General features: G+C 42.7%; 1 protein-coding gene across 7 annotated transcripts; it reads right to left on the reverse strand.

The window, feature by feature from the left end:
- Positions 1-16,771: 16,771 nt before the first annotated feature.
- Positions 16,772-59,840, reverse strand: TRIT1 (tRNA isopentenyltransferase 1). 7 transcript variants are annotated; one of them, XM_043578699.1, is made up of 13 exons: positions 59,644-59,837; positions 34,691-34,831; positions 30,447-30,545; positions 29,584-29,729; positions 26,337-26,479; positions 25,618-25,752; positions 24,486-24,597; positions 24,004-24,116; positions 23,679-23,756; positions 20,788-20,897; positions 20,333-20,450; positions 17,662-17,858; positions 16,772-17,061 (listed from the first exon to the last, which is right to left on the reverse strand). In XM_043578699.1, exons 1-12 carry the CDS (start codon positions 59,815-59,817, stop codon positions 17,689-17,691), a joined length of 1,539 nt encoding a protein of 512 aa, XP_043434634.1. In that variant the 5' UTR covers positions 59,818-59,837; the 3' UTR covers positions 16,772-17,061; positions 17,662-17,688. The 7 variants fall into 7 exon arrangements, 6 of the variants coding, with proteins under 6 accessions (XP_043434634.1, XP_043434636.1, XP_043434637.1 ...); XM_043578700.1 differs by lacking the exon at positions 16,772-17,061 and adding an exon at positions 17,461-17,505 and having other exon boundaries at positions 59,644-59,838; XM_043578701.1 differs by lacking the exon at positions 25,618-25,752 and having other exon boundaries at positions 59,644-59,836.
- Positions 59,841-66,075: the final 6,235 nt, after the last annotated feature.

Here is a 66,075-nt window from a genome sequence, read left to right on the forward strand (position 1 = left end):
GCGGAGAGCCATCTTTGTGCACACGCTCTGGTCTGAGACGTGGGCTTATTTTCCCAGTTCATCGTCTGGGGGGGGGGGGGGGGAGGGGGGATGAAAGTCCTTCCTGCTCCTGTCCTCACATCCTCCTCACACCCCAATTTGGACTGGGTGGCAGACTTACTCCAGAGAGGAGAAGCCAAATCGACTCTTCCAGGGAGTGCCTGACGTGCCCTGAGTTGCTTCTGGGTGAGTTCTGTTGGCTCCTGAGGGGCCCCCCACCCCCGTCCCACTGTCCATTTGAAGATGCAGTGTAGTGTCTCAGCCAGTTTCACTCGAGGTACACCTGTGGACAGCACCAATGTGTTTCTGACAGTGACAAAAATATCTCAGTGGCGTTTCCCATGGGTCAAACTAAACATGCAAACCCTGAGCACAAAGTACACAGGGTAGAAATCACATATCTGTTTAAAAAAAAAAAAAAAAAAAAAGCCTGTTCATCCTGCAGAACAGGCGTGAGCTAAGGCCTCTGAACAGGTGAGATCATTCAGGGAGGGCTTGTGGCCTGAGAGAGGAGGGCCAGGGGCACCAACTTCCAGAGAATGGACTGGAGAAGGGTAGGGGGAACCCTGACATACTTACCTTATATGCCCCCAGAGCGGCAACTCAGAGGATGCTTGATGAATGGGTTACTTTGGATTTTATCCTCTACAGGCTATACAAAAGGAAAGAAAGAACGTGGGAAAATGTGTATACTAAAACAAACAGCCAGATACATGTTTAGTATCTGAATAACTGAGTTAAGTGGAAAGCTAGAGTCCAGTCAGAAGCATATATTGTAAACAATGTATGAAGTTATCTCAGGAAAATGTTATCTTAGGAAATATCTTAGGAAATATCTCAGGAAAATGGATCTTACCAGTGAATAAAATAAAAGCAAATTCAGTTACCTTAAGATAACGGTATAGGCCCAAAACACTAGAAAAAACAGAAGCAGGCAAAAAAAAAAAAAAAAAAAGCCCTGAGCTGGTGAGGCAGTGAGACGCGAGGGTGCCCCAAGTCACAAATAGAGTAAAAGACGGGCAGGAGTTTTATCATCGCGCTCACCCTGGAACGGAGGGTCCTTGAGTTGCACATAAAAGAAATCCACGCAAGCAAAAATAAAACCCCTGCGTTATGAAGGCAACGGAGATCCCCAGGAACCCCAGCAGGCACCTTAGGCCTCGGGAGGATCAGAAAACCAGGAACCAAGCCAGGAACCGGCAAGTCAGCAGGAACATTCTTTCTCTTTCTCCAGCTGGGTTTCCCTCCTGCACCTGCACCTTTTCTGCTTCTCGTGCACATCTTCCTGGTCATGCACCCAATCATACGACAAATATTTATTTTGTGGACGTGCCCAAACATTACATTTTCGTGTTCAAGGGTACCCAGCAAAGACTTGAGTTGCTGTTTGCAATTCTCGGGAGGAGTCTGATTGGCCCAGCCTCGGGTCCCCCCACTGGGCTCTTTCTTACCACGAAGGGTGTTGGAGTCTCTGATCTTTTTTTTTTCCCACAAGAGGATCCTTCATCTCCATGTAGATTAGCAAATGTGATTAGATAAACTGGGGAAGGGATGCCCCTGTGTGGAGAGACAGCTCGCATTAACCATTAACCTACCCCAAACTTCTGAGCTCCGGGCCTTGCTTCCAGCCAGAACATCCGTTTAAACTTTTTCCTGCTTCCTCATTCCACATCCTTATCACCTTACAGTCTATTCTCTGCATAGCAGCCGTACTTTTCTTTTAGCATGTAGATCCCACTATATTCTTACCCTGCTAAAAACAGGCACACACACACACACACACACACAACACAAAGCCTAAAACATCACCACCACCACCACCACCACAAAACCCTCTTCAATTCCTTCCAGTTGCAATTAGAATAAAATCCCAATTCCTTGGGGCGCCCGGGTGGCTCACTTGGTTGAGCATTGGAATTTGGCTCAGGTCATGATCTCACGGCTTGTGAGTTCGAGCCCCAAGTCGGGCTCTGGGCTGACAGCTTGGAGCCTGGAGCCTGTCAGATTCTGGGTCTCCCTCTCTCTGCCCCTCCCCTGTTCACACTCTGCTTCTGTGTCTCTCAAAAATAAATAAACATTAAAAAAAAATTTTTTTTTTTAACTCCCAATTCCTTATTCTGGCCTACCAGGCCTTACCTGATCTAACCCCTGGCTAATTCTCTATCTTTTACACATGTCTCCCTCGTTCACTCTGCTATAGCTACAATGGCCTTCTTGCTAGTCTTCCAATATGCCAAATTCGCTCCCACCTCAGGACCTTTGCACTTGTTGTTCCCTCTGTCCCATATTTTTCCAAAGCTAACTCCACAACATTCTAGACTCAGGTGATGTCATCTCTGTAGAGAGTCTTCCCCAATGGTCCCACCTAGAGTAGCAACGCCTACATCAACACACACATAACTAGTGACTCCCTACCTTCTTTTCCGTTTTTGCTTCGTGGGACTTCACACTTGTGGAAACTCTCTTAGTTGTTTGCTCACTGGCAGGCACATTTTCTTCTCTCTGTAGTAGAACGTAAGCTCTGCGTGAGCAGGGCTCTACTCTGTCTTGCTCTTTAATATTTTCCCAGCAGCAGAACTGGCCCTGGCACTCAAGAGATGCCCAGAAAAAAGTGAATCATTTGGTTTCAACGTTCTGCCTCAGAGGCCTGCGGCTCAGCATTTCAGAGCAAAGGCCTTGAAGCCGGACCACCTGGGTTCACCAGCTCCCTCACCTCCTACCTGCATAAACTTGCACAAGTGGTTGAACTTACTTGGGCACCAGTGTCCCTGTGTGCAAATGGGGAGGATCACAGCACCCACGGTATTGAGGAGTAGATGAGCTCACACGTGTAAAGGGCTTACAGAATGCTTGCCACAGAATAAGCACCCGACGCGTTTTCATTTATTTTATTCATTATTAATCGTTAGTTTGAATTCTTAAAACTCATCTTTCATCGCTCCCCCCTCCGTATCTCCTCTTCTATTTTCATACCTTTCTCAATTTCCCCTGTGCTCTGGGAGATCATCTGAAGTCTGTTTTCTGTATTTAGTAAACCCACTGTGTTCATCCTGACATTCAGTTTTTAGTTCAAGAGACACACTTTTTTTATGTCTATTTATTTATTTTGAGAGACAGAGGGAGAGAGGGAGAGGGGAAAGAGAGAAAGCACATACTGCGGAGGGGCAGGGAGAGAGGGAGAGAGAGAATCCCAACTGGCTCCTTGCTGTCAGCACAGAGCTCAATGCGGGACTCGTTCCTATGACCTTGAGATCAGGACCTGGGCTGAAATCACAAGTCCGACGCTTAACCCACTGAGCCATCCAGGCGCCTGGAGCCACACTTTCAATCTCTCCCTCATCCTTCCTTATCTCAGATTACTCCATTTGCAGGTTCGCTGTTTCGAAGTCAATGATGTACTCTCTCTTTGAAGCTTACTGAAATATCCATCAGGTATGCCTACGTTTTCTTCTGTTCCTTGAGTAGGTCTTTTTCTAAGGTAGGTAGCTCCTCTAAATCTTCAGAGAAATGATAGATCACACTCTCTGCAACTGCAGAATATTTCTGATTTGTCCTTATGGAGCATCCTGGTTTTCCCAGAGTGAGGGGTTTCCCAGGACACGGGCTTTCGGTGGTAACACCACAAAAGTCCCAAACAAACTGGCCGAGTGGGTCACCCTACCTCCAGCTGTGGAAAGCATCAAGAAGGCTGCTCTGTTGTATTGGTACAGACATTCCTTCAACTCTTTCTTTTTTATTTATTTTCATATCTTTTTAAGTAACCTCTAGACCCAACATGGGGCTCAAACTCACGACCTCGAGATCAAGTCTCACGCTCTACCAACTGAGCCAGTCAGGCACCCCACCTCCAAATCTTTCACAAAGGGAGGAAACCATTTTCTAGTACTTGCAACTGCTAATCCCTTCCAAGTAGCATTTAAGTCTGGGAAAGTCTGTCAGCAATAAAGGAAAAGAACCTCATTCAACCCTAAACTTCCTCCAGCAGCCACCCCGTCTCCTTCCTTCTGTTCATTACTTGAGGAGAACAGCCTCACGATGGCCGCTCTCCTCTTACTCCTCAAACCACTTAGATATGGCTTCCATTTTCCAACCATCAGCTGAGCCCTCTCTTACCAACACTAACACGATGACATCCTCATCACTAAAATCCACCGAATGCTTCTCATTCCTTATCAGACATGGCTTCTCTACACATTCTTCCCTCCTGACTCCTTCCCTCTCAAAGCTCTTTCCACAGCCTCCGTGATCCCAGCCCCCTGGTTTCTCCCTGCTCTCTCACTATGCCTCCGTTTCTGATACAAGCTCTCTTCCACGCTTGTCGATGTTCCACAAACTCTGTTCTAGACTTTTCTCTTCTTCCTACACACCCAGTGACTTCATCTTCCACAGCTTCAAATACCATCAATGCTGATGACTTAGAGATCTTTATCTCCAGCCCAGAATTCTCACTGGGCTCAACCTGAATATCCAGTTCCTTACTACTTTCCATTAGGCTTCTCCGCAGACACTTCAATCTCAACAAGTCCCAAAGTTGAACTCATCCTCTGCCCCGAGGCCCAATCCTGCCCTGCCTCCGGTGCCCTCCATCTTGGCCAAAGGAACCACCATCAATCAACTGCTTGGGTTAGAAACCCAAGCGGGCCTTATTCCTGACCCCTAACCTCTCCCTCACCACCAATATTTAACCAATCATCAAGTCCCATAAATTCTACCTGCTATACTTTACCATCTGTCTGCCTCTTGGCTGTCTCCAGTCAATTCAGTCTCTGAATGGCCCCAGACTCACCTCTCCAGTAAACACATCTGATGTTGTTATCTCAGGGTTAAGGGTTTACAGGGCCCTCTATGACCTGGTTCCTACGGAACTCTCCAGCCTTTTTCCCCTAACACTCCCCTACCTGGCTCACTCCCATTACTTTTTCTGCTGTTTTCTTAGATGCCATTTCCCCAGAAAGCCTTCCTAGGCCTCTGACCGGGGTCAGGTACAATCACGTGTTTCCTGAACATTGCTCTAATAGTATTTGTCACACCCATGGAAATGGCACGGAAGACTAGAACTCTCTGAAGACAGGAACTGTCTTGTTTGCTGATACATCTCTAGCACCTAGAATGGTGAACAGCAAGCAATCGTTGTCTGTTGAATAAATCAACAAACAGACATTCCTGATTCTGAAGCTCTTATTTATTTATTAGATGAGGCTCCCAATGACCCTTACTTGCCTTCCTGTTAGTTCAGCTCGTCCGCCTGAAGAAAGTATTGTGCACCTACTGTGAAGAAAAACACAACTACTTTGTTGGAGTGCTCCTTCAAAACAGCTAGAAGCGGCTTGATTCGAGAAAGGGCACGACCCCTAAGCCAGAGACCGGGGTTCCAGTCAGCTCTGCTACTGTTGGTGCTCCTGTGGGTGACCCGCTTAACTCCCTGGGCCTTGATTTCCCCATCTGCGAAATCAAATGGCTAATCTAGATCAGTGGTTTTCAAAAGTGTGTTCTACAGAGGAAGAGACTTGAGTCAGAGGGTCCAGAGGTCCCTGTGACCCGCCAAGACCCCAAGCCACTCTGCTTCAACCTATGTTAGGTATTAGGAGATTGGGTAAGGTTGCTACTTGGGTGGGGGGTTTGAAAACAATAGAACCAGATGATCCCTGAATTCCATGCACCCTTTACATGGTGACATTTAAAACAACAGAAAGCCAGGAGTGTTATTATCAAGAAGGTAGTTCATATGAAGATTCCGTGAAAGTTTGGGGAGGGTGGGCTGGCCTTTCCACCTGCTGTCAGGAGACCACTGGTTTTCATGCAGCTCTACCTCATTAGACACATCGAGTAGGACACAGAGGCATCTGCAAAGCCACCAATAACAGTTATACAAAGGTCTTTATCCCTCAATCCCCAAACATTAACCAGGAAGCTCAGGCAGAAGGCATAGGGCCTAAATGATTTCCTTTAAATCTCGCTTCAGATGGCTCATCACCCCACGTCTGGTGACTCAGGGGCTGGTCCAGCCGCACACCCGAGAATGCACTGTCCCCGGGCCTTGCAGAGACTGGGCCTTCCTTTTGTGTGGCAAGTACTCAGCCATCAGCATGTGCCACTGAGGGCTATACTAGATTCAGGGTGTCCCCTAATATGCCACTTGTTGGCTCTGGGTCGCAATGATGGACACCTGTTGTTGGGTCCACTCGGCATCAATCTCCCACCCTGCCCCCTTCTTAAAAACTGTCTTTCCTGCAGCCCCATTCTTTCTAGTCACATAGTTTTTTCTGCTTTTGTGTTTTTTTTTAAGAATTTATTTCATTTTTTTAAGTTTGTTTATGTATTTTGAGAGAGAGAGGATCCAGGCAAGGCTCCGCACTGCCAGCACAGAGCCCGATGCAGGGCTCGAACTCATGAAACTGTGAGATCATGACCTGAGCCGAAACCAAGAGTCAGACGCTTACCTGAGCCCCCCAGGCGCCCCGAGATTTTAAGTGATCTCTACACCCAACATGGGGCTCAAAGTTACAACCCTGAGTTCAAGAGTCACACACTCTGCCGACTGAACCAGCCAGGCGCCATAGCGTTCTACAGGGAGTTGCCACATTCTTAGGTGACCGGCTCTCCTGCTGAAATCTGGGGGAACAGCAGAATTCAGTTCTGCTGGGAGTCTTCCCTTGGGATTTTTTTTTTTAATGTTTATTTCTTTATTTTATTTTATCTTTTTTTAATGTTTATTTATTTTTGACAGAGAGAGACAGACAGACAGACAGAGCATGAGCGGAGGAGGGACAGAGAGAGGGAGACACAGAATCCGAAGCGGGCTCCAGGCTCCCGAGCTGTCAGCGCAGAGCCTGACGCGGGGCTCGAACTCATGGACAGCGAGATCGTGACCTGAGCCGAAGTCGGACGCTCAACCGACTAAGCCACCCAGGCGCCCCTAATGTTTATTTCTTTTTGAGAGAGAGAGAGAGAGAGAGAGAGAGAGGGCGGGGCAGAGAGAGAGGGAGACACAGAATCTGAAGCAGGCTGTGAGATCATGACCTGAGCTGAAATCGGACCGAGCCACCCAGGTGCCCTCTCCCTAGGAATTTTAAGCTTGAGAGTCAGCTCCACTTCTTTGCTGGGGGGAAAAGCTTTACGATGCGACGGGTGGCAGCCTCCAGTGACCATCTGAAGAAAACTTGTTTGCATGGAAAAAAAAATGAAGTCAACACGCAGAGAAGAGAAAGGGGTAGAGTCAGGGCTGACGGTGTGGAGTCCCTGACGGCAGCGGCTCCTGATGCCCGGCTGTATCTGAGGTGCACTTCAAAGGGGGCTCCTTGTTCGACTTGTCCTTCCATGCGCCAATAAATCTTCCTTTATATCTAAATTAATTCAAATTGGCTTTTAGTCCCTTATGACTGAACTGACCCCGATTCTACATTAAGTCACTTAAATAGCATGAGTCTGTTACCTCCTTGCAGAACCTACTTCAAAGATTTTTAGCAAGGACTAAGGAGGTACGTAACTTTGTTAAAACCTGGGGCGCCTGGGTGGCTCAGTCGGCTGAGCGTCTGACTTCGGCTCAGGCCATGATCTCACTGCTCGCGAGTTCGAGCCCCATGTGGGGCTCTGTGCTGACAGCTTGGAACCTGGACCCTGCTTCGGATTCTGTCTTCGTCTCTCTGCCCCTCCCCTGCTCGCACTCTGTCTCTGTCTCTCTCTCTCAAATATTAAAAAAAAAAAAAACATACATAACACCGTACTGAGCTATGAATCTGTAAGAAGTGACTAGGACATGTCTGATAATCACCCTTGCTGCTAGGAAAAACGTGTCTGCCTGACTAGACTAGAAGGCAATAACTCAGTAGTGGATACTCACTGCTTGTCTCTCTAGTTGCGCTCCCCTCCCACCCCACACACCCTGCTTCTTGGAATCACTCCACCACCACTCCATCCATTCGGTTTCCATGGGAACTGCCCTATTCTTTCAAAACTGCATCCCTAGCCTAGTTGATGGACCTCAGGATAAGCACCAGACCCAATCTAGGCTAATGAATCCCTTTCCTGGGACTCTTTTTTTTTTTTTTTTTAAAGACATTTATTTGGGGTGCTTGAGTGTCTTAGTTCGCTAGGCATCTGACTCTTGATTTTGGCTCAGGTCATGATCTCACGGTTCATGGGTTCGAGCCCTGCATTGGGCTCTATGCTGACAGCAGGGAGCCTGCTTAGGATTCTCTCTTTCTCTCTGACCCTCCCCCTCGTGGGCTCTCCCTGTCAAAATAAATATCTTTAAAAATGGGTATTTATTGATTTAAGTAATCTCCACATCCAACATGGGGCTCAAACTCACAACCCCAAGATCAAGAGTTGCACGCTCAGTTCTGACTGAGGCACCCTTCTTTTTTTAATTGTGGTAACATAAAATCTATGATCTTAAACCATTTTCTTCTTCTTCTTTTTTTAATGTTTACTTATTCTCGAAAGAGAGAGTGTGAGCAGGGAAGGGACAGAAAGCGACAGAGAATCCGAAGCAGGCTCTGTGTTGTCAGCGCAGAGCCTGATGAGGGGCTCAAACTCACAAACTGTGAGATCATGACCTAAGCTGAAGCCGGACACTTAACTGACTGAGCCACCCAGGCGCCCTTGATCGTAAGCCATTTTCCAACATTTAGTTCAGCAGTGCTGAACATGTCACACTCTTGCACAACCAATTTCTAGAACTTCCCCATCTTACAAACTTGCAACCCTGTACCCATTAAACAACTCCACCTTTCCTCCTCTCTCCAGGCCCTGACAACCACCATTCTCCTCTCTACTTCTGTGAATTGGACTACTTTAGATACCTCAGATAAGTGGAATCATATACTGTTTGTTCCTTTTTTGGGGCACCTGGGTGGCTCAGCTGGTTGATCGACTCTTGATTTCAGCTCAGGTCCTGATCTCACAGTTCGTGAGATCGAGTCCGGGGTTGGGTTCTCTGCTGACAGGTAGGAGCCTGCTTAGGATTCTCTCTCTCTCTCTCTGCCCCACCACCCCCACTCCCCCAAATAAATAAATGAATGAATAAATTAGAAGCCATCCTAATGGGTGTAAGATGTCCTGGCAATTTTCAACTTAGAGAAAGAGTGGGCACAATCTCTGATGTAAAAGCCCTAAGCGGTAAAGCTCAGGTGCTCCTGGCAACCTTGATCTCTCTCCCACCATGTAGAGAAGGCCTGTGTGCAGGGAGACAGGAGTCTCCACAGCATCAGATTAGGTAGCACTGGTAACGCCTGGGGCTTTTCTGTCTTCGAATCTGAGAAGACACCTAAGTAAATTTATCACCGAGTCACCTTTTTTGCTTCAGTTAGAGTCTGGCTGATTTCATTTGTGACCGTGAGTCTTCACTAAAATAAGCAGCTTAGCAGAAGAGTTGCTTCTGCAGGAATCCTGTCTTTTTCTTTTCTTGACTCCTTCTTAGAACTCGTTGGGATATAAATAATTTGTGCATTTAAAAAGCCCGAGGGATGCCTGGCTGGCTCAGTCAGGGGAGCATGTGACTCTTGATCTCGGGGTTGTGAGTTCAAGCCCCATGTTGGGTGTAGAGATTATTTAAAAAATAATAATAAAATCTTAACATAAATAGCCCTAAAGGAATGCCCTTAGAGAAGGAACGCAGTGGTTAGAGCACGGGTTTGGAGTCAGCCCAAACTGGCTTCAAATCCTGGCCTAACAAATGTTGCCGGCAGCAGGCCCTCTTGTAAATACCAGGGATAAGGCAGTGAACAATGGACAAAACCCCTGCCTTCACAGAGCTTTCTTTCTAGAACTCAGCAGATAACCGTGTGTCCACTATGTGCCAGCCACCAGTGAGCACAATTAATATATATGCCTGTTTATAAAATGGGGATAATTACCTTGTCCATCTTTAATTGTATTAAAAAAAATGTTTTCTTAATGTTTATTTATTTATTGAGAGAGAGAGTGTGTGTGTGTGTGAGAGGGCACATGCGGGGGAAGGGCAGAGGGAGAGAGAGAGAGACAGAGAATCCCAAGCAGGCTCTGCACTGTCAGCACAGTGCCTGACGTGGGACTCGATCCCACGAATCGTGAGATCATGACCTGAGCCAAAGTCAAGCGTCAGGAGCTCAGCTGACCGAGCCACCCAGGCGCCCTGCTTGTCCATTTGTTTTAAGGACTCACGAGAAGGTATGCATGTGCTCAACACACAATGCCTGACACACAGCAAGAACGCAATGAAAAGCAGCCATGTTTATGATCGGACACGAAGTCATGCCTTGCAGGAACTAGCCTCAATATCCACCGGGAACCCAACGTATGTCCCACATCTGTCTCAAAATAGGACTGACATCTTGCCAGAATTGACTCTCCAATCAGAGCCAGAGATGGAATGTGCTGTGGCAGAGTAAGGTGGTGAAAGAATGTGGTGGGTAAAGAGGTGCCTGGGTGGCCTCGGGTGAAGCATCCGACCCTTGATTTAGGCCCAGGCCTTCATCTCACAGTTCATGGGTTCCAGCCCCACATCAGCTCCACACTATTAGCGTGGAGCCTGCTTGGGATTCTCTCTCTCCCCTCACCCCGACCCCTCCCCCACTCATTCTCTCTCTCTCTCTCTCTCTCAAAAATAAACTTAAAAAATAAAAATAAAATTTAAAAAGACTATGGTAGGTAAGAATACAGACTTTGGAGCCACCCACCTAGTTTCAAACCCCAGCTGGCCCTCAGGAAAATCACTTAACTCTTTCATTCAGTTTCCTCAATTGCAAAATAGGGCTAATAACAACAGTGACCCTATTCCGTCACAGAGCTGCTGTGAGGGCTAAATGAGTTCTTTGTAAAGTACTTAAAGCCTGTCTGGCCCTTGGGGTCATGAGTTTGAGGCCTACATTGGCCAGAGATTACAGAAAGAAAGAAAGAAAGAAAGAAAGAAAGAAAGAAAGAAAGAAGAGAGAGAAAGGAGAGAAAGAAGAAAGAAAAAGAAAGAAAGAAAGAAAGAAAGAAAGAAAGAAAGAAAGAAGAGAGAGAAAGGAGAGAAAGAAGAAAGAAAAAGAAAGAAAGAAAGAAAGAAAGAAAGAAAGAAAGAAAGAAAGAAAGGAAAACCTGCTATGAAAACCCAGAAGAAGGAAAAACTAAGCCTCCTGAGAGCTGCCAGTGAATCTTTGTCTAAGGAGAGGATATTGTATTTGGGTCTTCAAAGATGTATAGGAGCTCATTTCCCCAAGATCACAGAGACAATATGTCAGATAGGAAAGTGTTCAGCTGCAAGTAAAAAGCAGCAGAAAAGAGCATTTCAGATGAAGAACACAGTTCAAGTAAATGAGCTAACCCATGAAGAAATCATATGCGTTAAAAAACAATAGGGGCACCTGGCTGGCTCAGTCCACACAGCGTTTGACTCTTGATCTCGAGGTCGTGAGATTGAGCCCCACATTGGCTGTAGAGTTTACTTAAAACAATTTTTTTTTTTATTAAAAAAACAGGCAAACAACAACAACTAATCGCTGGTTGGGTGACAGATAATGCCTGAGGCACTGTTTTTGGCCATTAGCATTATGGGCCACTAAACTAATCAGTTTTAAGTCAGAGCTTGACCTGACAACTTCCGGGAACCAACACTTGAGTAGCATTCACAATTTTTCCACAGTGAAGCAAATAAATCCAATTTATACCTACCATTTACTGGACACTGTATTGCCCAGTAAATGGCAACAACTATGCTGTTTTCAAAAGGACTTCATTTAAACCTCACGATGTCTTCTGGAATGGAGCTAATAACTCCATTTTATATATGAGGAAACCCAGGCTGCTTGAGCCATTTTCCAAAGGTCGCAGAGACAATATATTAGATAGCAAAGAGCTCAGCTGCAGGTACAAATAGCAGTTTCTTTTTTTCCACATAAAAAGAAGTCTAGAAGTAGCGACAGCCCGTAGTTGACTTATTTCACAATGCCGCCCAAACCCTATCATTCCTCCCCACCATCTTTTGTGTTGGCCATTGGCCCTCCACGGCTCAGTCTCTTTCCTTACACTTTTTTTCAACCTGTCTTTAAAAATCTCACCAGCCAAGATTTTTGTCAAGCTTTACTTTTTTTGAAATAGTTCAGCAGTCAGCTCATACAGCTCATTGATCTCACAGATGGGGAAATAGAGAGATTTGCCCCCAGCAAGATATCAGAGCTAATTAGTTACACCAGCCTGGAGTCCGGTGCTCTTTCCACGATAACAAGTATGTGTTTAGTGGAGACTGCAACTTACCCACCCAAAACTGCTCTCCCATTTTTTTCTTGGCACACGGCTTGACTACATGTCTCAGCGGCCTTTGCAGGTAGTGTAGACGGCCATATGACTAAGTTCTCGCCAGCGAAAAGTGTGAAGCCTGCGTGCCACTGCAGGGTGTAGGCCTTAGGGTTTCGGGTGTCTCCTCTACGCTCTTTTTCCCCTTCTCACTGCCTGCAACCAGTGATGACCCAGTTTCAATCACGCAGGTGATGACAATGGCCCCCCTGAGGATGGAAAAGCAACACGATATAAGGAACCCGTGTCCTTGAATGACTGCTGGGAGCACGGCTGCCCCACTGACCTGGATGGTGCACTTCAGAAATGTTATGTGAGAGTTGTTCATGTGAAAAAGAAACAAACTTCTCTGTTCTTTAAGCCGCCGCATTGTTGAGTCTCTTTGTTAGAGCAGCTTAGCCTTTTATTCTAACCAGTACAATCATGCAGCTTCCTTTGTACGGATTCACGGTAGTTTTTACAAGTGACCAGTTAGCCATCTTTTTAGAAAAGAGCCCTAACCGCCCAAGCAGGTGATAATCAAATGATGAAAATTCTTTCCTGTGGCTACCAACTCAAGTTTTCTTCATCCTGGTTAAAAGCTATTTAATGATTAAAGCAGATCATTTATGTAGAGAACCACTTAGCTTTTATCCGTTCATGCACTTAAGTCAACCAATATTTGACGTTTTAGATGTTGGGAATATATAGACAGGTTACTACATTCATAAAAGCTTGCCTTCTAGTGTTTTTTGTTTCTAATGTTGTACTGTGTTTTAAGCGGAAAAATCCTCTTTGTGGGAACTGAGGCTAAGAATACAAAGAGTTACTGAGGGTTACAAAGGATCAAACCGTGTAGACGGAACTGTTTCCTTGCTTAGTCCTGAAAACCGAGCAAAATATTTTAAATCTTTTTTAATGTTTATTTTTGAGAGAGAGACAGAGTGTGAGTGAGGGAGGGGCAGAGAGAGAGGGAGACACAGAATCCGAAGCAGGCTCCAGGCTCCGAGCTGTCAGCACAGAGCCCGACGTGGGGCTTGAACTCACATACCACAAGATCAATGACCTGAGCCAAAGTCAGACGCTTAACGGACCGAGCCACCCAGGTGCCCCATCAAGCAAAATATTGTAAAGACTAAGAATCCAGCTCCCTTTTCAGAGTATTTCCTACCGCTTCAAAGCAGCATTGCCTAAACTACAAGAAGTGTGAATCCTTGCCAAGATTTTTACTTTATACGTCAATTTTATCTCAATAAAACCAGGGAAAAACTTTTTACCAACAGAGGTAGATGGACCTAATAGCTTGCTGAGTGTTGGAATTAATTATCAAAGCCATTTAGATAGCACTGCTGTGGACTGGGGACTCTTGAGCACCTGAACTAAATGGCTCTGCTTGTCTGGGGATCAGCTGAGGCCAGATGGTACAAAATGTCTTTCCTCATCCTCCCTCCAGGCTGAACAAATAGCCCAGGGCTAGTCTCCATGGTTCCTTCCAGCTCTCAAATGAGATCTGGAATGAGACTTGGTAGTAGTGAGAGAGGAGAGGGAAGCTGAAGTTTGTCCTGCTGTGACAATGGAACATCCATGTTTGGGGTCTCAGTTTCCTCATGTGCACGAGAAGGTGCCAAGGATCCTTTCATCTGTACACTTAGGACAATCACTAGGAGGAACTACTTTCCTTCCCTACACCCAACAGCAAAGTCATTCAGAAGGTAGCAGGCGGAGAAGGGGAAATCTACCGGAGTGCAGTGCCTCAGACCGGGGCACCAGGCTGATTTCCCGGGAGTGTTCCTCTTCCCTAAGCTCTCTCCTGATGGGGAAGGAGTTCCGTCCGGCTGAATTTATAGTTTCTAAGAATAGGGACAGTGGGCACAACCTCAGCGCCTTAAATGTCGTAGGTACTTCATAAATATTAGGCACTTGGATGTTTTCTTTCAAGAAATTCCTTATTTCCGATTGCCATAGAGATAGCAATGAGTTCCTCCAGGTACTTCATTCAGATGAAAGGATTAAAGGCCTTTTGAGGTAGGATTATGAAAACTAGTTTTTCCTGCTTCTCCACTGAAACTTTTTTAAAGCTTTAAAATATATTTAGCGACTTGAGTGAAGTGCATTTCAGTGACTAAGGCTCCTCCTAAAAACAGCTAGCTTAACAGTGCTGAGAAGGCCTCACCTGGATTCCAGCTCCGGGGCTGGCTAGCTGTGCTCCCGTGCTGAGCCCCTTCCCCCACAGGTAATGGGAAGAGAAATAGCATCCCCCACCCCACCCCACCCCAGGGCTGTGTGAGAAGAGAAAGTATATAAAGCTTGGTCTTTCTTGACCCACAGTCAAGTATTCATCACCACTTCCAGCGGGGACATGTGGCTTCCTGCCTTGTTAGCTCCTGAAGTAGCTAATAAAAAACTGATTGGGAAAATTATACTATGTTAATTTAATGTAAAGAACAACATGGGGTGGGGCGCCGGGGTGGCGCAGGTCATGATCTTGCAGTCTGTGAGTTCGAGCCCCACGTCGGGCTCTGTGCTAACAGCCTGGAGCCTCTTCGGATTCTGTGTCTCCCTCTCTCTCTGCCCCTCCCCCGCTTGCGCTCTGTCTCTCCCAAAACCATTTTTAAAAATTCAAAAAAAAAAAAAAAGAACATGGGGTGGATACAAAGATAATTTCTTTGACTATAAAAAACTATTGAAATTCAAAGCAGTTAAAAATGGGTAAAGCTCAATAAAACTCAAGGGGCCCAAGGATATCCCACAGAGTGGGCAAGGAGGGAGAAGAGAAGCTGCCCAAGTCACGTGGAGAAGCCCAGCTTTTCCAGGTCACGTGCTACCATATCTGCAGGCCTGGGCTGACTCCTGCCCCAGTGTCCTGCTGTGCCACACCACGTGCCTCAGCACATGCCTTCCCCCAACACAGGCACACACTCCCCCGCACCAAGGCAGGGGCCGGCGGGGAGGTCCTCAGATTAGATTACTTGCTCTTCAGCAAGTGTCCTTTCTGTACACCCGCTGTAATTCTGTAATTATTTAATCAGTGTGGACCTGGATCACCTCTGTACCTTCTGAGTCTAGCAAAGCACCAAGCACATAGTAAGTCCCAGGGAACCTGCTGGCTGAAGGAATGGGATGGCCATACCTCAAGAATTCCTCAGAGGCTGGTCTGGGCCTAAACACTGGCATCTGAATGAAGTTCAGTATACAAGGTAGGTGAACCCTGCTGGGGGTTAACTGGGGAACTCTAGGGTAGGTGGTTACGGCCCCAAACAAGAGACCTGTCAGCAGCAGCAGGAGAAATCCACGCACACCCAGATATTGCCAACAGGTAAGGTGACACATGAAGACAGTATGTGCTAAATGCTATCTTTTTGGGTAAGGGGAGGACGAAAAGAATATATATTTGTATTTATTCATTTTTGCATTAAAAAAACTCGAGAGCTATAAGAAACTAATAAAGTAATTATGGATTGGGGGAGAAGGGGATAGAGACGGGAGTGAGATTTCTCAATGAATGTTTTTTTATACCATTTTAATTTTGGAACTATGTAAACAAATTTAGTGAAAAAGTTAAAATTTTAAAAATTGTTAGAAGGGGGGGAAAAGGTAGGTGAGGCTATGGAGTTCAGCACTGTTTAAAAAAGTCGATCAAGTTCAATAGTTCTTTACCTTCTCCTCCTGTGCATGGCTAACCAAGAATTGCTTTTTTTTTTTTTTAAGTTTATTTATGTTGGGGGGGGGGCGGTCGGGGAGAGAGGGAAGGGCAGAGAGAGGGAGAGAGAGAATCCCAAGCAGGCTCCACACAGTCAGGGCAGAGCCAGACACGGGACTCAAAACTCACGAACTATGAGATCATGACCTGAGCTGAGATCAAGAGTTGGACACTTAACCGACTGAGCCACACAGCCACCCCAAGAACTGCTTTTAAGGTCCAGCAGAAATGCTCCTTCTTACACCACCCCTTCCCCTCCTAAGTGCAATTCTACACACCTCTTATGGCCTTTAGATACTCTCTTCCCTAGACTGGCTGTTTGTACAGTATGAACAAAGCTCCCTGAAAGCAAGAATGACGTCTCATTTTATCTCTGTATTCCCTCTAGCCTCACATATGGTAGATTCTTAACAAATAAAATATTACTTGCGTGGAGTTACTGCTTAATGGATACGCCTTGTTTGGGGTGATGAAAAAGTTTTAGAAACAGAGGTGACTGTTTTATAGCATTGTGAACATAATCAATGTTGCTGAACTGTAAACACAAAAATACTTAATTTTATACTAAATACATACATATACTCAACGTTGCTGGAAATCACAAATCTTCAATAAAAGACCCTCTCCAGAGGTCTTCCAGGAATATACTGAGTGCTCAATAAACATTTGCTAAATAATGAATAGACAGCACGAACATATGAAGAATGTCAAGACTGAGAAAAGGCTATCATGTTGATAACACAGCCTACTGTGTATAAACTAGACATGGAATATACATTTTTTAAGCACTAAAGAGACTCTTGGGAACTTTTTCTTTATTTAACTTTCAAAAAATATATAGACTCCTAAGCCAATAGAAAGATAGTAGTGACAGTAATTATCACACAGGAAGAGTGCAACAAATGTTGAAGTCTTTAGTTTTCAAGCACCACATCACGACCACCTCCTTCTCTCCTTCTCTGTGGAATTCCAAGAACTGGTTAGAGTTCACTTAATCTTCTCACTGGGGCTGGTCCTTTCCTGCCATTCACTCAAATCCAGAACTCCTGATCTGTGGCTCACAAGACTTCCGTCATCTATAAAAGTATCTGGAAAGGAGATATTTTTAGCCAGAGTCAGGGACATAAAAACTTCTTTCTAAAGGGATATAGGGAATTCAGTGTTCATTACCAGAAAGATCCTCAAGTATAAAAAAGTACAATCTGCACCTCTTTTAAAAATAGAACCTTTAAGGTTAAAAGGGGAAAAAAAATCCCTTCCCAAAATCATCATTACCAGACACACCAGCCAAACAAGAAGCTAACAAGACCTGCTGTTTCCATGACAGAGAACATGAGACTTTAAAACTACACCACAGGGGCGCCTGGGTGGCTCAGTCGGTTGAACGAATGACTTCGGCTCAGGTCACGATCTCTCGGTCCGTGAGTTTGAGCCCTGCGTAGGGTTCTGTGCTGACAGTTCAGAGCCCGGAGCCTGTTTCAGATTCTGCGTCTCCCTCTCTCTGACCCTCCCCGTTCATGCTCTGTCTCTCTCTGTCTCAAAAATAAACGTTAAAAAAATAAAAAATAAAAAAACAAAAACAAAAACTACACCACAGAAGAAAAAAAATGGTGGGGGCTTTCTGCATAGCACTCCTCAGCCCAGACGGGGACACAGACATAACCCTCCCTCCTGAACTAGATCCCTACCTGTGCAAAGGCTCCGGGACATGTCTCTTAAACACTGGATTTCAGCTCTTTCTCATTCTGCTCTGGGGATCCTTTCTCTTTAAGCTCTTTGTCACAGTCTGGAGAAATACTCTGATTTTCTATTGCAGTGACAGCATCTGAGTCCAATCTTCTTCTTTTCTTCAGCTGGTGCAAGTGGGATTTAGATTTTATATGTGCTGAGACAAAACAATAACAACAACAAAAAAACAATTCATTAGAACTTTCTAAATTTTTTTTTAAGGTTTATTTATTTTTGGGAGACAGAGCAGGCATGGGGGGGGGGGGCAGAGAGCGAGGGAGACAACAGAATCTGAAGCAGGCTCCAGGCTCTGAGCTGTCAGCACAGAGCCCAATACGGGGCTCGAACTTGTGAACCCCAAGATCATGACCTCATGACCGGAGCCGAAGTTGGATGCTTAACCAACTGAGCCACCCAGGTGCCCCTCCTTAGAACTTTCTAGAATCAATCCTAGAAGCATTAAGAATTAACTATACAATCCTTTTCTTTAACAATAACAGGATCAACACATGTGCTGGTATAGCTGCTTAGCATTTTTAAGGGAAGCATCAAGCATACCCTGCTGGGTGCTTTATTTACATCACTAATCCTCACAGCAATCTTGCAGGACGGTATTATTCAGCTCATTTGATACAGGACGAAACTGAAGTTCACAGAAACTGAAGTTCACAGAGGACTTACACTTTGTCCAAGGACACATAGCAGGTAAGTTCTTCGGCTCATCTATAGCTCAAAAAGAGCCCCAATTTTCCAGAATCGGGGCTGTAGATGCACTTTTCCAGCATGGGGCTTCCTGTTACAGATACATTACCTTTCCACTCACTCAGCTAAAAATGCCAAATCCAGGTCCTTGTCTGCATCAGCCCCCGAGCACCCAGAGCTGTCCTTTCCACTTCTTCCCTGCTCACACACGTTGCCCTCCTGGTCTGACATCCCCATGCCTGGGTCAGATAAGCCATTCGAATGACTAACTCGCAAGCCTCACATTCTCCAAGCACACAATGCTCCAGAGAGATAACGGGAAGCATTCTTCTCTGACGATCCCTTTGGAGAGTCCACAGAAGCAGTAAAGCTGAAAGGCCACTGCTTCCTGGTATCAATTTCTGACCTCTCACCCCAAAGACTGTTCCCACCCTCTAACTAACTCATACAACCTTCTTTTTATTTTTTCTTTTTCAAGGAAATCTTATTTGGAAGCATTTGAAAAGATGACTAGATTAAATGCTCTTTGATATATATTAAAAACGTCATTTAAAGGTTTTGGAGCAAAAAAAAAAAAAAAAGTAAAGGAGAGGTTAGAAGTCAAAGAAAAGTTTATGTGGGGGAAAAAGTCAGCTTTATTCTCCAGCTAGAGCCTAAGGCAAAAAAAAGTGGGGGGAGGCGGGCTTCTGGCCTGGCTCTCCACGGCAGCAGGGGATGGGAGCAAGGACTTGACAGATGGCACTATAGAAGGGCTCACACAAGCTAAGCTCACAAAAGGCTCACAAATGTTGCTTCTTTAAGGCTATCCCTGAAGGACATTCGACAAATCGAACCACTAAGTTTCCTTTAGAAAAAACAATCAGACACTCTCTTTCTCTTCCCCTTTCATCATTATAAACCAACGACAATCGAGGCTTCTTCTGCTGCTTGAGCAAATCACAGCCATCCCCAGTCTCTGACAATGGCGTTCATTTTGCCAGCGTTACCAGTTAATAGAAGTAATCGTTCTATTGGTTGGAATGAGGAGAAAACCCCATTTCTATGAGAATCCCATGCAAGGCAGTACTCGGAACAGAAGGATTCCAGCCACCGGGTATAGTACAAGCCCTACTGTGCTCAAAAGGAGTGAGCTTTAAACCAGTTTCCAAATACAGTGTGAGCTGAAGGCTTGGAGGCCCCGGGACTTTGTGGGCTCTGACCAGAGGACCAGAGGAATCGGACAGGGGAGTGCGGGTGTGAATCTGTGGCAGAGGTGGATCCAGGCTCCAAGAGGGAAAGAGAGCTTTAGGGCAGGGCCGCTGCTGGGTGGTCATGAGTGCCTTGAAAGAAGACAGCACCCTTTGATCACCGATCACCATCTTTATCCGTGTGGGACAGTCAGCTGCCACCGCTCCTCTCAACACTCTCCATCACAGTCTCAGCATCACCACAACTTCAACACAATACCCTAACAGTTACCAAAGAGACCCTGCTTGCAAAGGGTGTACTCAGGAGGAGCACGTCCTCCCGCCTCCCCACAGCTGGCTCTGCGTCTGGGTCTCCTGGGTGAGTTGGCTGGCTTCCCTTATACTCCTACCTCACCCGCACTGAGGTCTAAACATGAAGGGCCCAGAAACTCCTAGGAGGTAGGATCAGGAAAGTCAAAGGAGCTCTGGAAAGTTAACTGCAGTCCTCTCAGTATAAAATATCTACTCTAGCTGAAGTTGGAGGGCATACGACCTTCCTTTAAAATTCAGAATACACAGATAACTCTCCCACAGATATGGGAAAGTGTCCATGAAATTTGAGTACTTAGGCTCTTAGAGAAATCTGCCCATCCCTTTATTAATAAGCAGACCCCAGCATTCAATCTACCAAAGACCTTAAATTGCATGAAGTCACTGTGAACCACCCTTAACAGATGTCTCCATGCCCTTCCCCAGACTCTACCTGCCCATTCACGGTCCCCAATGATGATTCGATCACAGAGGTCACACATGTGATAACTTCTCTTGTTCTCCATTTCATTGCATGGCATCTTTACTGGAGCAGCTACAGGCTTGTGGCCCTGAAAGAACGGGGTTGGGGGAGTGGGGGAGATGGGGGGGAAAGCAACTGAATCAAAGAGATTTGGATGTTATTCTCTGATATTAAGGGGAGTGGGATTTTCCCAAGATTCCTTTTTCTCATTCCAGAGAGCAGGTAGATATGATGGACAGATTTTTAGCAACAACCTTTCTAAATGTGAAAGCAGAAACACAGCCTCCAGGGATCTAAAAGCAGCTAGCGCTTCTGCTCTATTCCATGGAAAAGAAAACTTGGTTCCCTGACATACCAACAAAGGTGCCAGCTGAGAAAAGCCCTCTGAAAGCCAGACAAAAGGCAGTACTGTGATTAATAATCACCTGGATGAAACTCTGCACGATTTCAAGAGCAGGTTCAAGAACAGATTCCTCCCACTTCGAGACATCAGATACTTCTAAGCCATAGACTGGGGGGACACTGGGACCAGGTCCTAATAATGACAAAGAGAAGACGTGACAGGTCAGCCTCTGACACCCAATCCATTCTGCGCCCAGGACTCCAGAATCCTCAAGAGAAATATATGGAGCCAAAGGAATAAACATGCTGACCATGCCATTCATTCTAACCAGAAATATGAACAAACAACTACATGCAATTCAAAAATGACCTAGAAGGCTCACTGATCTGTAGTCAACAAGTCTAGCTGTATAATCCAGACTTCCAGAGACAGGACCTTCCAGATCAGTCAGAAAAACAGAATGGAGTAATAGCTCTAGTGATATAAAGACAACACATCACAGGAGTAAATAAACTAACAGCTTGAAGTAAATGCCTGTTCTAAGTTCCCTATCATCTTACAGTGATGTTGCTCTTGTGGCAAGAGAGTTCAAAGCTTTCTTGAGGAACAGGCACTAGTCTCGGGTTTGTATATATTCCCTCAGCAGTACGGCATTCATGAAACTCATTGACACCACATCGATAATCGGGGACTGGGAACAGAAGAATTATCAGCCAATGAGCCACTAAATCTGAGAACTAGAAAGCCTTGAAATTGAACTAGTTGAGCCCCTTTCTTTTAGGAAACAGATCTACAGGAGTATTCAAGAAAACACCCTTTGGTAAACACTTCTGAATGGAGAGGAGACTGGAGACCGCCAAGGGTACAGCTACAGGCGTTTCATCCACTGGAGCCAACCATGTTAGGTCTCCGCTGGTAGCCTCCCCCATCTATAGACACACTACATTGCCTTCCACCGCTAGGTTAAGTCAGTTTGCCTAAAGGCAAAGAGCATCTCCCCATGGACAAAAACATCAAAGTCCTTAGGATGCCAACGGCTGGCAGGTGCTGGCCTTTTGATTGTGCCAACCACAAATAAGATTCTTCATAAAATGGCCTGGGCTGCACCTGCCACCACACGGAAAGGTGAGACCAGGAGGGTGCAGGCAGCATCCACAGCACACCTGGCCTTGGCTAAGCTCTGCACCTGTTTTCAGGCCACTCTATATTTTCCTTTCCCCTCTGAGTCCTTTGTTGGGCTTCTGTGCCCTGTCTAAGCACCTTTCAACAAGTTCTCGGCTCCCAGCTGCTATTTCTGGCTTGGGTCCAAGGCCAAGTTGGGGCGGGGAAGTCCCTCTGGCTTCTTGCCAGAACCATATCCCCGCAGACTAGCCCCGGCCAATCACACTCAGCTCCTGGTTTACAAGGCAGCTGCGCCTTTCACTCTAGCACCAGGACTGTGCCGACATACACATGAATGAGGAATGGGCAGATGATGCTCTGGGCCATCAATCCCTCCGGACTCAGAGATGGGGGAGTTACTGTGGCTTTACCACAGGAGGAAGTTTCAAATCATTACAAAAAAACATCTTTTGTTACAGATTAATTGTTAGCCCTGGGGAGAAGAGAAGCTGCATTAGAAATCTGTAGTAGTAGTTTCCGTTGACGCAATTCAATTTCAATTTTAGCTGAAGCAAAGAATTCACCTATCTAAAAGGACATGCAGAGAAAACAGGGTAAGGAGAAGGAAGTATATAGAGCTTGATGGTGCCAGAACTATGCTAGAGAGGTCTGGCAGAGAGCAAGAGCAGGAGAAAGAACTGTAGCGATCGGTGGTCAACAACATGGACCAAGGTGCTTGTGTTCAGAGACACTAAAGAGCAGAGCGGAGGCCTCAGCTGTTCTTATCTATAACTGAAAGCAGAAGTCTAATGGCAAAAGGTAAACGGGATGATTTGGAAGCATATTTAAAAAGTGCCTATAAGATAGAGTTGGTGTTTCACTGGTATTCAATCTCTTTTAAATCAATCTCCATTTGGCTCATAACCACACCATTTCTTACCTGAGGCCCAATACCAATGCTGTTTAGCTAAAGTTATAGCTACAGGAAACAAGAAGAGTGCTATGAAGTACAGTTTGGGGGGGGGCGGGGGGGGGGTCAGGCCTGCATTTAATACAGCTTATTCAGCTGGCAGGTTTTTGGCAAGATATTTAACTTCTCGAAGCCTCCATTTCCTTATCTGCAAAAATAAAAGAATAACACCTATCCCGCAGGGTCAGGAATATATGTATAGCACCAAATTTAGCGTCAAGGACACAGAATAGGGTCAAATAAACAAGAATTTCCTTCCCTGTTCCTTAAAAGTGCTGTTCAACCAAAGCTAAGGCTGCAGCATTCTAAAGCACCACGTACCTGAAAATGAAGGCGATGCAGGGAGAGCTGGTGACGGTCTGACTCTACACTGCTCGTCTGGCCTAAGAACCATGTTTCTTTTTCTTTTTTTTAAAGTTTATTTATTTCTTGTAATCTCTACACCCAACATGGGGCCCAAACTCACGACCCCGAGATCAAGAGTCACATGCTCTTCTGACTGAGCCAGCTGGGTGCCCCAGAACCATTTTAATTAGGAGAGTGTTCCTATAGAAAGCTGACTGCACTTCAGGTACAAAATGTGAAGCTAAAATCAACCCTGAGCACTGATTCTGCTAAGATGTTGCTATTATGCTCTTGCCTGTTTTGCAGTCAACACCCATGTGTTCAGGTGTAAGGCGGAACACATGGGAAACACATCTTTCCTCACTGGAAAGATTTAATTTGTTCTCTGAGACATTACAAAAAAAGTATCCCTAGACAGTTATTTATGCAGTGGACCTTCCCCCAGATCAGGTCCCCAAGTCTTAGAACAGGTCCAGAAACTAAAGTTCCTTTTCCGGGCGAGGTGAGGACATCTATTGGAAACAGACCCAGGGGATAAGGAAAAACATGAGACTTACTATTCAAAAAGCGGTTTTTAACCCATCGGTTTTGCTTCCGGGCATATCTCTTGGTCACCTGTTTCAGAGACTCAATACCTGAAAGGCAAAGTAGATCTAAGAACCTGTAAGTTCTCACCCAGATGAAAGACAAGCCCTCCCAGCCCAGAAGAAGAGAAAATTAACCATAGCAGCACACTGGAAGACACCTGGTAGACAAGAATCTCCATTCTGAGCTGAAGGCCATTTGGGACTCTTCTGGCCTCAGCTCTTTCTCAGACCATACCAGCAGGATACTGTGGCACCCAAGGATGTCCAAGGCTAGGTTTAATGGAGGAATTCACACCTTTCTTTAGGAGCTGGTTACTGGTCTCTGGTGTGCATTTTCCCTCAGTGACCAGGTACTCATGAAATTCCTTGAAGCCAATGGATTGGAAGATACCATGTTGATAGTCCTGGCTGGGAATAGGAGAGCATCAGCAGATGAGCCATTGCATCTGAGAGCTAGCAGGGGCCTTGGAGAGGATCTAGCCATTTCATCTCATAGATGAGAAACCGAGATCCTGCCTCTCTAACCACCTTCCTCCACCCCACCCCGACCCGCACCAGCTCCCTGGTTAATTCCCTTGAAAATTAACTCCCGAGAATGTCTGACAGATTAGAAAGTGCAACTGTTAACAAGTACACCAAACCTCCTTCCAACAAACCTCGCCAATGCCAAGGACAAAGGCTAATAATAAACAAGTAGATCCAAAGCCAGTACATTTATGGTCTTTTGACCATAAGCAAGGGATGGAGAGTAGGTCAAAGTAATAGCCAAATCCTCACCTATTTTCTGCAACTTTCTTCTGATTATAGCGCCTGTGAAAGTCTCTTAGTTCATCCAAGAGCCCAGCAGCAAGCATGTCATCCACTCTCTTATCCAAGCGCTCATCTAGAACTTCAATCAAATTAGCCCATCAACCAGCAAGTCTGTCACAGGTGCCCACTAGACACTTACACGATGAATGGACGGGCTGCCACGAAGAAGAACATTTGTTCAAGTGGAAGAAAGGGTTCACACTCCAAAGATTATAGAATAATTCATATTATTTTTATCATACTTAAGACTCTGCACTTCAATAAAACAGCCAGAATGAAGCACGTGTCTTATTATATAAAGAGAAGCATACAATTATAGCTATTAGGAAGGAAAAATATTTTATTATGGAATGTGTATTCATTGTTTACTTTAGAGGCAGCTGTGAGACCCCTGGTTTACTCTTCTTACTTTTTTCCATTATATTTGTTACTCTAACTTGGTGTTATTTCACATTTAAGAACTTTCAGATAACACCTTGGATAGGAACAAAAACTTTAATCCAAGCCCATCCGAGGTACACTGTGAACTACTGAGCCAGACAAAGGAGCAAAGGGTAAGGGGTCATAATCATTCAGATGTGGAGGTCAAAGACAGCTTCACTATGAGTCAGATTCCATTATTTTATGCTGAACTGCAATACATGTTTTACTTTTAAAAAATCCATTAAATATTATCTTTTTCTATAAACTTGCACCTGAGATTAATTTAACCCAAATTTCCATCATTTCCATCATGCTCTACATTATCTGCCATTGCTACTTCTCAGCCTGCAGTAACAGTAACCTTTTTTCCTATCTTCCTAAAAAGTTTGCATTTATTAAGGACTTCTCACATGTTAAGCACATTCTGAGCACTTTGTGTGTATTATTTCATCTAATCTTCAATGAAGATGTATGTATTACTACTATTATTTTATTATCATTATTTCTACTTTCCAGAATAGAAAACTGAGGCACAGGAAGGTACACTAACCTGCCTTAAAATTCACATAGCCAGAAGACGGTGGAGCAGGGATCTGAATCCAGTCTGGCTCAGAGACTGTGCTTTTAATCGCTACACTATACTGTTCACATATACTAGACCTAGCTCATAGGTTACCTTTAAAAATGGGTCCCTGGATGCCCCCAGAAGAGTGCTCATCATCCCTTGTCTGTGGCCTCACAGCACTTTCTAGCCCAGCATTTATCACAATGTAGGATCTATCTTGTTTGCACCCCACTGGACTGGGAGCTCCTAAAAAACAGGCACTGTCTCATATTCATCTCTGAAATCCAAGTACTCTGCAGTGTACTTGACATTTCACTGAAAGCTTACTGAATGCTAGCTGGATGAAGCTAGTACTATCACAGGGCATGATCATCTTTAGCAAAAGAAAAGAAAGCAAACAAAAGAAACCCCATAATCAGACTAGCTAACTGACTATCATACCCATTTCTCAGGCCTGCTGCTTCTAGAATAATCAGTGATACAACCTCTATCCAGCCAATCCAGGGAGTCAGACCTCCTACTACAGAGCCTTCCTTCTCTTTCTCTTCAGACCTTCCCTGGATGGCAGTCTCGTACTCACGCCACCATCTCATCTTATCCAGCCTCGCTATCTTAGCCTACTGCCAGCGCTATCCTTCTTTCCATTCCAGACAGACACCCAGGGGAAGGGAACAAAGTACCTCATTAAGTCAATGAATAATGGTAATTAAATTAATAGCTAACACTTGTTTAGTGCTTATTACGAGCCACTCATGGTTCTAAGTATTTTATACATAGTAATATAATAAGCTCTATCTCAGATGGACTCTAAGGCATCAAAGGGCTTTTACCTGTCTGGTCAGCATGAAGCCAGAGGATGCAAAGGTTAGGGAACTTCAGAGGGCCTCCAAGGGGACCACCACCTTCCTCTGAGTGTTGACGATGAAGAAATTCACTATGAGAGATTCCCGTTTCTTCAAACACTTGCAAGCTCCTAAGTCATTTAAAAGGGGGGAGGGCACACCCATAAAAACCATTAGAAAATACTGATTCTCAAGTGAAACAAGGAAAGAGGCTATTTATTATAGAACACTTTCATTGCATAAGCTCCCAAAGCCATGCAGGAATCCTGGGACTCCTGGGTGGCTCAGTCGGTTATGCGTCCAACTTCGGCTCAGGTCATGATCTTGCGGTTGATGAGTCTGAGCCCCGAGTCTGGCTCTGTGCTGACAGCTCAGAGCCTGGAGCCTGCTTCAGATTCTGTGTCTCCCTCTTTCTGCCCCTCCCCCCGCTCATGCTCTGTCTTTCTCTCTCAAAAATAAATAAACATTAAAAATATTTTTTTTAATTTTTTTTTTTCAACGTTTATTTATTTTTGGGACAGAGAGAGACAGAGCATGAACGGGGGAGGGGCAGAGAGAGAGGGAGACACAGAATCGGAAACAGGCTCCAGGCTCTGAGCCATCAGCCCAGAGCCCGACGCGGGGCTCGAACTCACGGAGTGCAAGATCGTGACCTGGCTGAAGTCGGACGCTTAACCGACTGCGCCACCCAGGCGCCCCAACATTAAAAATATTTTTTTTTAATTTTTTTTTTTTTTCAACGTTTTATTTTTTTATTTTTGGGACAGAGAGAGACAGAGCATGAACGGGGGAGGGGCAAAGAGAGAGGGAGACACAGAATCGGAAACAGGCTCCAGGCTCTGAGCCATCAGCCCAGAGCCTGACGTGGGGCTCGAACTCACGGACCGCGAGATCGTGACCTGGCTGAAGTCGGACGCTTAACCGACTGCGCCACCCAGGCGCCCCTAAAAATATTTTTAAAAAAAGAAACAATGCTAAAGAAAACTTAGGATAAAGTAAGAATAATACTATTCTTCTAAACATACTAAATGAACTTTTCTGAAATCAGTTAGGTTCAGAAACAACAGGCTTCTTCTACACAGATAGAATGGGACTCACTCACCCTCAGGTAAGCAGTAAAAGAGCTTATTTGGGAGACTGTTACAAGCCAACAAGCCCAGTCTCGCTGGGATGCCTTTCCCACAGTTACAAAAGTATGTTGTATATCCAGCTCATCAACTTTCTTTTTAAATATGTCTAAAGTTAATGAAGAACACATCTAACTAATTTAGTACTCTACTGGCACAAAGATCATTGAAGAAAGAACTCACATGCTTATTCTTAAGCTACCATCCAGCCTGTCCGTATCTATCATGTTATGCAGCACTAAGTAATTTAACTCTCAAATTTATACTCTACCACTCTGGGTGATTGCAACATATTAGCTTGAAAGTGATCCTTCCCTTCCTGACCCAATTCTACTTGTGTGAAATTCTAACACAGGAATAGAGACCCCTTGCCTTTCCATACCATGGTCACTCAAAGAGGACTTATGAGGGAAAATATGTAGTAACAGATCATCTCACTTAGCTGGAGGTTAGAATATAGTCTCAAACTAAAAGATGAAAAGTCTTCCAGTCCTCTCTAAAGAAGAGACTCTAGAGCTCTTGATTAGAACCTATTGACTCCTACTAAGACACAATTCTCAACTCATTACTAGTTTAGAAGTAGCAAAATGAGGAGACGTGTTAAGAAAACTGATTAATAAAAGGAGAGGATAATAAAGACCAACCTCTAGGATTATGTCATAAAATAATATAAAAATGAATGTTCATCATAATATTTCCGTTTTCCAAAAATGTTTGAAAGATTTCTATTAAAATGCTTTAAAATAAAATGTTTGGATACTGAAAGTATAAACTTCATTTATCTAGAATGTGCATTACCAAGGGAGCAAAACACCTTAGATATTACAATGATGTGTAACACTTCAAGGGGTACCATACCTGAAGAAATATTATTCTTTAGTATTGAATTTCATGGAGGGCAGGGAGGCACAATTAGAAAAAAATTTCTAAAAAAGCTCTGGATGTGTTGGGAGTGGTGGGAGATAATGAAAAAAGGATTAACACTGATCTAGGGGTGCCTGGGTGGCTCAGCCGGTCAAGCATCTGACTCTTGATTTCGGCTCAGGTAAAGACCTCAGTTTGTGAGATCAAGCCCCATGTTGGGCTCTATGCTGACAGTGCAAAGCCTGCTTGGGATTCTCTCTCTCCCTCTCCCTCTCCCTCTGCCGCTCCCCTGCTTGCGCGTGCACACGTGTGCAGGCACGCTCTCTCAAATTAAATTAAAAAACATTTTTGGGGCACCTGGGTGGCTCAGTCGGTTAAGCGTCCGACTTCGGCTCAGGTCATGATCTCTCGGTTTGTGAGTTCGAGTCCTGCATCGGGCTCTGTGCTGAGAGCTCAGAGCCTGGAGCCTGCTTCAGATTCTGTGTCTCCCTCTCTCTCTGCCCCTTCCCACTCACGCTCTATCTCTGTCTCTTAGAAATAAATAAATGTAAAAAAAAAATTTTTTTAATTAAAAAACATTTTTAAAAAATCCCTATCAATACCATATGTTGTTATATTTAATCTGTATAACCAATCATCCATATAGTAGGTCCTTCGTTAGATCCTCTACCCTGTCAGATGTGGTATCATTTCCAACACTGCAAAAAAAATAAACCTAACACATGAAGCTGCAATTTCAAAACAACCTAAGAAAACATGACCTTATGAGTTCATTCACCACCTCTCTCTTTCCTTCAACAAAGCCTCCATATGTAAAGGTGAGCTGGTCCAGGAGATGGTTTATAAAATCCACCTCCCACTGGGAAAGCTGCTGGGGCAAAACTCAGCATTGCACAATTAATTATGAAACTCAAATCACAATGTAAACCAATTGCATGCCAGAAAAAATTTACATGAAAACTGCTATACAAGGGGAGATCAAATAGAAAATGAAGCACGATTACATAGGCCCTCGGGAAAACTCTATTGTACTATACATTTTAAATTAACAACAAAGTTGGGTGCAATTATTTATTGAGGGAGGGGAACTGAGGCAGTAACTGAGGGCCTAGCAAACTGTGAGCTGGAACACACCAATCTCCACTAACTGCTGTTGCCAAAGCCATCTCATTACCCAGGCACAAGGAACGACTCACTGCCCAACTCCAGAGGGACTCAAAGTCAGTGGTCCCAGGCTTTCTTACCGGGCCACTTTGCGCTTGTCATGTGGGTGCAGCTTGGCAGCCATTTCTGGGTCCACCTGGCTTAAGCGTTTGTGGAGTGCATGGCCATCCTCCTTTTCAAGCTCTACTTTCCGGTCAGTCACTTTCTCAGTGTCCATCTCCTGGGGCTATTAAAAGAAGATCTACAAGTAAACTTAATTTAACAGTTCAACAAGCACTGAGACAGTGTGTGTGTCAGGCACCTTGCTGGGAGTTGAGAATACAGAATAGAGAGAAATCAGAAGGTCCTGGCATATAGTGAGACAAAGACCATATAACAGAAAATTCCAATACACTGTGGTAGTGTTGTGAGGCTACAGCAAACAAAAGAGGACTTACTGCCTAGGGAAGTATTCAGGTACCTGCTTCCTCGTCAGAAGTATAAACAGGAACCAGGGCTAACGCATCTGTATTAACATATCCATGAGTCTAGTCTTCTCAGCAAATGACCAGAGTGGACCAGAATTGCCTGCACATTACAGTTTGCAAAGTCCCACCCTATGCAATAGCATCTCCATTAGAAAGGTTAGTGTTGGACATCTCTCTGACATATAGATTGTTACAGCCAAGAAATGCTGAGTCAGACTGATGTACTGTTAACTTACGTGGAGATGCTAATTAATCCACAGAGAAGCATTTTTCCCACACACAGCCCTTACCCTCAGGCCACACCCCGGAGAAGCACACTTCACATATGGAGGTTGCACTTGCTTCAGAATATTAAGTAAGAAAATTAAGTTGCTGAGTATAAGAAATAAGGAAAAGTCAACCTTCCTCCCACTAAAATTAGCTGGCAAGAAAGAGGAACCCATTTCTTCAGTGACTTACAAGTGAACTAAACATACCTTAGTATTGACAAGAACTTTCCAGAGCAGAGCCTCAATGTAATAATTCGTTCCTCCCACGACAATAGGAATTTTGTCTCGGGCAAATATATCTTCAATGTGAACGTTAAGAAAGATTATCACAATATTTAATATCAAGAAGAGCATCCTGACTCACCTGAGAAGGAGGGTATTAGCAAGAAACCACACTCATTTATTCGTCTGGAGAACAGAGGGGAAAGGGTGGAAACCAAGATGAATGGATATCAGTCTTCACTGTTTCCCATGAGTTCTCAGAAGCATTTCCTATTAGTTCTGGAGGGTCTTGCATAAACCAGAGACAAATGCATGATGGTAATTCCTTCCAGTGCTAAAAATGTTTAGGCCTTGCTGCTAAAATTCAAAGCTTGTTTGGTATTCCAAATCAGTTTAATGAACACAAGCCCAAGGGCTCTCAGAGAACCAAGTGTCAGCTGCTCAGGAAGCCACCAAGGTGACGCCCATGGTGTGACTTTACCTTCTAAGGCAAAATACAAGCTGGTTTCTCTAAGCCATGGTTCTTGGACTCAGTCCCCACCATTATGTGGTAGTAATGCACATTTTGGCCACTTGAGATTCCACCAGATAAACTGAAAAGCATGGGTTCCAAAGATAAATAGATTTCAATGACCAGCTCCAACTCTCTGGCAAGTTACTCAGTTTTCTCACCTGTAAAATTCTCCAGAATTCTTAAGAGCATTAAATGTGACAAGGCATGTAAATCCCCTACCACAATGCCTGAAATATTTGCTTTCAATTGAGTAAGTACTGAATTTACTTGAGCCTCTATTGTTTTTATATCCCTGCTACTTTGAATTCTTTAGAATCTCTGTTGAGCAGATAATTATCTGCTTTATGAAGGGCTTTGCTTCTAAGGATAATTGATAAAGAGACTTTCAACCTAGACAAAGACTCATTTACATGCTTCTTCCCCCTGCCAGCCTGTCTGTGGGCACAGAGATAGATGACCTCTTTTCTATCAGAGGCCCACTAACCCCGAAAAGGCTGGGGTGGGGTGGGAAGAAAGCTGTTACCGATCAAGGATCATAAAGAAGAAACACTGTCTATTTGTTTTTTAAAAGGGAAATTCTATATTCCCCCTTTAAGCATAGGGAGCACACAATTACATAGTAACTGTAATAAAAATTCAAATATACAACACGATTAGCAAAGGGAAAGGGAGCAAGGAAAGTAAAAAGAGAAGGGTAAAATGGTGAGATGCCAAAAAAAAGAGTGGAAAAGAGGGAGGGACATGGGATAGGTGACAATTGGTGGGAAAAGGTTTGACTTGTTTGCCCAAGCCATGAAACAATTGTGATTCTGGGCAAAACCCTTCTCCTCTCTGGGCCTCAGTATCTAATATCTTCACCTGCCCAATTAAGAAAGCTAACTAAGGGGGCACCTGGGTGGCTCAGTACGTTGGGCATCCGACTTCAGCTCAGGTACTGATCTCATGGTTTGTGGGTTCGAGCCCTGCGTCTGGCTTTGGGCCGACAGGTCAGAGTCTGGAGCCTGCTTCAGATTCTGTGTCTCCCTCTCTCTCTGCCCCCCACCCCTCCACTTATGCTCAGTCTCTCTCTCTCTCTCTCTCTCTCTCAAAAATAAATAAAAACATTAAAAAAAAAAAAAAAAGAAAGCTAACTAAGAATACTTCTTAAAGTACTTTCAGTTCTGACATTCTGTTTCTAAGTTCTTACCTTAACTCAGAAATCTCCATTCCTGTAAGTGATGTGATTAAGTCATCCCATGCTGCCCTATGAAAACTCCATTTTCTATCAGTTCTTTCTGAACAACCAAACTGTCTTAAAGCAACAATGGACATTTGGTGATATGTTTTAATTTGCCAAGGGCTTTCATATACATTATCTCATCTGATACAATTGCCTTGTAAAGCAGGTAGAGCAAGAATTATTATCTGCATTTTAATCTCTGCCTATTTGATAGGCAAAAAAATATGATTTCATTATTTTGATTTGCATGGCCTTAACAGCAAGGGTAAGCCCTTTTTCATGTTTACCATTATTTATGTTTCTTCCTTTGTGAATTACTACTAAGGCCCTTTAAGTATTTTTCGTATTGATCCATAGGCGTTCTTTATAGGGGCGTCTGGGTGGCTCAGTCAGTTGAGCGTCCAACTCTTGGTTTCTTGGCTCAGGTCATGATCTCATGTGTCGGGCTCTGTGCTGACAATGCAGAACCTGCTGGGGGTCCTCTCTCCCTCTCTCTGCTTGGGATTCTGTCTCTCTCAAAAAATAAACTTAAAAAAAATGGCTAAGTGGTAAGTTTTGTGTGTACTTTAACACAACAAGGGAAAAAATTAAGTTAAAAAGTCCATTAGGGGCACCTGGGTGGCTCAGTTGGTTAAGCAGCCGACTTCGGCTTGGGTCATGATCTCACAATTTTGAGCCCCGCAACACGATCTGCACCATCAGTACCTGCTTGGGATTGTCTCTTTCTCCTTCTTCCCAACTTGTACTCTTTCACTCTCTCAAAATAAATAAACTTTTTAAAAAATCCATTAAAAAAATGTTTTTTAAAGACTAGATATCTACAAAGTCCTTCCCTACTGTGTGTAGTTAAAATCACATAAGTACTCAATTATATATTACCCCATTTGTTTTAAAGTTTCATTAAGAATACACATATTTAGGGGCGCCTGGGTGGCGCAGTCGGTTAAGCGTCCGACTTCAGCCAGGTCCCGATCTCGCGGTCCGTGAATTCGAGCCCCGCGTCGGGCTCTGGGCTGATGGCTCAGAGCCTGGAGCCTGTTTCCGATTCTGTGTCTCCCTCTCTCTCTGCCCCTCCCCCGTTCATGCTGTGTCTCTCTCTGTCCCAAAAATAAATAAATGTTGAAAAAAAAAAAAAAAGAATACACATATTTAACTCTGAAATCCATCTGCAATTTATGTCATATATAATGAGGTTGTGATTTTATTTTTTTCCAAAATAATTAGCTGTCCTAGAAATAATTATTTTTTTGATGTTTATTTTTGAGAGAGAGAGAGAGTGCATGTGCACAAGCAGGGGAAGGGCAGAGAGAGAGGGGGACAGAGGATCTGAACAGCAGAGAGCCGGATGTGGGGCTCCAACTCAAGAACTGTGAGATCGTGACCTAAACCAAAGTCAGACGCTTAACCAACTAGGTCACCTAGGCACCCCAAGTCCTGGGAATAATTATTAACTGCTGCTTTATTTTTCCACTGTTCTAAAATACCACCTTGATCATAAGCTAAGTATGTACATTGATTTGAATTTGTATTCTGAGTTTTCTCTATTCTGTGCCATAAGTCTGTCTAGTGTAAGTTCCATGCTATTATAATTATTATGAATTTTCATTACGTTTTAATATTTAGCAGTCCAAATATATTTTTTAAAGTAATCTCTATGCCCAGCATAGGGCTTGATTGAACTTGTGACCCCCCGAGATCAAGAGTCTCATGCTCTACTGGCTGAGCCTGCCAGGAGCCCCATCTGGCAGTCCAAATATTAAAGGCAGTCTGAACAGTTAAAATACAAGGGCAGTTCCCTTATACTAGTCTTTTCAAAAATGTATTGGTGTTAAAACTAATGTAACACTGTTACTAATGTTAACTAATGTTAACTATATTGGAATTAAAATTAAAAAAGTAAAAGATCACTGATCACAGAAAAAAAAATTATTTTTAGAAAAAAAAAATTTATTGGTGTTTTGCAGTCCTCCCTCACCCAACAATCCCTATTAAATTCTAACTGTAACTCCAATATATTTATAAACTGATTTTGTAACCTCATTTAAAGGGTGGGAAACTGAAGCTCCATGGAGTAAATGCTCTCTACCCAATAAAATCCACTTGGTCCAAAGAGGTAGTTCTGGGACTAGAACACAGATTTTCTGGTTCCTAAATCAGTGTTCTTGCCACTAAAACAGCTTCTCAAATTTTAACATCCTATGAATCACCTGGGATTCTTGTTAAATGCAGATTCTGATTCAACAGGTCTGGAGTGAGGACCAAATTCAGCATTTCTAATAAGTGCCCAAGGGAGGCTAAATGTTGCAGTCTGAAGACAAGGTTCTGAGTAGCAAGGGCATTGTATCTTTCAATCCATATAGTTCAGATGGGGATGCTACCTATGGGTTGTTAGGTCTTGGGTGCCCCTGCTTAGAAGAAACTGTCACTGAAAAGAAAACTTTCTGGCTTGGGCTGCCTTGCACCCACAAGCCTAGCTGCTGTCTTTCCTAAGGATATCAGAGCAGTTGCCTTGTTCCTGAAGTCCACAACTGTGTAATTTGTCACAAGAGGATCCACAAAGCTGATCATGTGGTGCTGGCACATTCTCTGCTCTTGGGCAGAAACCTTGTTGGTGATGATGTCTAAGCCTTCATAAACCTAGGGGAAAGAAAATTAGCATGAGATAGTCACCTGCTTCCATAAAAGGCACATTTGAGGTAGGAATGGTGATCCGTACCTCCCTCCAGCCAAACACGTGACTGATGCAAAGCACCGGAATAGATGTGCTCTAAGCATTTGTGTTCAGGGCATAGGGGACCCACCCAAGAAACCCAGGACAAAGGTAGCAGGAGAAAACAAAACACTGGCTTTCTTATCAAATAGTGGCAATTAGTTTAAACTTAAAGATAAAAAGTGTATGTAAATCAGTGCTCAAGTGAGAACTAATTCTGCAAGATTAACTGGAAGTTCTTTAGGCCTGAACTTTAAGCATTTAAAAATGGGCAGGCTGTTTTATTTATTTTACTTATCATAAGTCTCCAGAAAGGTAACATTTTGCATTGCTCATAGTTCTACTTCAAATGCTTAGATATTTCTTGGATTAAAATGCTCTGAAACATAATTTTTAGGATTTGTATAGCATTGGCTCCATTTGTGAAGAAGTGGCCTATTTACAAAGATACATATAAAACACACACATACACACTTTGAAGTCAGAACCCCTAATACTGCTACACTCTAGTGGAAACATTGTGATCTAACCAAATTACTGCTTCAGGGGGCTAGCATATACAGTCTAAATACTCAAAGGCAATATCCTGCCTGTAAGCTCTTGATCTGCCAATTCAACTAAAAAGTTCAAATGTACTTTTTCTAAATGCAAGGTCTCGGAGAGCAGATCTGAAAATACTAGTTTGAAAATAGGGATGAATGCTTTGAGATTAAATGTTCTCTCTGTAATCACTGATTCTACAGGGAGCATTGAATGAACAAATAATAAGTTCCATAGAGCCCACAAAGATGTTAAAAGCATTTTTTATCTCACATTTCCCTTTACTTACATGGGTGTCGATTAAGTACAGTACAGTATAATGGTTAGGAGGAAGGACGCTGGCGCCAGGCTGCCTCAGATCAATTCCTAGCTGTGCCACTTACCAGCTATTTGTACCAGTGGAGTAGTCAGTTACTAACTTCTCTGTGCCTCCATCCCTCATCAGTAAAATGAGGATAATAATGTCTATCTCGTGGGGTTGTTGCATGGATTAAGTGAGTTAATACATGCAAAGCACTTAGTTTTTGCCTAACACTGCAGATGCTATGAAGGGTTATTATATTACTACCCGTATTACAACAACTACTATCACAACAGAAGGATAATGGGAAATAAATTTAGTGTTATTATTTATCACTCTGAAGCCTCTTTGCTGGTAGCTACTGAGGTTTTTTACCCAACAGGGACAGAAGCTATCTTCAGGTAAAATAAAATTGTTAATTAGTAAAATAGTGCACATAAGACATATAAAGAGCCACCAGGAAAGAATCCGCTCTGCCTTTAACTCATTTAATCTGTGCCCGACAACAAACTTGCATTCTTACACCTGAATACTGGTGGAATCTTAGATCACAGGGTGTTCTCTCTGTGTATCTTGAGCAAGACTTCCTTCTGATGTTACAAAGTGCTATAGGATATACCCTATACCGCAGTCTTCTGCACAAATTAAGAAGACTACAGGAGAAAAGGAGTTAACAATTGCGTGTTCCTCTCCCTCTTTTCCCACAAACTTTAGCTGGCTCTGTTGCATTCCAAATGACCCAATCAACGTGAAAGAACTCAAACAGCAACAACTTGATTTTGCCAGTGGAAGATTTCTGAACCCTGTAAGTGGATTCTCGTTTTTAACATTGAGATTAATGTTAAGGAAATTATCGCTGCAAATGCAAAATTACCATCCCCAACTTACAAAAAAACCAAAATGTAAATATCCCTACCAGCATGTTCTATCCGACATATAGATAAATTTGTAGATAAATTTTCATCCCCCCCCCCCACTTTTCTTTAAATTTTAAAGAGAAACCGAGCACAAGAGGGGAGAGGGGCAGAGGGAGAGAGAATCTTTAAGCAGGCTCCACGCTCAGCGCAGAGCCTGACATGGGGCTCAATCCCACAACCCTGGGATCATGACCTGAGACAAAAATCAAGAGGCAGCCACTCAACTGACTGAGCCACGTAGATACCTGGTAAATTGTCATTTTGAGTCTCGTCTTTAAGTGTATCTTCTAGAACTCCTTAAAATAGTAAGCTTAAACAAATAAACACATCAACATAAATCAAACAGAAGGTAACCCCAGAATGAGGCTCACCTTATTTTAAAGGAAGTAGACTATTACACTATTTATGGTATATGCAAATGCCAACAAATATCAGAAAGAAGTACTCATGGTTTAAGGAAAGACTTCTTGCTCACAGAGTTAACAAACTAAAAACTGTAATTCATACAAAAGTACTACATCTTGGTTACCAATGTGAATTGTCATCTTTGAGTGATTTGTCAACTTTTGTTTCCCATACCATCAGACTAAAAGAAACTGGGCATAAAGATATGGTGGTACTAAGCAGGTATCTGATAATAAAAGGATTGTTAACGTTTAGGTATCATATGGCTTTATGGTTTTGTGTTTTGTTTTGTTTTGTTTTGTTTTGTTTTGTTTTGTTTTGTTTAAAAGGAGAAAATAAAAAAGGAGTCACTGGGGCGCCTGGGTGGCTCAGTTGGTTAAGTGTCCGACTCTCAGTTTGGGCTCAGATCATAATCTCGCAGTTTGTGGGTTTGAGCCCACATCAGGAAAGAACAGAGCCGGTTTGGGATTCTCTATCTCTCCTGTCTCTCGGCCCCTCCCCAGCTTACTCCCTTCTCTCAAAAAAAAAATAAATAAACTTAAAAAAAAAAAAAAAAAAAAGGAGTCTTTAACTTTGAGGTATACAGTATACTGAAGTACTTATGAATGGAAGTATATATATTTTTTAAAGACATGAGAGCTGATCCAAGGTTATATCTATAATGATGTTGCTTCACTCTTCCATTCTAATATGACTTCTTTTGACAGTTAGCGATGTGCTGTTAAAGTTGAGCTTACAAATGACTGTGCAACTTGTTATCACAGCTACTGTGTATTTTTTTCATTTTACCCCTGAATAAATTTTTAATAAGCAAGAAGGCAAGGGTAGATGAAGGGCATATGTAAAGTACATCTATAGCTGCACTGCACAAGAGCAAGAATGACGCTGAAAAGACATTTGTTAATAATGACACAAGAATTACGATCACTGGGGTGCCTGGCTGGCTCAGTCATTAGAGCATCTGATTCTTGATCTTGGGGTCGTGAGTTCGAGCCCCACATTGGGTAGAGATTACTTTAGAAAAGAATTATGATCACTAAATGAAAGGGAGAACAATGATGCAAGTAAAATTTGCAGTAACATTCATAACATTAAAATTTTATCTTTATTTTCTGTTTTTAACCATAGGACAAAAAAAAGAAAGTATATGACAGCTGAGATCTACATTCCAATAATGGTGGAAGAGGGATAGACTAAATGAAACAAGATTGGCCAAGTGTTCCTAACTTACTGAAGCTAGGTGACAGACACACAGAAGTTCAACTGGTACTCATTCTATTCTTTTTATATGTTGGAAAACTTCCCTAACAAAAAGTTCCTATAAAAAAATCTGGATGCACTTCATACACAGAGATAGCTATTATCAAAAAACAAAAAATAACAAATGTTGGTGAAGATGTAGAGATATTAGAACCCCTGTGTACTGTTGGTGGGAATGTAAAATGGCATAGCTATAGATGGAAAACAGTACGGTGATTCATCAAAACATAAAAAATAGAGGGACACTGGCTGACTCAGTCTGTAGAGCATGTGACACTTGATCTCAAGGTTGTGAGTTCAAGCCCCACAGTGAGTATAGATAACTTAAAAATAAAATCTTAAAAACAACACATAAAAAAATAGAATTACCATATTATCTAGCAACTCCACTTCTGGGTATGTACCCCAAAGAACTGAAAGCAGGGAGCTGAACAGGTATTTATACACCCATGTCTATAATAGCAGCATCACTCACTGAGGCCAAAAGGTAGAAGCAACCCAACAGTCCATCATGAATGAATGGATAAATAAAATGTGTTATTCCATTATTATTCAGCCCTAAAAGGGAAGGAAATTCTGACACATACTATAACACGGATGAACCTTAAAGATATAATGATAAGTAAAACAACTCAGTAACAAAAAGCCAAATATTGTATGATTCTACTTACATGATGTAACTAAACTAGTAAAAATTCAGAGGCAAAAAGTAGAATGGTGGTTGCCAGGTGCTGGGGCAGAGAAGAATGAAGAGTCCATATAAAACGGGTACAGGGGCGCCTGGGTGGCTCAGTCAGTTGAGTGTCTCAGGGTTCACGGGTTCGAGCCTTGCATCGGGCTCTGTGCTGACAGCTCAGAGCCTGGAGCCTGCTTCGGATTCTGTGTCTCTCTCTTTCTCTGTCCCTCCCCAACTCATGCTCTCTCTCTCTCTCAAAAATAAATAAATGTTTTTAAAAAAATTTTTTACTTAAAAAAAATGGGTACAGAATTTCATTGGGAAGATGAAAAAGATCTGGAGATAGAGTGTGAAGGTTGCAGAACAATGTGAATGTGCTTAATGCATGGTAAAATGGTACATTTTATGTCATGTATACTTTACCACAATAACAACAAAAGACTTGGATGACAGATTTTCAGCACAATGAGAAAACAGTGAATATCTGCAATGAAATGAAATTTTCAAACATTTGCTGAATTTTTCAATTCTTTTAAATATACACCCAGAAGTGGAATTGCTGGATCAAATCACAATTTTCAAAACTATTGAGAGGACTGGTAACGTTCTATTTCTTGAACTGAGTTGTGGTTACACAGGTATTTTCACTTTTTAAATTTTTTTATATTTCATTTTTTTGAGAGAGAGAGAGAAAGAGAGAGCAAGCTGGGGCAACAGGGAGCAAGGCAGCAAACTCACGAACTGTGAGATCGTGACCTGAGCTGAAACCAAGAGTCAACGCTTAACTGACTGAGCCACCCAGGCACCCCTACACAGGTATTTTCACTTTTTGTACACCTACGAATTATGCATTTAAGATTTTACTTTTAAGTAATCTCTACACCCAACAGGGGGCTTGAACGCATAATCCTGAGATAAAGAGTCACATGCTCCACCAACTGAGCCAGCCAGGTGCCCCATGAATGATGCATTTTAGGGCATACATTGCTTATCAATTAAAATCATACCACCCAGCCAAAAAGCAAAAACACAGCAACATTTTACACATATGCACTAAGGATAAATATCTAAACAAATTTAGAAACCAATCAATGTTGTAAACGTCACATTTGGTCCATACAGATATTTATATTGCAAATGCCCCAACTGGGCTTATTACCTGCCCACAAAACAACATTCTACCAGGGTAAGTCAGGTTTGTAGCTGATTGCTTTATATTCCACCTATTTTCCAGCTTCAATTATAGTTTCAGTGTGACTTCGCCTATAGAACAGGCAGCCCTGGGTGCTAAGAAGAGCTTAAAGGGTTTGTGTTATCTTTTAAAGGCAGTATGCCACTCGGTTCCATCTCCTACTCTCCCAGAAGACACCTGTGATCTGTGTACACAGAAATGACTGGATAAAATGCTTCTCTCTGCACAAATCAGATTCTGTCAATACTAAGGAGGCTCTGGCCTCTTTGTGAGGTCTGATAGCTGAAATATTCTGAAAAATCCCAGGTTTAACCTACTTAGCCAATTATCAACATAACTGACTTATCTCTGCAAACATTTACTGAGTCTATTATGTGCCAGGCAATCTGCAAGATGTTAGGCATGCAAAGAAGATTAAGAAAGGGTCCCTGTCCTCAAGGAGTCCAGGCTAGCAGAAACAGAGATACAAATAACTGTACTATAAAGACATACGTGATTTAAAGTTTCTAAGAGACATTAAAGTGTGACTGTACCATCTTCTTTAAATACCATAACCACCAAACATTTAATGTTCTAGGTATTTAACTGGATACTACAAGGAAATAAGAGCTCACACAGCAAAAAATTATCCCAACCCAAAATGTCAACAGTCCTGAAGTTGAGAAACCCTGGTCCAAAGAAATTTCACCATGGAGAAACTCCCCAAAATCCCTGGGTGGTTTTGGTTTAGGTCAGGATATCACGGTTTCATGGGTTTGAGCCCCTCATCAGGCTCTGTGCTGACAGTGTGGAGTCTGCTTGGGATTCTCTCTCTCCGTCTCTCTCTCTGCCTCTCCCACCCTTGTGTTATCTTTGTCTCTCTCAAAATAAATAATAAACATTAAAAAAAAAAATCTGAAGCACAGAGAGGTTGCATAGCTAGTAAGTAGTGGGGCTAGGACTTAAAATCCAGGCAACGTGGCTCCAACCCTTTAGGGTTTTTATGCTGTAGGGTGGCCCTAATAAGTGTGTTAATCAGCAAGATCCTGGACACTGGGCAGATCGTGGAGCTCTGTCTGAGTTCAGGTTGGCTATGATGCCCCAACATAGCTGTTTATAAGTAAAATGAAAAGCTGCCCTCCTTGTTTGGTTTCTTCCTCATAAGTTATCTTCCCCCTTTTAACTTCATTTCCTTCCCAATCCAAATTAGATCCTGAAATCCTTCAATCGCTTTCCTGCCTCTATCACCAAAAGTTGATTTTCCTTTTTGATTAAAAGAATTTGAATTTGGGGCACCTGGATGGCTCAGTCGGTTGAGCACCCGACTTCGGCTCAGGTCACGATCTCGCGGTTCATGAGTTCGAGCCCCGCGTCGGGCTCTGTGCTGACCGCTCAGAGCCTGGAGCCTGCTTCAGATTCTGTGTCTCGCTCTCTCTCTGCCCCTCCCCTGCTCATGCTCTGCCTCTTTCTGTCTCAAAAATAAAGAAAACATTTAAAAAAAAATTTTTTTTTTAAGATTTTGAATTTGATTATTCAAATGAAGAGATGTGGAAAAGTAGAGAAAAGGTGAAATCTCTTGCCTAACTTCCTTCCCTCCCTCCCTCTCTCTTTCTCTCTTTCTTAGTAGGCTTCACACCCAGCACGGAGCCCAATGTAGGGCTTGAATTCACAACCCTGAGATCAAGACGTGAGCTGAAATCAAAAGTCAGACGCTTAACCACCGACTGAGCCACCCAGGCACCCTATTTAATTTTTCTTTCTTAATAAAAGGATAACTTCTTAAAACATGTACACTTTATTAAGAAAGAATGAATTAGCTGCAGGAACATGGCAGGCAACTACTCCTTTTAGCTTTGCTTGGCAGAAGTTCAACTGCAGACATGCTGACTAAATCAGACAGATTAAGATGCTCAGAAAGTGGGAGAACCTGTACTTGATGTGTTCAGTCTAGTGAGAGGAGTGGTTTGGAATTTGTAGTGCAGATACAGACTTTTGGTCCTCCCAAGGCTATCTCTATTTAAGGGAAAAGGAACTACAATCATAATACAAGGCCATGCTTCTCAAACTGAGAGGTGCATACATAATAAGTACACTATGCATTCTTCTTAAGCACCAGATCTTCCTAATTGGTAAAAAGAACATAAAACATGAATTTTTACATCTAAATAAATGCAGACAGGGGCACCTAGGTGGCTCAGTAGATTGAGCATCGGAGTCTTGATTTCTTTGCCTCAGGTCATGATCTCGTGGTTCGTGACTTCAAGCCCCACATTGGGCTCCGTGCTGACAATGCGAAGCCTGCTTGGGATTCTCTCTCTCTCTCTCTCTCTCTCTCTCTCTCTCTCTCTTTCCCTCTCTCTGCCCTTCCCCACTCATCCCTCTCAATAAATAAATAAACGTTTAAATAAGTAAATAGATAAATAAATGCAGACAGATCAGGGCAGAGAAGGCAAAACTGGCATACTTTAAAGTTAACATACTTTAAAGTTGAAGTATGAGAAACTCTGCAACGGAGAGCCTCTGCAGTGGCTGCTTAGAAGTCCACCTGCAAGCCCTGGCAAAGCATGGATGTAAGGAAATTCCGAGATCATCTACCCGGTCCGATCACCTGAAATTTTATACTTGAGAATACAGAGGCTCAGGGAGCTCCCCTGCATATATAATTGGCTGGCAATAGAGACACGACTAAAGCCTAGATGCTCTGCCCATAACACAAGCTGTTTCTGCTGCCTCTCATGAGGAGCTTTTATTCCCATTTGACTCTAGTCTGTTTGCTTGACTGAAGTAATGAATTCCTACTAAGGTGAAATTAAATTCCAGAAACTGAGAAGACAGCTTCCATACACTGAACCCCTTCAAGGTTTTGAAGAGTAAATATGATAGAAAACTGAAAATATAAACAAAGACGATGCCATGTGACCATAATGCTGGGACAGAAACAAAAGGGCTCTTTTGAGAAAATAAAATCAATAATAAAGCTCTTCTTGTGGCCAATTTTACAGCCTCCAGATTGGCCCACTTTTGACGGTTTCAGTGAGATTTTATTTTAAGATACCTGAGATAGAGCATATATTATTTGGAGGTCTGTATCTAAGTTAGGGAAAGCCAACAGTGTATGATGGAGCCAGAAGCATGGGTTCAAATTCTGACTCCACTACCCAACTTCATTTCGCAGGATATTTAAGTATCTTAGTTTTCCCTGCCTCAAGTATCCTAATCTATAAAATGGAAATAATAATAATAATAGTACCTACAGTCCTCACTATGTTATTCTGGAGATTAGAGTTAATATAGATGAAATATTTAGAATAATGGCAGGCAAATGGTAATAAGCACTATAGAAGTGCTTGGCATTATCTATATTTAATTGATGGTGATTAAACAAGATTTTTCTTGGTGTTTCGAGGTGAGACCCCTGGCTAGGGTTTGAAAGAAGAGAACCACAAAATACCAGAGCTAAAAGGAGCTTTAGACACCATGACAGACAGGGGAGCCTGTGTGGCTCAGCTGGTTAAGTGTCCAACTCTATTTCAGCTCAGGTCATGATCTTGGGATTCATGGGGATCAAGTCTGGCTTCAGGGTCTGTGCTGACAGTGCGAAGCCTGCTTGGGATTCTCTCCCTCCCTCCCTCCCTCCCTCTCTCTCTCTCTCTCTGCCCCTCCCACACACAAGCATGCCCACTCTTTCTCTCAAAACAAATAAAAAATAAATAAAGTAGACACTGACAGACACTGTATGACCCACAAAGCCTAAAATATTTACTAACTGGACCTTAACAGAAAAAGTCTGCCCAACCCTGATCTGATCTAATCAGTCCCCCCTCACTAATATAGCCAAAGAGAAACTAAAGCCCAGAGAGGGCAGTATCTTGTCCCAGGTTATAAGTACAGCAAGTTAGTGGCAAAGCTGAGACTAAAACCCAGTTTTCTCAGTAAATAAAACTGCCTGCTAGGCTAAACAAGCTAAATGAAGACCTCAGAGTAAAGACAGACTATAAATTAGGAAACATTTGCCTATTAGGCAAATCATCTAAATCTAATTCTAATCAATACACACTTTCTGAATACTATAAGCCTGAGCATCAATGTTTTTTAATGCTACCCAGGTGATTACAATGTGCACCTGGGAGTGAGAACCACCGTTACAAGTTATGATGCTAGGCACTAGCAAGATGTAAACCAAAAAAAAAAAAAAAAAGGAAAGTAAGGAAACTGGGTAGTGGGGTAGCTAACCAAAAGTACCCACCTGGACAACACAGAATCCCATATTCCATCTGTAATTATGCATGTAGGGGACTGCAAGCAAAGAGCAACAGGCATGCTGAAGGCAAGGAGGCCTGAGTATACCTTCATTTACACCAGAGCATCAACAATACTTTTTGTTCACATCTGTAAGTTCCAACAGTTCAATACATTATAAATCTATTATAACATTCTCATTTTTTTTTTTAAAGTAGACTCGGGGCACCTGGGTGGCTCAATCAGTTAAGCGTCTGACTTCAGCTCAGGTCATGGTCTCACTGTTCATGAGTTGGAGCCCCGTACTGGGCTCTGTGCTGACAGCTCAGAGTCTGGAGCCTGCTTCGGATTCTGTGTCTCCCTCTCTCTCTCTGCCCCTCCCTGGCTCACGCTCTGCCTCTCTGCCTCTCTCTCTCTCTCTCTCTCTCTCTCAAAAATAAATAAACATTTTAAAAAGTTTTTAAATCTTTAAGAAAAAATAATAAAGTAGGCTCTATGCACAACATGGGACTTGAACTCATGACCCAGAGAGCAAGAGTCCATGTTCTACTGACTGAGCTAGCCGGGTGCCCCCCCTATAACATTCTCTTTCTAAAAGAATGTTAAAAGTAACATGTATTCACAAAAAGTATGAGAACATACAAACCTAAAACATTTATTATGACCCCAAAAAAATCATACAAGTCAAAAGACAAATGACCAACTGAAAAAAATACTTCCAATACATGAGACTGCGTAAAGGAGTCAAACTTACAATACACAAAAAACTCTTACAAAGCAATAAACACATAAATGAAAACCATTATATAGAAGTGGGCATAACAGGTATGAGCAAGGAATTAAAACAAGCAATACGCAAATGACCAATGCACCCTTGAAAAGACAATTAACCAAAGAAATGAAATCAAAATGAAATTCATTTGTTTACCAAACCAGAATAATGAAAAGATAGGTAATACACAGAATTGCAAGGGTGAACAAAAATAGACATATCACTGATACAAACTTTCTTCAAACCAAACGTCTGGCAATATGTATCAAAATGTAATGTGTGCCAACCAGCAACAAAAAGACAACCAACCCAATTTAAAAATGAACACAAGGGGCAGGTGGGTGGCTCAGTCAGCTGAGTGTCCTACTTCAGCTCAGCTCACGATCTCAGGGTTCGTGGGTTCAAGCCCCACATCCGGCTCTGTGCTGACAGCTCAGAGCCTAGAGCCTGCTTGGGATTCTGTGTCTCCCTCTCTCTCTGCCCCTCCCCCACTCATACTCTGTCTCTCTCATCTCAAAAATAAACATTAAAAAAAAAAAAAATGAACACAAGACCTAAATAGATATTTTTTCCAAAGAAGGTATTACACAAATGGCCACTAAGAAAATGTAAATCAAAACTCTTAAAGTGATACCACTTTCACACCCACTAGGATGCTATAATTTTTTTTTTTTTTTTAAGGAAAATTTTATTAAAAAGGAAAAGGGTGCCTGGATGGCTCAATCCTTTGAGCGTCCAACTCCTGATTGTTGCTAGGTCATGATTTCACCATCATGAGACTAAGCCCCATGTTGAGCTCAGCATGGAGTGCAAAGCCTGCTTAGGATTCTCTCTCTGCCTCTCCCCGGCTTGTGCCCTCTCTGTCTTAAAATAAACAAAACTAAAAAAATAATAAAAGTTAAAAATAATTTTTTAAAAGGAAAAATAACAAGTATTGGAGACAAGGTAGAGAAATTGATACCCTTACACATTGCTGGTGGGAATGTAAAATAATATTGCCATTGTGTAAAACAGTTTGGCAATTCCTCAAAAAGGTAGACATAGAATTACCGTGACCCAGCAATTCTACTCCTAGGTATTACCCAAAAATAACTAAGAACAGATAGTCAAACAAATACATGTACATATACATACAAGTTCACAGTAGCACTATTCATAATACCCTAAGGTACTAATGCCCATCAATAGATGGGACAAATTGTGATCTATACATACAAAGGAAAATTATTCAACCATAAAAAGGAACAAATTACCAATACATGCTAACAGATTACATGATTGCATTTATATGAAATATCCGGAATAGGTTAAATCTATAGGGACAGAAAGCAGACAAGTATTTGCCAGGAGCTGGCAGGGAAGGGAAAATGGGCAAGTAACTGCTTAATGGGTATGGGGTTTTCTTTTGGGGTGGTGGAAATATTCTGGAACTAGACAGAGGGTATGGTTGTACACCACTGTGAATATACCAAATGACACTGAATCGTTCACTTTAAAGATACGATATTTTAAGTAATCTATACACCCAACATGGGGCTCGAACTCACAACCCTGAGATCGAGTCACATGCTCTACTGACTGAGCCAGCCAGATGCCCCAGAATCATTCACTTTAAAATGGCTGATGCTGGGCACCTGTGTGGTTCAGATGTTTAAACGTCTGACTCTTGATTTTGGCCCAGGTCATGATTTCACAGTTCATGAGATCGAGCCCCACATCCGGCTCTGCACTGACAGAGCAGAGCCTACTTGAGATTCTCTTTCTCCCACTCTCTCTGCCCCTCTCCCATGTGTGTGCTCTCTCCCGCAAAATAAATAAACTTTAAAAAACAAAAAACAATTTAAAATGGCTGACATCATATGACTTTTACCTCAATGAGAAAAATAATATAACCTCTAATAACCTCAGAAAATTGGGAGGAAAAAAGAGGTAATTTTTACATCTTACCCAGTAGTCCCATTCTAGGAATTATCCTGAAAAAGGAATTATCCCATTCCCATTCTAGGAATTATCCTGAAAAAGGAATCACACAGTCCAAAAAGATGTACGTGTGAAGATGTTCATCTCAGCATCATTTATTATAGCAAAAAACAACCCTTTAAATGTCCTTCAGTAGAAACCTCATTAATATGATACATCTATAAAACAGACTTACACAGATGGGGTGCCTGGGTGGCTCAGTCGCTTAAGCACCTGACTCTTGATTTCGGTTCAGGTCATGATCTCATGGTTTATGAGATCGAGCCCTGCATTGGGCTCCGAGCTGAAAGCGTGAAGCCTGCTTAAGATTCTCTCTCTCCCTCTCTCTCTGCCCCTCCTGTGCTTGTGCTCTCTCTCTCTCTCAAAATAAAAAAAAAATAAATTAATTAAAAAAAAAATAGACTACCCGGAGATTAAAAACAACCAAGTAGAAAGTTGGAAGGCTTACGCTATCCAATTTCAAGACTTATTATAAAGCCACTGTAATCAAGACAATGCAATATTGGCAAAAGAAGAGACACATAGATGGATGGAACAGAACACAGCCCAGAAATAGGCCCGCACAAATATAAACTGGCTTTTGACAGAAGTACAAAGGCAATTTAATGGAGAAAGGATAGCCTTTCAAAATCAGTGCTGGCACAACTAGATGTCCATAATATCATACCTTATACAAAAATTTATTCAGAACAGCTCACAAACCTACATGTAAAATGCAAAACTATACAATTTTTCTTTAAATAATACTTCTCTTAATAAATGGTGAGGGGCGCCTGGGTGGCTCAGTTGGTAAAGCTTCTGACTTTGGCTCAGGCCATGATCTCGCGGTTCGTGAGTTCAAGTCCTGCGTCCGGCTCTGTGCTGACAGCTCAGAGCCTGGAGTCTGCTTCAGATTCTATGTATCCCTCTCTCTCTGCCCCTTCCCCACACTCTTTCACTAGCTCTCGCTCTCTCAAAAATAAATAAAACATTTAAAACTTTTTTTAAAAATGGCAAGAAAATCTGCATGACCTTGGGGTTGCCAATGAGTTTTTAGGGTAGGAAACCAAAGACACAATCCATAAAAGAAAAAAAAATTGGACTTTGTGAAAATTTAAAACTTTTGTTCTGTCAAAGACACTGTGAAGAAAATGAAAAACAAATAAGCCACAGAGCAGGAGAAAATACTGGCAAATAACAAATCTAATAAAGAATTTGTACCCAGGATATATAAAGAACTCTAAAAAGTCAAGAATAAGACAAACACATCCACCAAAAAATCTGACAAACACTTCAAAGACACACAGATGGCAAATAAGCATATGAAAAGATGCTCAACATCATTAGCCTTTAGGGAAATGTAAATTGACCACCCTGAGATACCAGTACATACCTATTAGAATTGCTAAAATTAAAAAAAAAAAAAAGACAATACCAAATCCTGGGGAGGATACAGAGGAACAGAAATTCTCATTCACTGCTGGTAGGAATGCAAAATGGCACAGCCATTTTGGAAAATCCTTTAAGGGTTTCCTATAAAGTTAAACCATCGGCACATGAATGTTTATAACAGCTTTCTTTATAAGTGCTAAAAACTGGAAATTCAGATGTCCTCTCTTAGGTGAATGGGCATACTATGGTACATCCATACAATGGAATGACACTTAGCAATAAAGAGTAATGGACTTGGGAGATTTAAAAGGTACCTTTTGCTAGGTGAAAAAGCCAGACCCCAAAGGCTGCATATTGTATGATTCCATGTACATTACATTCCAGAAAAGGCAAAAAACAAGGGGATGGAAAACAGATCAGTGGGGTAGGTAGAAGAGCTGACTACAAAGAGGCCATACAAGAAAATTTTTAGAGTGATGGAACTGTTTAGTACGGTACTGTGATGGTGGAAACCTGACTCTGCATTTGTCAAAACCCATAAAACTGTACTCAACAAAGAATGCACTTTACTGTATGCAATTTAAAAAAACAAAACAAAAAAACAACTTCTGGGGAACCCAGGATAGAATGCAGACTGCAATAAATGAATCTACCTGTGTTACAAATGCACAGCATTACCTCACTGAAGGGCAGTGGAGGGGGAAAAAAAGGAGCTTACCTAAATAACTGTGTATAACATTATGACTAGATACTATAGGCTAAAATGAACAAAAAGAACTGTATACAAACATTATACCTAATTGGTAAATTGTTGGGGAGGCTGGGTGGCTCAGTCGGTTGGGGCATCTGACTTTGGCTCAGGTCGTGATCTCACAGTTTGTGAGTTCAAGCCCCGCGTGGGGCTCTGTCCTGTGGGACTTTGTCCTGAAAGCTCGAGCATGGAGCTTGCTTCAGATTCTGTGTCTCCCTCTCTCTCTGCCCCTCCCCCAGTCGTGCTCTGTCTCTCTCTCTCAAAAATAAATAAACATTAAAAACATTTTTTAATTGGTAAGTTTGTTTCTTACATAAGTAACTACTGAAACTACTTTACAGGTTGCATAAATAAATAAATATATTATAGCCAATGAGAAGCCAAATTTCTTACTCTCTGAGAAAGAGAACACAAATAGAGAACATTGGGATGGATCCTGTGGTGCCAGAGTAGAGTCAGAGATATTTGTATAAACACATGTTTATTTTCATATATATGTAGATAGATACAGACATAAACATAGATATTTGTGTATACAAGGATTAGTGTACATAAGCATGTTTCCTAGCTTTTTCCACCAAAGAGACAAGAAACAATGATATCCCAATAGCAACAAACACACCCAGCATCCAGATTTTGGTTTCATTTTTTTTTTATTAAAAAAAATGTTAATGTTTATTTTTAAGAGAGAGAGAGACAGTGGGAGAGGGGCAGAGAGAGAGACACACATACACACACACACAGGATCTGAAGCAAACTCCAGGCTCTGAGCTGTCAGCACAGAGCCTGACCGAGAGGCTTGAACTCATGAACCCGTGAGATCATGACCTGAGCCGAAGTTGGACGCCTAACCAACTGAACCACCCAGGAGCCCCAGATTTTGGTTTCTAAATACCATTCACGCAAAAAACAAACAAAACAAAAGAAAAACATTCACCAATAAAAGGAATCAGGGCTCCTTGGGAAAATGGCTGATTCTAGGGCTGGGGCAAGACAAACATAGGCTGGGAGCATCTTGCGGTGCCAGAAAGGAAGTACTAAACAAACATGGAGGCATGCCAAAGGACACAGAGTCAATATAAAAGAGCGCTCAATAACCAAAGCTGGAATAATCTGAGCAACAAAACAACACTGTATTGGATTATAACCCAAAGAATAAAATAAATATCCATACTATACAAGTAAATGATGTAAATAAGTAAGGAAAAAGGACAACTCATTCCACAAAAATTACAATTCATAAAAGTAGAAGGAATGAAGTAAATTATCATAGTAACTGCAGCAGGAATGATCCACTGACAAATCCTTAAATTAGTGAGTGAAACTTTGAGACAATTCAGATGTCCTGTTTTTCCTTAAAGTATCTCCTCTAAAATATTTATTAATTATTGTGGTGCTTTTAACATACATCCACACATTCTTGGATATTCCTCCCTTCAGGAGGTAGAGCTTAAATCCCCTCCCCTTCAATGTGGGCCGGACTTAGCAAGTCATTTCTAACAAATGGGGCTTCACAGTGGCAAAATCTGGCAGATGCAACCCAAACCAAACAATCAAGGTTAACGTTAACAGCACCAGAAATAAGTCATGTTGACATCATACCCTGATATGATGTAATGAGAAGGGTATGCTTTCCCCAAATCTGTAATGCCAGTGTAATCATGAGAAACCCAAATTAAGAAACATTCTACAAAATAGCTGACAAGTACCCTTCAACAGTTTTGAAGTCATAGACTGGAAGAGTCTGAGAAACTGTCACAGATTGAAGGAACCTAAACAGACACGAAAACTAAATGCAATGTGGGACCCTAGATGGGATCCTGAAACAGAATAAGGACATTAGTAGATAACTAGTGAGAACCAAGTAAGGTCTACAGTTAACAGTACCGTACCTATGTCAATTTCTTAGTGTTGGCAAATGTACCATGATGATGCAAGATGTTAATTTTAGGAGAAGATAGGTAAAGGGTATACAAGAACTCTCTCTACTATCTTTGAAACTCTTGTGTAAATCTATAATTACTTCAAAATTTAACAACCAATAAAGTAAACAGGGTTTCTTAACCTCAGTACAATATATTACTATTTTGGGCCAAATAAATCTTTGTTGTGAGGAGCTGTTTTATGCAAAGTAGGATGTTTGGCAGCATTCCTGGTCTCTACCCAATATATGTCAGGGATCAACCTCCCCAGTTGTTACAACCAAAAATGTTTCCAGAAATTGCAAATGTCCCCTGGGGGGCAAAATGATCCCATATTGAGACCACTGATGTACAGTTGTGTAACATTAACACACAAAGTTATCCATAACATACTGCTAAGACTGGGAGGAGAGCAGGACACAGAAGAATAGCAAATGTATGAGTCAATTTATGTAGAAACATACACACATAAATGGAACCTTCAGGACATTATGCTAAATGAAACAAGCCAGTCACAAAAGAGACAAATATTATATGATTCCATTTATATGAGGTATGTAAGAGCAGTCAAAATCATAGACATAGAACGTGAAATGGTAGTTATCAAGGGCTAGGAGGAAAGAGGAACGGAGAGGTATTGTTTAACGAGTACAGAGTTTCAGTTTTACAAGACAAAAAGTTATGGAGATAGATGGTGTGATTATGGTTACACAGCATTATGAACGTACTTAATACCATTAAGCTGTACAGTTAAAAATGGTTAAGATGAAGGTATCTGGCTGGGTCAGTTGGCCGAGAATGTGACTTTTAATCTCCAGGTCGTGAGTTCAAAAGCCCAATCAATGTTGGCCGTAGAGGTTCTTTTAGTTTAAAAAAAAAAAAAAATGGTTAAGGTGGTAAATTTTATGTGTATGTTACCACAGTAAAATTGGGAATAAAAACAAAAAAACACATAAGCACATTTGCAAACATACACAAATGTCTAAAGGATGTGCACCAGCATTTTAAAATGTTGAACCTTTGATGCCAAGACTATGGTGACACTTCCTTTGTACTTTTCTGTTATTTGGATTTTTTTTTCAAAAACCAAATCCTATTGATTGTCTCTAAAATGTCGAAATGGTTACTTCTCCCCAGCCGCAGACCAACTCCAGCCCCTCTCACCCAGGCTAATGCAACCAAATCCTAAGCTGTTTATCACTCTCTAACCCACTCTCCATCAGACTTACCCTATGTAACAGATTCGCTATCGCTTCCGAATTTAAAACGCCACGCCTCCTGGCATTCCTTTCAAGGGCCTCTGCAACTTGTTCACAGGGTCCTGTATTTTTAGTTTTACCTCTTACTACTGTTCCTCAAGTATCCTCCATGCCAGATAATTCCTGGTCATTCCTTGAAAACATACCATACACTTTTATTCTTCCTTTACTTTGCTCATGCTGTTCTTTTGTCAGGAATAGTCTTCCTCCTCTGTCTGATGAAATGTATACAGTGGGTACAGGGGAAAAGAATGGGATGCAGGATGAATGGGCAAATAAGTAAGAAGACGTGGGGGAAAAATATAGAATAGCCCAGAGACAGAGTTCAAGAAAGGAATTTTCTGGATGGGTGAGATAATGATAGTGCCTACCTGATAAGGCTGTGATGAGACTAAGTGAGATAATACATGTCAAACTTTTAGAACAGTACCTGGCATACAGACTATTATTGCTTACTACATTGCTGCTATTATTATTATGACTGTTCATGGTGTAGTGGTATGAGCCTGAACTCTGGATGCCACAATGAGGAAGCAGCAGTGGTGAACCTGTAGCTCCGAACCAGGGCTCCAAAGGTAAGCAAGGCGGCAAAGAGGACCCCAGTCTGATTCAAGTTTATCTAAAGAATTCAAACTACACAAGAAACCAAAACCAATTTAGTTAAGACACATACAAGCAGATACGAATCACATACGTGAATTCTTACATACCCCAAGTAACTTTTACCCCTAGAATATACTACATTCCTTTTGAAGAAGAGCTATTTCAACACCCTGCCCCAGGCCCTGAAGCCTCAGAAATCTGAACCTGCAAGTCCCATTTGTGCCCTCCCACGATTTCTCATTTGGCCAGTAGTGACTTCTCTTTCCCTACAAAACATCGAAGGTTTGATTCCAAAGTTCTTCCCATCGCTGCAAAAAGGTGAACATACAGTATATGAACAACCCACCAAGCTGAATACTTTAGCCAAAGGAAAACTACATTCAGTCACAGTGGAGGTGAATCAAGGAATCTAGAGACGCAGACAGATTTTTGGGAGGAGGCAAAACTTTTGAGACTTCCTTCTTAGCTTCTTGTCATGCTCAGTTGTTGTTTTTTTAATGCTTATTTATTTTGAGACCAAGAAGGAGCGTACAAGTGGGGGAGGGGCAAAGGGAGAGGGAGAGAGAATCCCAAGCAGGCTCAGCACAGAGCACGACATGGGGTTTGATCCCACAGACTGTGAGATCATGGCCGGAGCTGAAATCAAGAGTCAGATGCTCAACCAACTGAGCCACCCAAGCACCCCCAGCCTCAGTCTTTTTTTTTTTTTTTTTTTTTTTTTTTTTTCTTAAAAGATCGCCTCTGTTCAGTTGTGGCAAGCAGCCTCCAGACAGCCCCCATCTCTCCTGGTTAACAGGTTTTTGTGGCTTTTATATCGTGTCCTACTAAGCCACCGTGATTCACACTCCCTTCTCTCCTTTCATATCCCTCTCCCATGCATCCCTGATCTCCCTTGAGCACTATCAGACAAACAGTCCTTTGGTTTAAAAAAAAAAAAAAAAAAAATACTGCTCCTAAATTATGTCCCGAAGCAGACAAAAAGAACCCAGACTCCACATCTATTAGATGACACATAGGCTGCTCACTAGTCAGACTGCCAAAAATCATTTGCTTCTGCTCTTGTAGGTTTAGACAAACATAAAGGGAACAGTGCTCCTATGTATGACTACTGCTTCTCCACAGGACTTGAAGAACTAAGGCATTAGGGATACTTCCTCTCTATAAACCCAAATAGAACACTTTGTGTATTTATCTCGTGGCATATAGTTGGCAGTCTGTATTTCCAGGCAGTCATTGTACATCTTTTGGCAAGTGCCTTCATGTTTCTCAGTACAATGTTTCATCCAGTCACTGAAGGCGATGCATTGTACCTTGAATTTACATGCCAAGAAAAAGACTCAGTCTGAAAAGAAGACCTTCAGTATCATCTTCCTGCAATATATTAGACACTACAGAGGAGTTAGAAGACCCAGATCCAATTCCCAGGTGTACCAGTGTCTTGCAGCGTGATCTCTAGTGTGTTCTTTAATCTTCTGTGCCTCAGTTTTTCCATCCTGGAAAGCAGGGATTGTATTACCTGACCCTCCTTAAATTTAGACTCTTACTGCTGACTAACAATATTTATGTTTCTATGATTTGTGAAACCGGCACTTGGAAAACTCAGGAAATTAAGCACAAATGTTGTTTCTCACTATAATCACACCTGCCAGGCAGAAATCCAAAGTAGAGCCCAGCAGGAGTCCCTAAGCAAGTAATCCCTCAGAGAGTGTTTCTGACTTCCCACTCAACAAATCAAGTGCATGAGAATGGGAAGCAAGAAGCCAGGCAGGACCTTCACATGCTACATGGCTACAGAAGCAAGTCATTATCTGTTGGGCTCCAGGACAATATTATCACCCTAGATATACTACCCTAAACATTCCATTGTGGTTTTCCCTTGAAGAAGCTACCTTGATATACTTACTCAATGTTCACAAAAAAACAATCACTTTCCCTGGATGGGAAATGCCCCAACAGGGTTTGCCTTAGGATCACCCTACAGTTAAGGCAGAACAAAAGGAAAACGAAACAAGTATGAGGTGCTAGACAAGTTAAGATTTAAGACAGTGTTTTACAATCCTTTTTGAATTATTAGTATACTTGTGAAATATGAAATTCTGGACATCATTCCAAAAGTGATTATTAAAAAGCAAATATTTGTTTTTTAAAAGATCAACTTGGAAGCCTGAAAGAACTTTCTAACTATCACACTTTCCATTTGGTCATCCTTTGGTCTGTGTGGCTGTACAACAAAGTTTACAGCTCCGACTAGGCTCTCCACAAGGCCAAGTTTCTCCTTTGTTTCAGTAAACATTCTCTGCCTTTAGTATCATTAAATTATTGACATTAAATTATACCTCTTAGTGCAGCAAGTTTTATCCCCATAGGCAATGCCTCATGTGGCCACCACTCGGCTCAACACTCCATTTGACAGACATCACTATGAATTCACACTATGATTCATAATATGAATCCTCAAATACATTTTATATCCTGATCAAAATGTAGCACACTCCTGTGAAAGAAGAGTGGCGTACAAGTTAAGAAATACTCTCTAATGACTGAACACCACAGCCCCTGCCTCATCTAAAGGGGATGGCTTTGTGTGGATAAGGCAGTAGACGTGGAAAGTAAACACCTATGTTCAACTCCAGGTTTGCTACTTACTGCCAGACCTTACTGCAAGGCCTGTTGTCTTACCTGTGAAATGACAATGATATTTACCTTATGAGGTAAGGTAGAATAAAAAGCATATGTAAGTATTTTATAAACAAATTTGCTATGCAAATTTAAGTTGTTATTATCATTCTGCCTGTGTACTTATTTGAAATTGAAAATGCTCTTTCAAGGAGCTGGTAATCCAACATTAAGAACGTCCTTTTGTACACCTGAAACTAATGTGCCATTGCGTATCAACTATACTTCAATTCTTTCTTTAAATGTCATTTTTGTTCACACACTTATAAAAATTCTGAGTCAACCGCAAGTCACTAAAAAGCACCATCTCCCTCCACTGGATAAAAAAACAAGTGAAACACGTAACAGGGGCATGGTAAGCAAAGGTAGAATGAAGAACTGCATATAACCCCATAAATGGGGCAGAGATACTTTATATCATTATTTCGACTGAAAAGTAAAATCAGAGGTCAAAGTTCTCCAATGGGAATCAAGAGGAAATGATACAAATATCCACAGTACAATCAAAACTAAACACAACCTATAGCCAGTTCAGGAGGCTCAATAATCTTCAAAGTGTTTTCATACATTAATTAATCCTTGTGGTGTCCCTAGGACAAAAGAAATGTAATTCCCATGCTCTAGTTACTTATATAACCACACGAAAAATCTGAATGGATCAAGATGTGCCATTTTAATACGGCAAGTCAACAAATACTTCATCAAATATTAAGGGTCTAGGGGCGCCTGGGTGGCGCAGTCGGTTAAGCGTCCGACTTCAGCCAGGTCACGATCTCGCGGTCCGCGAGTTCGAGCCCCGCGTCGGGCTCTGGGCTGATGGCTCAGAGCCTGGAGCCTGTTTCCGATTCTGTGTCTCCCTCTCTCTCTGCCCCTCCCCCGTTCATGCTCTGTCTCTCTCTGTCCCAAAAATAAATAAACGTTGAAAAAAAAAATTTTTTTAAAAAAAGGGTCTACCGTATCATCAGCACTATATGAGGCTCATTGTCCCATACACATGACCTGTTTTACAGTCAACAAAACCTCTAGCAACCTCAACCTTACGGCACACAGCTATGAGTAGAGAAAGATTTCTGAGAAATGGGTAATAGCTATTAAAGAGCTATATACAACACTCATTGCCAGAACCCACTAACTTACTTAAAAATAAATGTAAAATTAAGGGGCACCTGGGTGGCTCAGTCAGTTAAGCGTCTGACTTTGGTTCAGGTCATGATATCTCACGGTTTTTGAGTTTGAGCCTTGCGTCCAGCCAGCTCTGTGCTGAGAGCTGGAACCTGCTTCAGATTCTGTGTCTCCCTCTCTCTCTGCCCTTCCCCCGCTTGCATTCTGTCTCTCTCTCTCTCTTTCAAAAATAAACAAACATTAAAAAAAATTATTTTAAATAAATGTAAAATTAAGACGACTTACTGAGAACACTCTCGACTGGGCTACGTGTGGTGTTTGAGGAAGATGGGAACAGGGAGCAGTGGTGTGTTATTTTAAATAGGAGGATCAGAGAAGGCCTCATAAGGTGACATCTGAGTAAAGATGTGACTGAAGACAGAAAGCAAGCCACGTGGTTAAACAGACGAAGAAGTTCCACCAGGCAGAGGCAGTCAGTGCAAGAGTCCTGAAACGGCTCATACCTGTTACACTCTCCACCCCCCAACAGACTTTCCCCTTGGAAGTCCTGTTGCCACTCCCACTGTGCGGTGCCAAACCTTCCTGACTTCCTGCCCTGCTCACCATACTCTCCCAGGCCCACAAACCTGAATCCTGAATCACATGGTGTGCATTATTCTTTCAGCGATCAGTGGTCAACTCACTGTGACATGATGACATCTTTCTTTTCCCCCTGCATTCCTAACACCCACCCCCAAATCCAATTCATCAGGCACACTATTCACAGATGAATGCTTCTTACACACTGCCTTCCTTCATCATATTACTCATCCCCCATTCCACAATATCCGCAAAACCTAACGAACAGCCTCCTTTCACCATCCTACATACACACATGCCCATTTCACCTTCTAAATCTTCCTTCATGTTCTCTCCTTTGACATAATGCCTTTCTTCTTTCTTATCTATCCAAACTTGACCTTTCAAGTCCCTTTTCAGAGAGCTTTCCGCGACTAACCACACCAGTCTTTGTTGACTTCTTCTCCCTTCTCAGAAACTGTATGCTTTAGCATAAAATCTAACATTTGCAGTCTCTCTCCTCCCTGCCCCATCCACCTTGCAGAGCATCATTAGTATCACAGTTCAAACACTACTTCTGCTTTATTTCATGTTTAGCTGGACTAAAACTCGCTGAGGAGAGGCACTATGGTTTTTCTCTCCAAAAGGGCCTTGCGGAAAATAGCACCTGTCATGTTTTTAGCACTCCGTGCCGTACTATTAAGTGCTTTACACACTTCATCATGTTAATCATCGCAATTATGTTGCGCTGATATTCTTCTTCCTATTTTACAGAAGAAACAAAGGCGCAAAGAGTTCAGGCTGAAATCACATACCTTAGAAAAGACAGGCCTGGGATTTGAGGTAAAGTCTGTCTCTTGAAGCTGACACATCGTAGAGGTTGCAAACAAACATTTGTTGAATTATACTCATCATTTCATGTGTGTTGACGGGTCATGTCCCTCCAAATGAAACCATGCCCTGAGGGTTACGGGGTGCAGTGGGAAGGACTGCCCTTCCTTGCTGAGTACCCATCAGGTAGGGGCTAGACTCAGTGCCAGGCCATTTCACACTCAAGCACCTCATTTACTCCAAAACCTCATTAACTGTAAATTACCCTCAATAAATAGCGTGTGTAATTCCTCCATCACAGATTTACCCCAAATGTCACCCACTCTCAACCCGAGGCCAAATGCACCCAGGTGCTGTGTGTAGTACACACTCCTTCTGGGCTTTTCCTCTAACTAAGGGAAGAGGACAAAGCCTCCCGACTCCCATCAGCCAGAGTAGGTTAAAAAAAACCTCTAACCTCAGCTTACACAAATATTTGCCAAGTGCATGGCCCTGGCCTTCTTCAGGACCCTGCTCTTCATTCTAAAACTCATGATTTCGGGGCGCCTGGGTGGCTCAGTCGGTTGGGCGTCCGACTTCAGCTCGGGTCACGATCTCGCGGTCCCTGAGTTCGAGCCCCGCGTCAGGCTCTGGGCTGATGGCTCAGAGCCTGGAGCCTGTTTCTGATTCTGTGTCTCCCTCTCTCTCTGCCCCTCCCCCGTTCATGCCCTGTCTCTCTCTGTCTCAAAAATAAATAAACGTTAAAAAAAAATTTAAAAACAAAATAATAAAAAATAAAACTCATGATCTCACTTATTAAGCACCACAGCCCTGAGGGCAGGTGGCATTTTTTCCACTTCACAGATACGTTAAGCTCACGTGGCCGACGGCAGATCCGGAACTAGAATCCAGGTCTCGATGAATATCCATCCTGTTCCATACCCTCAGGAGGCACTCATAGATGGTAACCAACTTATACCGGTGTCGCTGAATACTCTAAGTAGCAAAGGCTCTGCGATAATTTTCATTCAAAAGATATTTATTGGACTCCTGTCAACCTTGTAGGTTCAAATGCTATCTCCTCCCCTTATTCGCTGTGTGACACAGAGAAAGCCGTTCCATCTCCCTAAGTGAATTTTCTCACGCGCAAATGGAGAGAACAGAATCTACCAACAGCAACGTCGTGAGAAGTAAATGAGATGAGGAAAGCCAATCAATCGCCTGGCACTACGTCTGGCACATGGTGGGTGGGCACGTAGTAATTATGGGTTCCCTTCACCTGCCCAGTCGGTCCCACAAGCCTCAGGGTTCACCCACTACACCCATGCGACAGGGTATCCACTCCGCCAGAGGCCCGCACGCGGCCTCTGGGTTTCACAGGCCCGTGGACAGCCGCACTGTCATACCTGCATGGAGTCAGCGCTGACGATTTCGCCACCGAGCCGCTGGCCTAGCTGCAACGCCAGGGTGGATTTGCCGGTGCCGGTCGCCCCAAGAATCACTACAAGTGGCAGTGTCCGTTGCAGACCCCGCAGCCCGGAACCCACAGAAACTGCTCGTGCAGCCGCTACCGCCGCCATCTTGAAGCTATCTGCGCTTGTGCAGGAGCAGCTGTCCCCATGGCAACCGTCAGTGCGCCTGCGCAGACCTAGGACTCCGTTAGGATGAGTGGAGAGGTGGGAGCGGCGCGACCAAGGCTTCTGAGCTTGAGAGGCTCTCGACCTGACTGCCCTCAACTAGCTGGTGCCAGCGCCTCGACTCTCTCCTCTCCCCTCTTTGTTGTTTTAACAACTGGTAATCAATTTATTAAAAAGATTTTTTTAACGCTCTCCTCTCTTAAATGGGGGATGGCAATCCTATCTCAAATCTATCCCTGTTATTTCTTCCTTTCAGGGCAGCTAGTTCTTTTCTTCATACCACTAATTACAGTATAAAATTATATACTGACTCCTATGTATTGTCTGACTTCCACCCCAGGCTGTTAGTTCCATAAAGGCAAGGAACAGATTCTGCCTAGGTCTAGGTCATTGCTAATATCTCCAGTGCCTAGCACAGTGCCTGATGCAGAACAGGCATTGTTAAATGGAGAAGAGAACCGTTTGCCTACCTAGTGCTGGAGCCACTGAACTAGAAGTGTGGTGTTCTCCAGAATCAGATCTGCCTAGTTCTTAGGCAAGGGCAGCTGCTCTAATGTTTTTATCCCACAAAACAAACCCAGACACAGAAGGAAGGACAAAATCTTCCATCTCTTTAGCAAAAGGATGCAAACGATGGATTGCAAACAGAGAAAAGCAAGTAAACGACCCACAAAATATGAACAGGAAGAATAAGGAAGGCAGAAAGGATAAAGTAGGAACCCTCAGATGAAAGTGAAGACCAGGGGCACCTGGGTATTCAGTGTCTGACTTGAGCTCAGGTCAGGATCTCACAGTTTATTGGATCGGGCCCCATGTTGGGGCAGTCTGTGCTGACAGCTGGGAGCTGAGCCTGGAGCCTGCTTCGGGTTCTCTGTCTCCCTCACTCTCTGCCCCTCTCCTGCTTTCTCTCTCTCTCTCTCTCTCAAAAATGAATAAACATTAAAAAAAAAAAAAAAAAAAAAAAAGCAGAGACCAGAAGACTGAAATTCAAGAACCACAACCTTTAAGAAAGGGCTTCGAAATGATAGAGCTGGGTTCAAATCCCAACTCTGCTACTTACCAGCTGCTGCATGGCCTCACTTTACCTCTTAGCCTCAGTTTTCTTTTGTTTAATGTTTATTTATTTTTTTAAGTTTATTTATTTATTTTTGAGAGACAGAGAGCGCAGGGGAGGGGCAGAAAGAGAGGGAGTCAGAATCCCAAGCAGGCTCCACACTGTCAGCACAGAGCCTGATGTGGGGCTCGAACTCACAGAACTGTGAGATCAGACACTTACCCAACTGAGCCGCCCACGTACCCCTTAATGTTTGTTTATGTATTTATTTTTAGAGAGAGAACAGCATCAGCAGGGGAGGGCTGGGGGGTGGGGTGGGGAACAGAGAGAGAGAATCCCAAAGCAGGTTTTGCACTGTCAGCACAGAGCCTGACACAAGGCTCAGACTCACGAATCGTGAGATCATGACCCAGACCAAAATCCAAGAGTCAGATGCTTAACCAACTGAGCCACCCAGACGCCCCTTAGCCTCAGTCTTCTTATCATTAACTACCTCTCAGGATTGTCATAAGGATAAGATGAAGTTATATCCAAAATGTGTCTGCCACAATACTCTAACACATAACAACCACCATTTGCTGAACACTTGGTGTTACTTTAATGGTAACACCCCATCTGCCTCACTAAAGAGGTAAGAGCAGAAGCCTAAGGGCAGAGAAATTTTCAGTACTGTGTAAAAATACCTAAATATGTATTTTGCTAACCCCTTGTTAGCCAATTTAAGGGTTAACTTTTTTTTCCCTGAGATTACTTGGCTCCACGTAGCTCTCAGGTCATATCACCAGGATCCCTTGGGCCAGAGGAATTACCCTTGGAAATTTAGATTATATGATAGGCCTGCCTAGAATAACTGCCAATACATTTCTCAATCACTTGGATCACTGCTGGCATAATGGGCACTCTTGCAGGCCCAGCCTGAACCCTGTAGCCACATATATTGTTTGGAAAACATCAGAATCCAGGGTCCCCTATACCTCCTTTTCTCAGTCCAGTCTGCTTTGATCAAAAGCCTGTTCTCTCCAATTTGTGGTACCTGCCTGGGGCTGGTTTTAAAATCGAGATGTGTGGCCATATATTGGCAGACACTCTCACATGATGGTTGTTAACTGTAGAGCCTTTGCCTGGAGACTTTCAGAGGGTACGGTTACCATGACAACCCCTAGAAAGACGGCAGGCAGGAGAAACGATGCAAATAAAGCAAAAGAGAGGCTAATTTCATGATGACAATCTGACCATGACAGAGTGCTCACTCACAGATGGGAAAGCACTGTCCAAGTCATGACCAGGTGACTGTTATGAGAGAGAGAAAAAAGAGAGGAGTGGAATTTACCACTGAGAGACCCAAAGAGGGAGAGGCTGGTTACCAAGGCAACTGGGGAGAAAGGAATGAAAAAATGAGGCTTCACCACAGCAGCAGAAAATTGCTTCTAGCCAAGCAACACGGGACTGTTGCTATAGAAACAAAGAGAACAGGGATCCTATAGACCATGGGGAGAATTATCACTGAAGTGGTGAGCAGGAAAGACTCCTAAATCAGAATGGAGCCCATGATTCAAAACAAATCAGGAGAAGTGAAAAAAAAAACATACCATTTCTATTTATTTTTATTCTACCAGTCTTACCCAAAGAGAATAGGAACATATTCTGTAAGTATCTTTAGGCTATTCCATTTGTACCTCTATTTGTCTCCCTAATGATCTTCTGAACTCTAAATTATATTAAGAATAGTTCCTTCAAGATAGCTGTAACGTGAAATCCTAATTGGAGAGTTTAAGTTCAAGGGAAAATTAGGAAATTGAAGTCTATGACCAAGAGTTAATAAGAATTTCTAAAAACAAACAACAACAACAAAAACAACAACAAAAATAATAGAAAATCCTCTAATGGGAAGCTTTGCACAAAAGGTACAAAAGAGAGTCAAGAAAGCTATTTGTAGTCATGCCCAGGTATTAGCCCTGACCCCCTCTTTGCCTTCTGTGATGCCAGATGGGAAGTAGTTCAATCTATTCTGAAAGATAACCCAAGAGGTAAGAGGGTCTTTCATTTAAGGTCTCTGTGTATATCTAGAGGTGGAGGAGGCAGAAGCCCATTTCCAACATACTCCACTGCTTACAGATTATTGGGGGTAAAGAATTTCTTCTGGAAAAGGCAAAATTTCTGGGATAGGTTCAGTCCAGAAAAGCACAACTAAAATTTAAGAATAGGGATGCTCAAATTACTTGGAAGATAATAATTCTTTGCTTCCCCTTCTGAAAGTCCACAACCAGTCACCTAATCATTATCCCTAGTGTGTGTGTGTTGTAGGACCAATGTATAGTCAGGCTGGGCAACCTATGCACCTGCCTCACCTTCTTCAGGAAATTGAGAGCATGGGGTGGGATAGGCATAGGAACATGGCAAAAAAGGAGAAAGGGAGTAATGCAGAGAGGTAGAGGCGATATTGGAGTGATGACCCAATAGTGTTCATTATATTATTTCCTGCCCTTTGTATATTTTAAATAATTTATTTGAAAAAACATTTTTAGAGGGGCTCCTGGGTGGCTCAGTCAGTTAAGCGTCTGACTCTTGACTTCGGCTCAGGGTATGATCTCCTGGTTCATGAGTTCAAGCCCTGCATCAAGTTCCATGCTGACAATGTGAAGCCTGCTTGGGATTCTGTCTCTTCCTCTCTCTCTCTGCCTCTACCTTGTTCACTCTCTCTCTCTCAAAATAAATGAAAATAAACTTAAAAAAATACCTTCTTAAAAACATTTTTCTTAAAAAATGTCATGTTTATTTATTTTTGAGAGAGACAAAGAGACAGAGAGACAGAGACAGAGTACAAGTGGGGGAGGGGCAGAGAGAGATTGAGACACAGAATCCAAAGCAAGCTCCAGGCTCTGAACTGTCAGCACAGAGCCCGTCTCGGGGCTTGAACTCACAAACCGCGAGATCATGACCTGAGCCAAAGTTAGCGCTTAACTGACTGAGCCACTCAGGAGCCCCTTAAAAACATTTTTTTTTTAGAAAAAAGAAGAAGCTTTTTTTAGAAAAAAAGCTTTTTTTAGAAAAAAAAAGGGAGATGGTTAAAGGTGAAGCCATTCAAAGTGACGCATCCAGAAATTTCAAATGTTCAACATGGAAAGCTAGGGATGTTGTGATAGGACAGAAGGAGGAACATGCCATGGGAGGACTGAAGCATCCGTTTCCAAGGTAAGAGAAGAAAGTCGAGTTGAAGACAAACACTAGCTTTTTATTCAACCCAAGGAGCCCTAGCAGCCTGACCCTCATACTAATTAGGTATCCCAAATAAAAAATATTTCCTGTAGGATTATTTCACAATAAATTTGGTGCCTGTTTTAGGTTCCTAGGGCTGCCATAACAAATTACCACAAATCGTGTGGCTTAAACCAACAGAAATTTATTCTCTAGCAGTTCTGGACCCCAAAAGCCCAAAATCAAGGGGTTAGCAGGGCCATGCTCCCAAGCTTCCCTCTAGGGAAGAATCCCTCTCTGCCTCTTGTAGGTTCTAGCGGTTGCTGGCATTCCTTGGTTTGTGGCAGTGTGACTCCAATCTTGCCTCTGTCTCCCTATGGCCATCTTCTCTGTGTGTGTCTCTTCCAAAAATTTCCCTCCCTAGGACCCCAGTCATTGGATTAGAGCCCACCTTAATCCAGTATGACATCATCTTAACTTGATGACATCTGCAAATACCCTATTTCAGGTCACATTCATAGGTTCTGGATAGACATGTATTTGGTGAGGGACAAAACACAACCCAGTACAGTACCTGAGTAATCACAATATTTTCCATTGGTTGCTCTTTCCATTAGCAATTGGCGGATTCAAATTTGGGAGGCCAGAATGGCTCACAACAATTAAGGTTCCCCTCACAAGAGAGTAGAGCTCACCATGTCATATAGTTTATGTTCCAGCTAAGGTTGAGTTATTGGGCTTTCTCCAGAGCATACCAGAATGTTCTCAAAGGGGGCTCACTTCCAGTCTTCTCAGCTCCCTAAGAGGGCCTGCACACCCACAGCAGATCCCTGAAGGCTGCAAAATCAGAGTGGGGGAAGTGCAAAAAGGAAGAAGATACAGAGCCATAAGAGCTCCTTGCCAATCCTAATCTCATGGCTCTTTCAAGGCCTATGTCTCTGGCCCCCTCTCTTTCTCAAGGCTTGGCATGTTGGGCCCTCATCATCTTTATATTCTGATGAGTCTCAAACCTGTACCTTCATTTCAAACCCCTTCCTAAAGCTTTAGTATCACATCCTCAACTTCCTGCTGGGTGCTCTATTTTGTATGACCCCCATCACCTCAAATCTCAAACCACAATCAGTTTCTTTCCCTGACTTCCCTATTTCAAAGAATCACAGAGAATGTTTGCTATTGAAAGGAACCTCTTAGAAATCCAGTGCAACCCCTCTTGTTTTGTAAGAATGAGACCACCCAACCAGCACATCAGACCAGATTGTTCTCCATTCCCCAGATTCCATACAGCCTTCCCACAATCCCCTCTTCCCCAACACTAGTCCCTCGGCCTAGAACACCTTCCTCTTCGTCACTTAGCCAAATGCTTCTGGGACTTCTGGTTCCAGTTATAGTCACCGTATCTCCAACAAGAACTTTCTTGATGACTCCCAAGTGCTCTCTTCCCCTTCTGAGACTTGTAGCCCTTGACTGAGCCACACGCTGCCTTCTTTTGTGACGGTGTTTGCACGCTCATAAACTTCCACAAGGAACCATAGCTTCATATATCATTGCTCTCACTATTATATACATTTCAGAGAAGAAGGAAACTTCTAGGACTCGGGGATATTAAGTGATTTGCCCAACATCACACAGGTACTAGGGATCCAAATCCCTATTTTTTTTTTAAAAATTTTTTTTTCAACGTTTATTTATTTTTGGGACAGAGAGAGACAGAGCATGAACGGGGGAGGGGCAGAGAGAGAGGGAGACACAGAATCGGAAACAGGCTCCAGGCTCTGAGCCATCAGCCCAGAGGCCGACGCGGGGCTCGAACTCACGGACCGCGAGATCGTGACCTGGCTGAAGTCGGACGCTTAACCGACTGCGCCACCCAGGCGCCCCGTATTTTTTTTTTTTTTTAATCTCCATAGGATCTGGCTCCAACTCTTTATTCCAATATTCTTCTAAGTGTGACC

Source organism: Prionailurus bengalensis, chromosome C1 (genome assembly GCF_016509475.1).
Source record: "Prionailurus bengalensis isolate Pbe53 chromosome C1, Fcat_Pben_1.1_paternal_pri, whole genome shotgun sequence".
Taxonomy (NCBI): domain Eukaryota; kingdom Metazoa; phylum Chordata; class Mammalia; order Carnivora; family Felidae; genus Prionailurus; species Prionailurus bengalensis.

What these genes read in the sequence shown, in the direction of transcription:
- TRIT1 (XM_043578699.1), bottom strand. Translation starts at nt 59,817, where the DNA reads ATGGCGGCGGTAGCGGCTGCACGAGCAGTTTCTGTGGGTTCCGGGCTG. An exon ending in GCTTCATGCTGACCAGACAG is followed by an intron (nt 25,753 to 26,336) that starts GTAAAAGCCCTT and finishes CCTGTTTTTTAG; the next exon opens with GAGCTCCCAGTCCAGTGGGG. An exon ending in TAACCAGCTCCTAAAGAAAG is followed by an intron (nt 23,757 to 24,003) that starts GTGTGAATTCCT and finishes TTTGCCTTTCAG; the next exon opens with GTATTGAGTCTCTGAAACAG.